Genomic DNA, 72,089 nt, shown 5'->3' with positions numbered 1-72,089 from the left:
AGGGAGGCTGACTTAAACATGGCTTAAGAAGTGGAAAATAGAGGTATATCATACTCTTGTCAAAATCTGAAGGAAAAATAAGCATTCTCGCACAGAAGTCTTACATACTTTTGGTCCCTAGGTATTTTGTTTGGTCTTTTAGATGTTGTTTTGTAGGGGCACACAATTTTCTTTCCTCATCCAGCCACTATTCTTTATCATGAATGTCATATGACTGCCTATCCTGGTTAGTCTTCCCAATGACTTTGCAACATCACCTGGGGAACTCTCTGCACTATCTTAAAATAATAAATTACTTTCTTAGTGCTATGCTGCAGTGACCATCTTAAAAAAATGAGAGAACTTGGTGGAACACAAAGTGATAATCCAGTCTATTAGAACAAAATCCTATTAAGAAATAATGACATTTGGGGTATGAATTTGAATTCTTCTCATGAAATGACTCATGACAACAGCTAAAACTGCTAGTTTGGTATCCCATTACATTATGTTAATTTCAAATTTTTCAGATTTTTAGATTTTAGGACTAGTATTGTATGCTACAACTAAATTTCACTGCTATCCAGGATTCTGGGTCAGTGCGGACTGTCTTGGCTAGAGGAAAATTATTTTCTTCCGGACTCCTCTGATTCTAAATAGCTTAGAACTCACAGCTCTGTTTTCCTAATTAATTTATCTTAGTTCATAAGAGTAGATAAAGGTTATGCATTCTGAGCAAGGCTTTATTCCCAGCTATGAAAATAACTTGTTTGATAAGAACCTGAATTATGAAAGAAACAAGGATGTAAAAATTACATTCTTGGTCTGGCTTCAAGGTCTTTGTTTATAACTTCACATGCTATTGTGATTTTTTTATTATTAGCAATATGGATGCTATTTCATGTAAATAAGTGTTTATTTTGATTCATTGTGCACCCTGATTTGAATAAGACATGCTGAAATTAAAAAATAAATTATATAGCAGTAAAGTAACTTGATCTTCACATAGCAGTATACATGTTAGAGCCGTTAATATCAGACTATGATTAACAAATCAAATGAAGTTCATGCTGGCAAAGAGAAGAGAGTAAGCTCATCTTGGTAGGTAGGACTGCAGCTTTTAATTGTGTGATGCCAAACTTCAGGATTTATCCTATATCTACTTCCAAAGTATATACATGCACCAGCATTATCTAAATTTTACTAGCTGTGAAGCTGCTCTGTTTGTCTATGGAAGCAATGGAAAATTCTGGTTGTTTTTGTGGCAAAAATGCTTTTTTAAGAATAAAATGAAGAATGTCTGTAATTTTTGCAGATTAGACCTTCTGTTGTACTCTTCAAGGAATATTTTTCCGTTATTGCTACAGGAAAAAGTAGATTATTATACTACAGATGTCTGAATTGCTTCAAAAGCACAAATACATTTTTTGCCTTATATGTCTGTTACAACTGTTTGGCTTTTGTTTTTCCTTGGAAAAAAATTCACATGAAGATGGGTAAATAATAGGAAGAATGGGATATTCAGGAACTGCTCTGCCTGGAGAGCCTTGAATTTACTTTGTTACCTCATAACAAAGTGAAAATCTTTCAAATACTGAATAGGCTAAGGAAGTAAATCTGCAGTGATTTTAAACTTGGTATTTTTTTTAAAAATAATTTTCTAATATTGGTGCTTGAAAGTTCCAATGGGTTATACAGGTAGTAAGGATATATTTTCATGTGTGAATAAATAGTATTTCTTACCAAAAAAAAAAAAAAAAAAAAAAAAAAAAAAAAGGAAAAAAGAAGAAAAAAAATCTTCTGGAGAGAAACACTTGTTCCATAAAAGATGAACAAGTGAGTGGGTTTTGTAAACCTTTTGAAAAGAGAATTTTTTTGTTCTTCTCTAACCCAAATACAATGACAAGAAGAAAATGTAGTCCAAATAGGTTCTATAGCCAAGCCTAACACTCAGGAGAATAAAGGCAGAGGACAAATATGTGGCCAGCAAACATATACTAGCACTGCACTCAGATGAACCTGCAGGTAGTGAGAAAGAAAGAACATATAGACTGCTAGGCAGGAGGGTTTTTTTAGTCTAACAACATGAGTTGCGCTTAAATGTTTCAGTACCTGCTTGATACCTTAGTCCCTGGGACCGTCTCTTACACCAACCCTTGACTCTAGGGAGATAACACATTTTCAGGACTAGGTGTGAGAGGGGAAGTGAGGAGACCTGCTTTCTGTTCCTCACTCTGTCACTGAGCTATTTGGTGAACTTGGAGCAGTTATTTAATTTCCTTGTGCTTGCGAGAAGCTTAGTGGAAAATCTTGTATCTTAGAGATGTGTAATTCCTACTTAATATTTATGGATGGAAATTTACCCAGAGCTGCCATCTGTTTGCATGTGCAGTACTTAAAGAATTTTAACTGTAAACTGGGTTTGGAATTTGTGTAAATCTTAGCAAGGAATTTTAGCTGGAACTGCTCTTATAAAATAAATGAATCCTATCACATCTACTTAATAGTATGTACAGAAGACTTTAGGGAAAACAGTTTAAAATATAGTAATCTGAAATGAGAATGGGATTTAGACTCATTTGCTCAGAAGCTTGTGTTCTAGATTTAGCTTTGATGCCAACAGTCAGGCAGCTCTCTTGAAAGTGCAAGTGGGTCCCAAGGATCCCAGTGAGTCAGGAATTTGATTTGGATTCTCTTGTAAAGGACATTTTCTAAACATCTTCTGCCATTCTTTTGATGTGACTGATCAGAAGAAAACACCATATACAGAAAAAATGACTCTCTTTCCCCAACAACCCTATGCCTGTTTTCTCTGATGATATTTGACCAGAACTGAAACTGTGTAGGTTGCGAGCTTTGAAGAGATAAAAGGACAAATAATGCTATAGGGAGAGGAAGCAAGTCAGATTTTTTTAACTCTTACATTGCTGTTGCTTCACTGGTTTTAAAATCTTAACCTAATGTAAGAAAAATAAATCATTGTAGAACTGATGTAAAAGAAGGGATTTACAGCCCAATGTGAATCAAATGCAAACCACAAGGAACTTCAGCACAAAATCTGTGAAAGAGCTGTTTCCAAGGCATGGGGGATTTATTTTTTTAATGCATTTCCTATGCCTGTGTGACTTGACAGGAAATCAAACAAAAATCACATATAGTAGTAACAGCTCAAGAGGTAGATCATTGATGAAGAAAATATTGGAGAAAATTATTACTTTCACAAGATGTATGCATTTTTTAGACTCCCATTCTGCATCCTAGCTATGCACACTTTTTTATCTGCTTAGATGAATAAAACCAAGAGAAGACAGACAATTGCAATGCTGTTAAATCCAGGGGAAATATAAAAGAGGTGGAATTAAAAAAAAATCCTAAGTCATCAAGTCATCAAGAATGGTAAAATGCCAACAATTTTGCTTGTGGAAGTGAGGCAGGTTTTGTGAGCTTTTCCCCTTCCTTAAAATAAATAAGTGCTTTAATGTTCTTAAGTACTTCTTAACAAGGAAGCTGGTGGTTGTAATAATATCCCCCCTTCACCCAGAGCAGAGGATCTATTCTGTTTCCTTTCACATATGTGGCAAAGGTCAGCTATTGAGAGCAACTTGTCTTTGCTACTGTGGGAGTCTGTGTATCTCTATTATTGGCTACTACTGTTTCAGTCCCAAGTGGTTTTTTTTATTTTTTTTTTTTAAGGCTTCAAGATCTCCAACTTATTGGGAGAGGAAATATATCAAAAAAAGGAACCCACAAACAAGGTTAAAAGCACAAATAAAGATGAAGAGAGAAATGGAAAGAGGAGGAGAAAAAAATAGGTGGGGGGGTTGAACAGTCCAATTTTCTTTGGAGAGATATCGCATTGTTGGGGCTGTCTGGCAATGTTCCAGGGCTTCAACTGAAAGTGAATTTCTTTTATTGAATTCCATCCAGAGATATCATAACCTCAAAAGGCTACTATTACCCAGAGGGTTTCAGATGAAACCATTTGAGTGTGACTTTTGAAATGCGAGAAGTTACAATTCTTTGACACCATGGGACCTGTCAAGGACCCACTTTCCAGACTATTGTTTCCATAATCCTTCCACCTACCCTATTGAGAAGAAAACATTTCCATTGCAGGCCTTTCTACCTCAGCAGGTGCAGAGGAAAAAAAAAAAAAAGGTCAAAAAGGCATGGCGAACTCCAAAAACCATCCCATGCCCTGACAAGCAGTATTTAAACATTGGCTTTTTGAATGTGCTTTGGAAGGTAGTGAAAGAACTCTAGGTTTCAATTAAACAGGTTACTCCTCTTGTAGTGATGATTATAGTAAAACAGAATGGCAAGTAAAATTGCTTGAAAAAGACATTAAAAATAATGCAGCCAGAAACCTCAGCAAAACCAGCATGCAGAAGATGAATGGGAAGCTGATGAGACACAACACCCTCAGCTTTCCCTGACAATCTAAGAGTGAAACACAACCACTGGTGGTGGGAATTGCTGTCATGTACCCCACCTTTCACTGGGTGAGGTGATGGGACTGAGAAAACTTGGAAGATGAGTGGCATCCTTCCTTTAGCTTCTGGAGGACAACATGTCAGCAATCTTACTAGAGACATCTGAAGTTAATCACTAGTTTGGAAATTTTGGCTGGTCTCCATAGATGCTATGATAGTTGTGTATGTATGAATGCACATTTTCAGCAGATTTTGAGGTTTTGGCTGCTGATAGACTGACTATGTGTAGAGCCCAAAGTGGAGTTGTAAGGATACTCCCACACTTACTAGGAGGTTTGTATGCAAGAGAAATAAATGTATAGGATGTGTAGTGCATGTCTTTTCCTGAGGACAAAAGAAAGTAGCAAAAGATGATTGTGTGTGTTTTGATATAAGCTCCACTCACAGGCTGTCTGTCAAGAGGCCAGAAAAGTACAGTGAAAAGGGGAGGAAGTCATAAAGCAGTAGGCAGGCTGCATAAAACACTGGGGGGAGGCAAATGGAAATAAATTTGACAAAGATCTGGTAAGAAGAAAAATACATAAAAGTGGCATGTGAGAGAAAGTGAGGAAAATGAAGTACATTTTCCTTGTGTGCAGTGACAACACAGTGTGGTTTTAGGCGTGGTGGGGGAGCTCTGGTTGACAGTGGTGCAGAAGTGGACAAGCTAGTTCAGAAATCTTTTGGGACCAGTTTGAAATTGGTGACCAAAAGACAAGCTGCACTTCAACTGTACTATGTGGGTGAGAAGGTAAATGTCTTATGATTCACTGCTCAGTAAAATCCCTGGTGGAGCTGAAAATACCTTTAAAAATTTCCTTCAGTGTCAAGCCTTTCTAGGAGAAAAAAGAGTAAATGATACATTTTTCTTACATTTGTCTTCAAGCAGGAGAGACAAGATGTAGGTGTGACAGTGATCCATTTGAATTCCTCAATACACCCACAAGTACTTGTAAGTTTTGTGGAACAGAGTATGAGATCAAGATAAGAAGTTTGATGAACAGTTCATGAAGCAAAGTGTTTCAGACCACATTTAGGTAGACAAGTGAGTTTTAAATGAATGTAGATATGTGGTGGAATAATGGATGTTGTGTGGAAAACAGCCTTAAGTCTTAGAACATGATAACATCCCTAAGTCCCCAAAAGCCAAAATCATTTCTTGATGAAAAAAAAAATTTCTTTTACATGCAAAGCAGATAACAAAACTGAGGAGTAATTTTACTATACAGGAAATATGTGAAGGAAAAGATTGTACAATGGAGAGTATGGGTACATTTGCTTGTCTGCAGAGAATCTTAGTTTGTAGAACTAATGCATGTTGAAAGGCATTCTTGATATAAAACTTTCAACTTGAAACCTTGAAACTTTTTGAGAGAAATAAATTATGCTGGCAAACCAGAAAGACTGAAGAAAATGAAAGATAAAAAGCAAGGAATACTCTGGTGATTTGCCAGATTAAAAAGAGATGCTTGTAAAAGAACATATGAAGTTTGGGAAATGTAATGAGACTTTCCTATCAGATCAGAAAAAAAAAACTTAAGGGAAGTTATAAAAATTATTTACTTTGAGGTTCTGTTGGCAATTTCTCCTCAATATTGTATTCTCTTTCTAGACACTGCTAATTTTTCAGTCTGCTTAGAACTGGCCATTTACTCCAGGTCATTCAGATGCATCAAAAAGAAAACAGGGAAGAATGTTAGGCAGGGAAAATATGCCCTTAAGGAGTTACAGATTATTGATGGTAAAATGCCCCCATATTTTAGGACTCCATTTGGAAACTTTGGAACATAGCCTTCTTTGAGATCATTGCAGACAAAAACTCATGTCTGCTGTTTGTAACCTCAGGGATGCAAAGACTGTGACACTGTACAGAACTGCATAGCGAGAGCTTTCTTGGGAGAAAAAAGCTATAAGCTTGTATTTCATAATGCTGAGTAGGATTTTGAATTCTAAGTGGAGAAACATATTGTTGAGCACTCTAACAGCACTGTAGCAAACTGCAAAATCCAGTTCTACTGGAAGTTAGTCAATATACAAGATACAATAACATATGGAACAGATGCTGGAGTTCTGCTGCAAGAAGAATACTAATTCTGGATATGTGCCTGATCCAGATGTCCTTTCATAAAAACAGGAGTTGCAGTTATCATCATGGAAGCCACAGTGAATCCATAAATATAATAACACTCAGCAAGAGCAGAAAATGTACTAGTGGCAAATTTGCAAGGCATTTGTTGCTCTTTAACTCCATATTTGAGTGGGCATAATTTTGTGGATTATGCCTTTATTTCTGTCAGGAGATGACTTTAACATTGCTAATCCCTTCTAATAATGAAAACAATCATATCTCAATTGCAGTGGACTGTATGAGCAGGGTAATGAAAGTGTTAGAAATCCTAGATGGTGAGTTTTTGCAAAAGAGAGCTACTGACAAGCTCTACCTGTCTCTCAGTGAGGAAAACCATTATTTTTATGTGATAATCTGGAATATGAAGATCAGTGATTTTATTTTTTGTGAAGTGTCTCCTCATCAACAATAGGAAAAGGTATTAAGGCAGAGAATGAGTCAACTGATTTCACTGACTGGTGCAGGTTTGTTGCTGTGGGCTGGAAGCCTACAGGTGTTAGTCCCTCTGAGGTTCTGTCTTGTCTTCATACAGTAAGAGTTGTTGGAAGTTATAAATACACTATTTATTTGTGATATACTTCCTCCCCCAATACATTATGTCAGGCTGTAATAATTAAACATGATCTGCAAATGTATTTTTGAAACAAATGAATACATGCAGAAGAAAAGTGGTATTTTTGTGTTGTGTTAATTATTGTCAGTATACTAATTAATATGTTTTCCAGGCCAGTACATGTTACACATGTGATCTGTCAGTGGTGTCATAGTTGAAAACTGGAATGTCATGAGGCACTGCAGTAGTTCAGATGAACTCAAATAAGTATATCTCCCTTGAAACTGGATAGTTTTGTTTTTATTCTCTTAAAAGGAAGAAATGAAAATTTTTTGAATGAAATGTTTTTCCTGAAATTACTTGTTTAATTTGAAGACCTTTCTCACTTAGAAAATTCCAACCCATGAGTGCAATTGTGATTATATCTTGCAATCACTGTTATTGAAGCTAGTAGTGTTTGTTTTGATTTTACCACGTCATACAAAATAACATCTGTAGCATTCCAGCAAGTGCTTGCTGTAGTTCTAGCTTGGCTATATTGTAGTTTGGGTGTTCTCTGCAGGAAGTGTTTGAAAACAGGAAAGAAAAAAAATCACAGGTCATTAATTGGAACTAAACTGTATGCTCATTTCTTGTCTGGCAGTGCTGACACGACAGTTGTCTGTGAAACTTCTGGATGGCTGAGTCATGGCTAAATGAGTGTAGCTGTTCCTGCTCGCAGCAGTGCATTTGTGTAATTTCTCTCCTTCAGATTTTATAAACCAATTTATTTCCAGAGGTGAGAACAAAACTCCTAATTTCAGAATTTGTAAATCTGAAAAGGAAGAACACATTGATTTGTGGCTATCCTTACAAAACTTTCATCATTTTGCCTGTGTATTTCTTGATACCTTTCCATGCAATAATTCTGGTGAAGACTGTGCACCGAAACACTCTTCTGTTTCTCAGGATGAAATATTTCGGTGTCACTGAATTGAGAACAGTAGGAACTTTTTCCACTGTATTGATTCTGTACGGAATAACTTCTATTTAGTAAATAGGAGGACAAAAGGAACTATATATGCGAGATTCCCACATTTCTGCATGAATCTATCTGAGACTTTAGTTTCTGGGCAAAAAGTTTGGAGACTCAGTCTCTCATATGCTGGACTACAGGGATTTACTCACTCTTGGGAATTATCACAGCACATGTCAGCCTTCAAAAGTGAGGGAGGACTGGAGGACTGAAATACTTTGAAATTAATTTAATATTTTTTCTGTTGGAATTAGGTTGAGCTGATATATTTTGATCTATATCAGAGCCTCTTTGCTATAAATGGTTTGGTTGCAGCAAAATGTAAAGGGGGGAGGTAAATCTCATGACTAGTGTGCTGGTACTTTCTTTGTGGTAGAGATAGCCTGGTCCTGTCTAGGCAAAATGACAATCTGATTTCATAAATTCTTTTTCATCATCACTGAGCTTCAAATCATCAGGGAAATGTGATTTGGTTTCTGGTTTTAATTTTGTTTTCTAAAAATAGACAGCAACACATCTCTATACCTGCCATCAAGAAGAGTGTGTGACAGTGCAGTGACAAAAGATGTCTGAACATGTTGCACTAGTTCTTGTTGTCTAGCAGAAATACATACTGGAGCAATCTTCAGGTAAAATAATTCAGTAGGAAGAGTTGTCCTTAAGATGAAAAGGGCACCTTTAAAGCCTGGCCTGCATGAGCTATCAAATAGAGCCAGGAGACATGGCTTCACAGTGAGTAACACATGTTGAGACCTGAGAAAACAGGACACATGGAGTTTCATGGCAGCAGGTTACTCAGCTCATTTGATCATAATTCAAACCATTTGTGTGACTAATGATGCTCTCAGATGTTTGGCAGAATAAGCTAATCAGCTGTCTAACAGCAGCACAGCTTCTCTGTGGCTGACATGGATCCAAGGGATTCTGCTTCAGTCAAAGATGCAGGTACTCTCTCTGCATTTTCCTTAACTGTGTAGTTCAGTAGCCTTTCAGCAGACCAATCTCTAAAGTGAGTAGTTCAACAGAAAGAAAGAACATGATTGGGAAAAGGCACTCTTGATCAGTTGCTGCACATCTGGTTTAAGGTCTTAAGGGTGAGGCTGTGAACCAGGTCAGCATGTGTCCTGCTAAATCTGAAGTGGTGTAAATCAAATAGTCTCATAGATGAAGGCCCTGTTGTGTGTTTTGTAGGTGTCTCTCTTGCTAGCCTACTTCAGGTTAAAAATCCCACATAAATTGCCTGAAAGATTAATGTCCTGGTTTGAAGACAGGCATGTGCTAGGGAAGAGCAGGGCCTTCCTTTGAAATGGAGCTAATAAATCCCTCCCTCTGAATTAGTATTATTTTGAAATTAAGGGGCTCTCAGGCAAAGATGTGGGGATAGGAATAACATTTCTTTACTAGCATATCTAACAAGACAAACAAAACAACAACAACTATGAAATTAACAACAAAGAGAGCAGTAAAGCAGTTCCAGTCCTTTTTGGCTGCAGGCACCCTTCCCTGTGCTGCAGGCACCGGCGGTGCACAGGGGCAAGTCCCAGCAGCTGCAGGAGTGCTGGGGGTGATAGCAGCAGTGTCCCAGATGGGAAAGGGATTGAGGAGAGACTCTGCTCACAGCGTCAGTCCCAGTGCTCCAACAGGATGCTTGGAGATGGCAGGCTGAAGCAAGAAGGTGTCCACGTAGGGCAGCAGTGCGGGGTCCAACAACAAAAGAGGCAGCACCCGGGGGCGTTGGGATGGCAGGAAGGGGAGGTGTTGGGGGTTGAGTGTTTTTCTATTACTGTGTCGATTTAAAGAATTTTTCCCATTATCATGCTAATGGAGCTGGCCGGGTTCCACCCAGGACCTTTGACGACTCTAGACAAAAGGGGTAGGTGGGAGCTGGGCTTCAGGAGGGACTCTTGTTTCCGGACGGGACTCGTGTTTCCGGGAGCTCGGAGGAGGATGCCCCGTCTCCAGCCACGCGGCCGAACGCGGGAGAGCCAGACCCTCTGCGATCACCTGCCCTGCATCTGCCCCGTTCCAGCCTCCTGCCTCTGCGGACACAGCTGAGCACCAGAACCCAAAGGGTGAGCGAGGAGCTGCCCGCTCCAGCCGCTCCCCCCCTGAGACCGGCGCGGCCGCAGCCGCCCCTTCCCACCTCCCGCTGAGAGAGAGCGTGCCCACAGCTAAAGAAAGGACTGGAACCGAGTAATCTGTTCTGTTTTGTTGGTAATTTTAACAACTACTGTTGTGTCTGCTGGTACAGTTAGATATATTAGTAAAAGAGCTGTTATTCCTACCCCCTTATCTCTGCCTCAGAGTCATTGATTCAAACAATCATAATACTTGGGGGGAGTGGAATTAAAGTCTCTATTTCAAAGGAAAACTTCTGCCTTTATCGGCAGACACCTGTCCTTCAAACCAGGACAGGAGGTAGCAACGACCTTTCTCCTCCAAAGCCAAAAGCGAGAGAGTGAGCAACTCTCTCCCACCCTCCTTTACCTGCTTCCAATCTTCTAACCTCCCTCTTCCCTCCACCTTCAGAGAGAAACTCCCAAAAAGGCAGGGAAAGGTCTCCCTTCCCCTACCTCAAGGTCTCAAGGACCGAGCCATCAATGTCCCTTGGCATGTCAATGGGAAGAAATTCCACAGGCAGAGAGGAAAGGAAAATATATGAACCAGATCATATAATCATAGCAGTTGGGTTTTAGTTTTTTTACATTTCAATCTCTCTCTCTTTTCTCTTACCTAAAAAAAAAAAAAAAAAAAAAAAAAAAAAAAGATTCTAGCCCAGACCCTCTGCTGTTATTAAAAGATGCAGCTGCATGGTTATTAGAGCAGCTGCACTAGTTCATATTAGTACGGAGTACAGTTGTCTGATGCATTTATAAACCAGATTTCCTCCTGTATTTAGAGAAGAGCTAAGCATGAGAAACATTTATTCTATCTCTGTACTAGTTTGAAAGCAAACCAGTGGGAGATTCCAAGTCAGAACTACAATTTAATTTGAAAATTAAAATAAAGTCAATAGTACAGAAACACTGGCCTAAACTGAAAGAGTCAGAATACAACATGACACATTGTTCGTCAGGTAGCAGTCTGATTAAATGGTGCCTACAGTCTCATCGGAGTGATGGATATGGTTCTGTCAAAGCAGAGAACCTGTAGAAAGGTTTTTCTCTGGAGGTCCAGTGATTGTTACCAAAAGCACCTGTGCTCTGGGAGTCCAGTGGTAGGTGCTGCATGTGGTCTTCTGAGCCTGAGATTATATACAGGTAGGAGTGTTTGGTTCTTCCCCCTGGGCAGAGCCTCTCAAAATGGGTTGATGTAGTTCTGTGAGTCACTCTGTGAGACCTTGATGGCCCCTTAGCTAAGATAATACTCAGGAATGAGTTATCAGGGCTAACTAATTGAGAAGATAAAGAACACTGTCTCACTTATCTTAACAGCTTGCCTAGATGGTAATACATACTTTTGGTTACATCTTACATTGTAACCTAAGACAAATCTCCAAATGTGAAAACCCACCAATTGCTACAAGGGCACGATCCTGTTGATGAACTACTGAGCTTGCTGAGAGGGGTTCAGGAAACCTGAACCATTATAGAAAAGTTGGCATTTTGTTTTTTAACATCCATATTTTAGGGCCCTAAAACAATATTTACAGTAAAGTTGCTGATACCACTTAGTTCCACAGCTGCAAAACCACAGTATTAGTGCTGTGCAGGTATTCACACTATCACAACGTATTACTTTGTCCGTGGAACAGAAACCACAGGTACAGTTAATGATGACTTTGGATGAGAGCAGGAGTGCTTTAAAGACAAAGAAATAGGTTACCTGGATGACTAATTTGCCAAGGAAGCAAATTTGTCCATTCATAGGATGGGTTTTCTTATTTTCAAGTTTTAAAGCTACATTTAAATTTCAGTGCAATATATTTGATAGCAAAAGAGGAGTGTGTTTCCAATAGAATTAGCATCCATAAGTATTTCTTTTTATCTGCTGTTTCTGCTGAGAACGGAGGCTAGGTTTATTTACTTATCCTTTTGTTTGGTCTCTGACACCCTTTTCAAGGAACAGCTGGCTGAAGAACCTGGGTATAGTTTGTGTACTAATCATTTTTGTAATTGATCTGTTTAGCTTTCTTCAGTCACTGTGGAAGGTTGTCAGCTGCTTCTTTGAAGTTAACTAATGATCATAGAAGAAGGGAATCTGCAGTAGAAGCCAAGAACTCCCTGCTGCTGTAGCAGCACAGCTTCCATGTGAATGTGCAATTAGCAAGTTTTGATTGCTGTATGTATCTTCGGTGTCAGGGCAGTGCAAAGATATTTCCCCAAATGGAGGAAAAAACAAAAAGGTAAACACAATGCTCTTTTCTCCTTTGTGTCAAAAGTTGGCATATTTGCCAGGCAACTAGCTAGCATTCCTCTACATAATTTGCACTGGAAGGTTTATAAAGTCTAAAACAGACTTTAAAATCCTGTTTCTCAATTGAACATTCACAGATGTGTTCATGTAACCGAAAAACTGCATACAGGAAAGGCTGGACTGTGGGAATTCTTCTGATAACCTGGCTGGAGTTTTGGATTAGCTCTTTGCGTCAGCCTGTACAGTTAGATACTCATTGTGTAGGATGAGTTTTTTTCCCCTTGTTTTCTTTCCTCTCACTCTCCCTCATATGCCAGCTTTTTAATAGATCAAGATGTCTTTATTTCTTTTTTATTTACCCTTTTTATCTCTTGTTTCTCCGCTCTTCTCTGTGAGTACTGCAGCAGAGCTCTTTTCTTTGCTCTAGTCACCCTTAACCCATAAAATAAACTACTTTTAAAAGGGCAGGGAAGAAATGATAATAGACAGTCTAATAAAAGATACTGTCTCTCTCCACAAGCCTTCTCTCGCTTCAAAACAATACAGCAATGTGATAAAATAAACTGCTGTTGCCATATGTTTTGCTGAAGAACCCCTCCCCCTTTCCCAAGTGGTGACACAGTCACAGTTGTGTTGAATTTGGAGTAGCTGAAGGCTGACCTTTAGAGCTCTTAGTCTGGAAAATGGTCGTTGTGGGGTGTTATTGTAAGTATTCTTTACTGACAGCCAAGATAATTTCAGCGAGAAAGGAGTAAAAAAACCCCAAATATATATATATATATATATATATATATACACATATATACACACATATACAGGTACATATATATATATATACACCCCCTGTTATTTTACTCACGTTATCAACAGAACACTGCTGTGGTCTTGCTTGTTTTTTCCCTTATTCATCTGAAATAGGTCTTGCTGAAGCAACAGGCTGTAGGAGGACATTTGAGAGTAAAAAAGGTTGTGTGATTTCCTTGTCACTCTTGCTGTTAAGCTGGAGCTCTGTTTGAATCTGGTTTGTACTTAATGTGCCTTCATGTGAGAGTAGCACCTTTATGGCACATGATTTGATTCTGGAGCCAGCATTGTATAGCACATTGGGGTTTTTCTTCCTTTTTTCTCCCCTTTCTAAGAATATACTTAAGGCTGGGAAAACAGTGGGTTTGGGTTTAAAAAAAAAATTTCTTAGTTATGTATTTGTAGCAAATGAGGAATCTGTTTATCAATCACACAGGAACAAGGCTTGCAATTTTAGTATCTGTTAGCAGCCATGGTAAACTCTCTGCATTTGTCAGTCAGTGTTTATCTAGACTTGCTAACATGTACTGAATTTCTGTTTTCTATTGTATCTCAGTCCTGATGTATTAAATAACAGTTGAATAAAAATATATTTTCTGAGGGAGTACTTTCTAAATCAATAAGCTACCTGGGAACATTGTTTACTTTGAATCATACTTCATCCTGATGTGTATTGGGCTACTACTGAAGGGCAGTGAAAACATCTGTAAGCTCTCTAGGCTATGACATTCTGCCCTAGAGTTTGAGAAGGTGCTCTTGTACTGATGTGACTAGCAGGGGTGTCTTTGTGTTGACAATAGCATAAAAGCTTCATAATTGTAATCCCAGAGGAAGGATTTAAATTGTAAAAGAAAATTTCACTCTTATTTTTATCAGTCATTTGCATGTTTCTATTTGCTTTTCACAGATTCCTGGTTTTGTTAGTGACATTTGGGGCTGGGGAGCATCATCTGTGACAGTAGAGATGTCCAGTAGTGCCTTGTGAAACGTTATATGTCTTAACTTGAACACTTTATCCCTTTCTTCCTTCGGCAGGTCTGAAAGAAAGGATTTCTTTTCCTTAGGAAACAGGCTTTTATATCAGGACAAAATAATATCTATTCTTCAGCTACTGCAGGAAGCCAACTAACTGGCTCTCTTGCCTATTTGTATTGCCTTAAGCCTGATGATAGATTTGGAGCTGTACAAGCCTCTGGCATTAACGCAATCAGTTCCTAAAAAGTCATATTGTATGAGAGTCATTATTTTAAAAAGAGAAAAATCTGTTCCCATATAAGAAACAAACAAACTTACATGTCTCTTTGAATTGACTTAACCCACCTTTGAAGTCGTTAGATATTTACTAAACAGTGTACCATGGCCAATCTGGAGTATTTTCATAATGCATCCATCAAACCTTACTGCTGAATGTAGAAGTTATGAGGTGTCTGAGAGAAAACCCATGAACTACTAGATTTGGAACACACATGGGTCACCAAGAATATGATCATTTGGGGCTTTCTTCCTTCTTACTGTCATTAGCCAATTTGTTGCTTCTGCTTCCTATTTTACTTCTTACATAGTGCTTTTAATTTTCTTTGTTTTCTATATCTGCATTGGGATTTTCCTCCTCTTCCTTCCATCCAGCATGATGCTGCTGAGACTGGCTTGTGATGATTCTGGGCTTTTCTGCCACTGCTCACTGAGATAAAAAGTGACAGCCTGGGAACCCTCTCGTGTGCCCCAATGCTTTCAGCCTGTAGCACAGAGCAGTATATCAAACAGCAGCAGCCAACTCTTTTTTTGTTGCATTAGCCAGTCAAGCATTTTGTGCTGCTGAATGTCATCTTATTTAACATTTTGTTAAACAGCTTCGAAAGGTCTTAACAATATGACAGATGGGCTATTGAATGGATGCTTTAATGGCTAAGCATTAGTTTGTTTTTGTTTCATAGTGTTTATTGTTAGTTTAGTACTGTTTAAATAAATCAAGCTTTTCCCTCTCTCCTTTACAATGCAGACACATTCAAAAGAGGGTTTTATTATTCTTGTGATGTCTGTGTGCTTCATTCTGTCAGGCAGACATGATATATGGTGGTGTCATTTCCAGTCAGTCACTGCCTCATAGGATATGAACCTGAAGTCTAGGTCCTGTCTCTTAATGTTGAAGTGTGCCTTGAGGATTCTGCCTAGTAGATACTAGAACTATTAAGAAGATAACCTATGGCAAAGTAAAATTTGGAATGACTTTTTTTTTGGTAACCTTATTTCCAGTTACAACCTTCAGTGCCATCTGTTTTGTCTCTGAACTTAACTTCCTTAACTATTAGCCCTTAAGCCTGAGTTGAGTCCATATGAAGGCAGCAGACTGAGGGAACCATATTCCTACCAAAACTGAGAAATAAGAATAGTGCATATGCATGCAGGCTGCCCCTTTGACACGCGTGGAAAAACTTCCTTTTGGAAAGAAGCAGTCAGCTGCCCCAAATATCCATGTGCCATGCCGGGTACACCTGTTGAGTCAGGACTGAGCTTACCTCCAAAGCAGGCTTGTGGACAGGCAGTAGTGGCTGCCAGGCAGAACATGTTGTATCTGTAGCTAATCTAGAAACTTTTTCCAGATATGGTCACTGATTTAAACTACTGAGGTATTCAAGTTGCCTTTGCTTTTGGTAACACTTAACTGCTGGATTTAAAAGTAAATTATGTGTTAGACTTCAGGAAGTTTCTGAAAGTGTTCTCTTACATTCTATGGGCAAGTCAGAGATAAAATTTCTTGGCAGTGTGAGAATTTTGTTTTATCAAGACTGAAGGACTACTGTTGGGATGAAATGGGAAATAAAATTTTTGGAAAATCAAAGAGAAGCCATCTCCTCCTTGCTGCAGGTGGGAAGATGGAAAGCAGAGGAGTAGCATTTCCTATCGCTGAGAGTGTTTAAAATAGCAAACTGCTCTAGTGAAAGGTGTCCCTGCCCATGGTGGGACGGTTGAAACAAGAAGACCTTTAAGATCCCATCCAGTCGAAAACATTTTATGATTCTTTGATAAGTAACTGCTATCCCTGCAGCATCTTCTGTAGCAGAGTCCAACTGGGCGTGAGTTCATGGGCTGCAGAGCTATGGCTATTTTGCAACTTGCAGAAGTCTGATGTAGTAGAAGTTGCTGATTTTGCTTCTGCAAAGAGCCTGCACTAGCAGTAGATATGTTCAAGATTTTGAGATGAGTCACAAAGGTACAAAATGCAAGCAGCGTGCCTCCTCCTTTTTTCTGACAGCACATGTTCATGTCAAGTACCTGTCAGGATTAGTCCTTGGCTTGAATACAGATATTGGCAGTCTGTTTCCAGAGCCTTGAAAACATGACACAAGATCTGAATCTAAGAGTCAGGAATTTAGTGTGGCTATTGATTCTTAGACTGTTTTGGACTTCTGGGGAATACTGGGCTTATTGTAGCATTCCAAAGTATGAAAACACTTCATGTTTCCTTAAGACAATTGTGAATTCTTGTCTGTGATCAAAATTTGGGTTTGTGATGGTCATTAGAGGTCCAACTTTACAGGAGCAGGTAACACCTCTGGTGTTTCAACCAAATTCCAGTTTTAGTAAACAAAGCTCATCTGTCTTTTATTCCCTTCACTGTCTCTAATGGCATATCTATTCTTCATTTCATTGATCATTCATAATTTCATTCATCATTTACATACAGAACTGGGGAAGGAAATACAGGTCTGTTTCTGAGGCAGTGGCCTTCAGTGATGCCATTTGCCCACAATTTTTGAGCATCAATTCCTCATTGGGCATATGGGAGCCACTTTACTTATTTATTTTGTAAGACGGTATCTGGTTTATTAAGCATCTACACCATTTGTAATTTATAGTGTCTAGGTCTCACTGTTCATGCATCTTTGAGAGATAAATAGCAGTAATACATTAGCTCTCATTAGTTTACAGGCTGGCTTTTTTTTCACTATCTTTTTTTTTTTTTTTTTTTTTAAATAACTCCATCCCTCAAACTTTCAAAACACTCATCTGAAATAACAAAGTGTTACAGATGAGGTCTTCTGATTATTGCCCTTTAAAGCTTTTTTCACATGACCAGGCTTCACAAAAACCTATTTTACTCAAAGAAATTAGGTTTCTGGTTAGCAGGATCCCTAAATAGACATGAATTACAGGAACGTCCTTTGAAATCCCACTCAGTACTTGTTTCATTAAATCCCATGAAGCGACCTTAATTTAGTGGAACACTGGATAGGTTGTTCTTTTAACCTACTAGCACTTTGGCCAGTCCCATAAACCATATTAATGGATGATTCCATCAAGAAGGACAACAGTGGGATTAATATTATTTCAGGATACAGTAAATGCCACAATGATGAAGCTGTTTAAGATCTGGTGCTCACTGTGTCACACTGAATGCATTGACATTTACTCTGCCATCACTTCATTTCCAATATTCCTTCCAAATCAGCCGATGCTAATGTTTCAGTGTGTGTGCAGAATACAATTCCATCAGGGCTAGGGACGAGGAGAAATGAGCTTAAATCAAGTCTTTCTCCCCCATTCCCCTGGTGTCCTCCTACTCCCACCCCAGCATGGCAAATGGCTTATCTGCTGTGACTTTGTACATAGCTAGGAAAGTGCAAACACACAGGTGGAAGTGTGACAAAATCAGGGCTTTGTGTTGTGTGGAGTCAGCATGAGTCAGATCACCCACAGTGAGGTACAGGTGTAGTTCAATGGTGTGTTCATAGGCCCAAGAGTACAAGGAAAAAGCCTGTTTGGTCACCATGCAGCAAAGAGGCAGCATGAAAAAGAACTGTTTTTTTCACAGGACAAAGGTGCTACCCACTGCCTCACTTTGCCTTCTACACATCTGCCTTTGGAAGGGCAACAAAGGCTATCTAGTTACACACCCCTGCACCACCATAATTGAACTTTAGAAGACTTTAATATCTTTCTTCCTCTGCAGCTCTGGGGAGTCAGCACAGAGCCTTATGCTGTTTTGCAGGCTAAGGACTCAAAGGGGATTTCAGCTGTACTTCAGTGGAGAGAAATGTGCTCTTCTGGAGGGATTCCAGAGGGAACCAAACTGCTCTCTTTGAATTTGTGTAGGAGCCTCTATCTTTATGTTGCCAAAAAAAGGATTCCAAATTGCCTCACTGATGTTTGCACAGGAAACCATCTACAGAAGAGAAGTCTGAATGAGAGTTTCTCTAGCCTCAACCTATCCAAGAGACATCCCTTGATGTGGCTGAGAGGTAGCAGGAGAGATGAGAAGGGAGTAGTCATGGGGCATGACCGATGTGGCTATGCTGCTGTCAGCTATGCTGGGTGGCATTGAGAGTCTGCTCAAGTTCATCTGTCCTGTTCAGTTGCAATGCAGGGGAGAAGATTACACAGCTGGCTTCATTAATCATTACCACTCTGATAAACTGTGGGAAGTAGGTAAGATCTGGGTCCTCCGTAAGCCAAAATTCTTGAAGCTGGCAGAATGTGGAACTAGTTATGTGCTGGTCTCATATTCATATCCTCCAGTCAGTGTTGGTCACTGCTGGAGGTGGTGGGAGTTTTTTTTTTGCTCTGACTTGGTGTGAACATTCTTGTGCTAAGGAATGACCAAATAAACTACTCCTACAGTAAAGAAAATGAGCATTATGAGCAGAAAACAAGGAGTTGAGAAGAACTGGGGCAGCCACTGAGACTTTGGATTTACTGGATATGCAGGAGGAGGATTGGTTAAGCAGGTCTATCCAGATTTGGATTTAGATTATTGTAATACAGGGAAAGAGCTACACAGTCTATTTGGTCTTGGTTAGGCAAACAATTATGGTAGTCAAGGCAATGCAATACATGTACTTGCATAAATAGAAAATGTTCTGGATTGTGCTCTGTGTGGTGGAAATTAATGTGCCTGTCTAGGTAATCTTTCTTTTGACTCGTTATTTTTCATAATTCAGTAAAGATAACTGGATACTTGACTGCCTTACTTGTACAAGTTGTGTGCTGAAAACTTCAACCTTCATTTTGTAGGGTGTCCACTGGAATCCTCCATAAGAACTTGTCTCATTTTATCGTATCACCACAAAACCTTATTATTCATATCCCATGACTGATGCTATTAATACCTTTGTGCTCCATTTGGAAGAGGATGGCATATTGCACTTGGAAGGCCTCATTGCATCTGGAGTATTCAAGAAAATCAGATCCTATTAGCTGGAAGTGTTAAAATGATAAATTATAAACCCAGACAGACCCATTCTTTGTGGAACAGAAATCTACCATTGAAATATATTGAACTGCATTGGTCCTCAGTATTTTGATAAAGAGTTTTATTCCCTCTTCATAAAAAAGCTATTCAGCTAACTGGAGTAAGTGAATAGATTTCAGAGTCTATGTAACAGAAATCTGTGAATTTGACCTACATTTTACCTAAGTATTTGGAAACCATAAGTTAGTTCTCTTTCTACTGTTAAAGCTGAGACATAACAAGTCTTCAAGGGCTGCATTACAGCTATTTTGAAAAGGAAGCTGGTATTTTATTTGCTTCTTGTGCCAGGAGTCTGGAGAAGAATTTTGATGGAGGAGTGATGAAGAAAAGGGCTAGGTCCTGGAGAGAAGCCAGAAGATAGGTAAGGTTGTATCTCTTGACCCTGTTGTCTGTGGTGTTACGACAGTACAAGATTTTGAGGTCCCTGCAGGGTTCCAGCAGTTCTAAACTATTCTTAAGCTGCAAGGTGAAACATGATTCTTCTGCCAAAACTCTGATTCTGTCCCATTTTGTAGGGGTTTGGATGCATATTTTAGGATATCTGATTTCAAAGTGGAGAAATTATACTGTGTGAAAAACATTACCCCGTGATGGTTTCATAGCCTTTCTTACTGCAAGAATGTGAATGCTTCAAAACAAACAAATACTTTGAAAAAACACAGATCTAATTATCTTTGCTTTATAACAGCAGTTAAATAATTTTAAATCTAACAGACTACAGAGGCCTCATGGTCTGACTGGAAGTCAGTTGTCTGTGGGGGACTTCTGATAAACTTGGACCTGGCAGTGAAGTTTGCCTGTGGCTTTGGGCCCTTTACTTAGTCCCTTTGACTCACTTTACCCATTTGCAAAACAAACCTCAAAAAACCCTCTGTGAATGCCATTAGCAAAGTCAACAGTTACCTGCAGGTATTTTCCTTGTTTAAGTACAGGAAAATGGTTAGACTTTTAATTGCCACCATGTGGTTCCTTCTTACAAGTTTTTCAGCTTTCATTTCTATCAATTCCTGCCTTTCCCAATACCCTGAGAATACACTGAAAGCTCTGCTGTGTCCTTTGCTGTGTAAGGTCTTTGCTTTTACCAACACTGTTTTGCAGTGTATATGACTTATAGTTGCATCAAAAGATCTGGCTTACTTCAATCATCTGCCATATTTTCTGTATTATCAGGTCAACATTGAGTTATTTAATATGAACAGTTTGCTGGAATCTCAATGATAACATTTTGTGGAAACCTTGTGGAATTTGTCAAGAATAGGATCTACCTATGAAGGTGTCTGACATTTGCTGGTAAAACAAAAGAAGTAAATTTTTGGAGTGATGGACTGTTCATGGTTACATTTTGGTCAGCTGTATGAGACATCAATTTCATATCTTTAGCACATAACCACAGATTTTCAATACCTGATTTCAACAGAACTTCTAAAACAGAAAGGAAATGGGAGAAAGGGATTTGTTTAATCTTGAAAGGATGGGCCCTGAAGAACAGTTTGCTTTTTTTGTTTTAAAAGAAAGTGATATTGTACTGGTTTAAAGGAGTCTTGCAAGCTTGACCATTTTATGAACACATACTACCAAGAATTTATTGACTTCTTTTAGTTCTATATTGTGTAGTGATATTTGCATTGCTTTACCATGGTATTAGATTACTTGGTGACCTACTAATTCAAATTTGAGGCTAAGACAGCATTTTTGTAAAATAAAAAATAGGAAGTTGGAAGCATCAGGAAAATTCAGTGGGCTAAAAAGAAGTAACTTTTTTAAAGACTAGAAGTCCCTACTTGAGTGTCAGCATTTAATATTAGTTCCTTCCTTTAAGTGCCTGTGTCACATAGCCCTGTCTCTGTGAGCACTTTTATAAGGACACTCCAACTTCACCAATGGAGCTGGTGAAAAATAGTTTTAAATCAAAACAAAATCTTTGCTGTCTTTTCAAGAGCTTGAAAAGCAGCCAGGGACACTTCAGCAAAGTAGCATGTCACTGTATTAACACCAGACAAATAATTGTATTGATTGCAACAGGGAAGTCTGTGTAGGGTGTGTTCCAGAGACCAACTCTTATCCAGCAGGGTTGTTAGACACCTTGCAAAGTCAATACACTTTTTTTTCTGGGAACAAACTAATTTCTACTATTTTTGCTGGTTTCTACTGGATAAAATTACTTTTCTTCCTTCTCTGCTGCTAACACAAACTTTACTTTGTGCAAGATCATTAGGTTGTGACAGCTGCTCACAAAAATTGTAACCATTGTTGATAGCTGTGCCTCCTCACCAATAGGCTTGCTTCATGGATTGTAGACAATACTGGAAAGTGGATCAGCTAAAGGGGGTTGCAGAAAACATATGATCAAATTGCAGCTTGGCATTATTGTAAAGTGCAACAACTTGCCTGTGTCCCAAACAAAGGTGAAGGTACATCTGCACTACCTATTTATTGAGGCAAAAGAGAGAAGAAATGTTGCAGCTGGCAGAAATTTGATTTTGGGCAGAGAATATCCAAGTGCTAGCTCTTATCCTGGAATCAGTCCTCTTGCTTGCTGAGAGGAATTGAGATCTTCCTGCTAATTTCAGGTGGCTTATGTTCAAAGCAGCTATAATGCAGTTGTTTACAATGAAAAACAGTTGAGCCTTCTGCAGGTACCTCACTTATGTTTTCCAATTATTTTATCACCAGTGCAAATACTGCATTTTTGCTTTAGGTCTTGCCAATTTTAGGCTTCTTAAATTTCGTCCCAGTTGTCATGTTGTGGTTTTGGTTTAATTGGGTAGAAATATTAATTTTGTGTAGGGGTTTTGGTTTGTTAATTTGACATTTTTTGATTAACGTACTAGTTAGTGTTGTGAGTTTAGCATTGGTTAAATTGTTAGTGAACTTACTAGAATTATTTATTTATTTTTTGTTGTGAGATACGATTAGAAGGAAGGTAAAATAGGTTTAAATTTTGAAGGGTACAAAGAAAGAACTTTATTATTAGAAACTATAAGAAAAAATAAGACTTAGAATAAAACTTTTAGAACACCTTTTTTTCTTTACAACTTTTTTTCTTTTACACTGACAATGTATATAAACAAATTATTCAATTTACTATGTTTAAAAATATTCTTTTATTAATTTGTTTGGGAGAGGAGATCTTTTTTCAGTTTATGGAGTTTTTTTATGAGAAGTTTTTTTTTTTGTGGTTTTGATGTTATAGTGAATTAGTTGTTTGGGAGAATGGAAATTTGATTAATGTGTAATTTTTTTTATTAATAGTCTTTTTATAATCGTTATTGAGGATTATGTTAATTTATGGGGTACATTTTTAGGATTATAAGAGTTTAAATAAAAATTATTTTTATTTTTGAAAATATAGGTTTCTCTTCTTTTTGGGGGTGTAGTAGGGGTCTTTTTTCTTTAAATTTTTTATAGGATTATAATTACTTTTATATTTGTTTACTTTAGTACAAATGCTTTTGTTTATATTTATAGTTAGAAGATTTTATTTACTCTACAATGTATTTTTATGAGGTATAAGGAAATAGGGTTTTTTTATAGTTTAAAAATGAGAAATTTTAGTTTAAGAGTGAGATATTTTTATAATTTTTTTCTTATTTGGGATTTGATATTTTTGTGTTTGATTTTGGTTTTTATATGCTGGTTTTGTGTGTATTTTTAGGTATTTATTTATTTAGGAGAGAGATTAAAGTGTTTGTAAGTTTTATTTTGAGTAGTGAAAGAGTTAATATTTTGTTATGGTTTGTACATGGTTACATGGTCTTTTTTTTTTTGGGGGGGGGTGTTGGTTGGAGTTGTTTATTATGGATTATTTTATGCTATGGTGTCGAAAAGTTAGGATTTTAGGAGAGGTTTAGTTAAAAATAGTGGTGTGTTGTTTTGACTACATTTTATTTTAAGGGCCTTGGTTTAGCGTGTCCCGCCCCCCTTCCTGCAGGGCCATGGTGGGCAGACGAGGCCCACCCCCTGTTGGGCTGTAGGGGTGTGGCGGGGTGGCTCTGCTCTAGAAGTTTTTGGTGAGAAGTTTTGGGAGTTGTTTTTGGTGCTTGGTTATTGTTATATTAGAGTAAAGGTGTTGGGAAGCCTTGCCAGACAGGACTTGACTGTCTCTCTTGTAGGCCGTGTGGGCCCGGCCGCCCGGAGCTGCTTTTGGGGTGGTAGTATTAGTAGTGGTAGTATTAGTAGTGGTAGTGGTAGTATTTCCACCATGCTGTGGGGGCAGGGGCAAGTAGTTAGGATTTTAGAGGCTAAAGGAACTTCCCTCTCTGGCCTGGCCCAGCCCAGGCTCGGCCAGGCCCGCTGGCTGCGTCGGGCCTGGCTCTAGTTAGACTAGGATTAGTTCCCTTCTGAGAGGCCGGAAACCAAAGAGAGATTTTTGGGGTTATTTTGTTTTTACATGTGTGTTTCACAAAGGCAGGCAAGCTTTCTCATTGGTATAACAATGTGTCTAAAGGAGGCTGCCTGGGTCCTGATAGGGAACTATTTTAGGAAGCTTATACAAACCACCACACATGGTGTCAGTGTGGTTCTCAGCCCAAGTAGAACTGCTTCAAAGACCTCTCAGGTTTGGGCTTTTCACATTTTCCAGCCAAATTTCTCCTTTTCATCCCACTCCGGCTAACCAGTAGCCCAGCTGGCCCTCCTGGATTCCTTTCTTGTTTCCAACTACGTGCTGTCAGTCCATACAGCTCTTCTGCTGATTACACCATATTTAGCTGCAGAGGTCCACAACAGTGCTCTTTCCCTTAAAACGGGAACTCTTTATTTTATAGAGAAGAAACAGGATGGTTTCCAGCATGAGACTCTCTGAGGATTAATGGGTTTGTCAAGATCCTTAATCAGCGGCTTAGCAGGGCTGATGCATGAAAGGACTGCATTCAGGCTTAAAACTATTTCTGTAGTTCAGTCCCAGAGAGCTGAATGAACAGGAACTCAGAATTCAATTACTTCCTTGCCAGCCCCAGTAGAGGTCCATTTACGGGCCAGGAGAAACCACATTGCTGAGCAAGAACATGACGCTGCTCTTGCGGGGACACCCATAAGCAGAATAGCTGTCCTCCAAATCCTGCATGTTTGGCGGGAAATCTTCAAAGATGTGCTGTTTAGCACATGACAAACCTGTGCATTTCACCAGTCTGTCACACAATATGTTTGAAAGCTCTTCTCATACTTTCTAAAGATTTGAGGGCAGATCCTGGTCCCCCATTGATTGACAGAAGACACTACTCTTCAGTAGTCCAGAAGCAGACCCTGGGGAATTTTCAGGGTGAAAAGACAAAGGGTAAAAGCAGGATGGATATTTCAGAGTTTTTTATTTTCAGGAAGCAGTGTCTTGGGGGTCAAATCTTTACTTGGGCACAATTTCCTTTTTACCTATCCTTGGATAGAGGAGGAAAAAACCCAAAGAAAATTGTCTACAGATACATAGTAGCCTTTTCTGTAATGAAAGTGTATCTTTCAGTTCATCCATTGAATGAAAACCTGTAGGCTGCCTTTGTAGCATTGGAGATTATTATTATCTATGTCATGCTTTTGGCTGTAGCCTGTAGTGAGCAGAGATAGTGGAAGTTTATTTTGCAGCTGTAACTCTTCAGTAGGCTGCAGGAGAGGGAGAGGTATCCTGCTTCTGAATTTTGCTCTATAAATGCTATATCTCTGACTTTTCCAGTATGGCAAACTGAGGTAAAAGTCTTTCAGTGAAGAAGAATCTATGTATTGTGAATGTTTAATGGTGTTTCATTTAAGCAGTCTCTTTCCTCTGATTCTTTTGCTTGATTCATTCCCTTTTGCGCATCCTGCCTTAGCTTCCCTGTCTGTATGAAACCTTAGGTGGCTTGTCTTTTTTGGGAGACTTGCCAGGGAAAATCTATAAGCCAGTAGTTTGTACAGTGCAACTCCAGTCCGAGTATGTCTTTCCCAGTGACGCTGAAAAACTGAAGGACACTGGCACAGTGAAACCTTCCCAGCCTGGTCCTTCCAGTCTGGGATGTGATTTTTTTTTTTTTTTATCAGCCCCAAAAGTTACAACTCATCTTTTGGCTGCAGGTACCTCCTATGGCTTTCAGTAGGAATAAGTGTACAACAGGGCCTCAAAAATTTTTGGTAATCATTTGCCCATGAACATTTTAAATGAAACCACAGTCCAGCTGTAAAGATTTCTTTTTTTCCTGAGATGTGCTACTGAACCTGAAAGGTACTGCATTAGATCTGTTTTTGACTGTCCTTTCATCCTGAATTTTACTTACATTTCTCTGTGCAGTGCTGACAGGATAATAATATTGTAACATTGTCACATCTGGTTAGAGAGAGGGGCCAAAGGAGGAGGAAATGAGGAACTCTCTCCTGAACTAACCTAAGCTCTATTCTATAAACAAATGAACACAGGAAACTGGTGAGTGGGCCACAGCCTCCCACAGCTGCAGAGGGATGTGTCTTGCCTTTTTCTGTGCACCCAGTGCTCTTATTAACTCCAGTGAACCCCAGGGACCCTGATACATAAAGATTCATAAAGTTGGTGCTAATGCAACCTTTCATCTACTGTCTTTTTTCCCCTCCAAAGTCAGTGGGGGACATGGATATTTAAAAACATCTGTTAATTTCTAAACATTGGGGTATTTACATTTTCTAATATCTCAGGTCGCTCATTTGTACTCCAGCTAGATGACCTCTGGGACTTGGATTCTCAGCCTAAAATAAGCATGATGGGACAACAGCAATTTTTGATTTTTGTTTAAATAAAGAAAAAATATATCTGTGAGCAATGATTAAATTATTGGGACTTATCACTAATTATTATTTGCCATGTGCTAAATCAACTTTGAAAATAAGACAGAAATTTACTACCAAAACAAAGCCTCAGTTTTTGTGTATTTGTCCAGGCATTATGAATGAGACACCTTTTACTTTCAATGCTGCAAAACAAGCATCAGAGTGAAAAAATTTTCTCTTCCTGACAACAAAAGAATAAGTTAAAAGTATTAGAATCCTTTTCCCACTCTTTCCCATCTTAGAACTCAAAATCTGTTGCGGGCTTAGATGACCTTTTTGCTCTGCAGTTGGGTAAGACTCTTGCATGAAGTGTAGTGTGATTCCAAGCCTATTTTTGGTCCCACTAATCTTCAAAATGCAGATTCATGACACGGAGCCCAAGCTTCCTTGCCAGATCTGTGCTTTCCCTGACAGTCCCAATTCAGTCCCTCTGAGCTCTGTTGCCAGGCTCTCTTTTAGTCAGGTACCAGTTCAGGCAGCAAGACTTCCTATCTGAGAAGCACTTTAACTTCTTGATGGATTTTTTTTCTGTGTGTGTGCATGTGTATTCATATCAAGTATGAGTACAGCAGATCTGCTTTTATTGTTTTGCCCCTCTTCTCCACCCCCCGGCTCCCCTTCTACTATGGTTGGGAACCCCTTTATGGCAGCTCCTTTGTATTTGCAGATATAGGAGGGTTATGTAGTAAGATGAAATGCTTCTGTTGTCAGGAAGCCAGCCCAGCTGGGTGGGATCAGGCATGAAAATATCCTGCTTATATCATCCTCAGGCTGAAGAATTACATTCAGGTGTTGCACACCAGCTTTGAATAAATAGGAGTGCATAGTGGGAAAGATCTGTAAAGTATCTGGTATCCACTGTTCTCCTCTGTTTTCTGCTTCTTGCTTGCCCCCCCTCCCCATTTCATTTTGTTGAGAGCCTAAATTGTATGCCTGAAGTCTGAGCAGATGAAGAGGAGTTCTCAAGGAATTGTGGGGGGATTCTCTTCTTTTGATACTTTTATTCCCTTTTTTCCTAAGGACTCTTTCTGTAGCCCCAGAAAAATGGGACTGTGGTGATAAGGCACACAATCCTAATAAGTCTCTGTTGAATCTCTTCTGGGCAAACCAGATACCTGGCATGGGTGTCAGCTGAGTCCTGAGGAGTAGAGTTATACTAGGCTGTCAGTGGGAACTTAAAGGAGAGCATGAGAATGAGTAGCGTAGGGGAGCAAGGTTTCTGCATATGCTTACTGAAGATAAATGAAGATCCAAGGAATTCAAAGAGTTATGAACCCAAGGTTTTTTCAGAAACACAGAAACATTCCTTCTCTGAACAGAAAGTTGAAGATTCGCAGGGGGAGTGATAAAGTCTGCTCCCACATTTCATTGTTTCAAATTGAGCTTTTTTCCTCCATGCTCAGAAATGTTCTTTTTACCTACTCAGATTCCTTCTAACAGGACATGAACTATAAAGTATTAGTTTAAAACAGCAACCAAAACAATATATCTATTCAAGAGATAAGGTTCTGTATGCCAAGAGCTTTTTAGAACATAGGGAGCCAGTTCAACCTCCAACATCAAAGAGGCTGAGACTCATCTATACTCTTAGATGTGTTTCATACGTACTCCAAGGTGAAGGTACCATGAGAGTGAGTAACACAGGATGCCAAGTGGGCCTCCAGCTCTGGGCAAAGGAACCACTGTGACTTCCTTTGACCTGGAGAGGGGAGTTGTCTGCTGGGTTCTTTAATTTAGGGATGGTATATTCCCTGTGAGGACCAGAGTTCTTAAAGCTTTAGATTGGAAAAAAAAAAAAAAAAAAAAAACCAACAAACAAATCAAAAAACCCCAACAAAGTTAGGATAGTAAATCACAATCAGAGATTGTGATCTTGGCACAGAATCATTCCTGCAGAACTATGGCTTTTTCAACTCCATTACTTGTCAATAGGCTTGGGAGATCATTGGTACTTTTCAAGTCTGGGCCATTAAGGAGGCTTTTCTTATATGTATTACTGTATAGCCACTAAAACTGGGAAGTAAATCATGCGTGCTACTGGAAGTAAGGGGTGTTGAGGCTGTTTTACTGCCCTCACTTTGCTGTGGGGTGTAGGCTATTACGCTGACAAATTAAGTTAAAAACAGTCAGATCCCGCCATATCTTCTGGTAACTGCAGTGGAAATTATGTGAACCACTAATTCAGTGGTGAAGTACAATTTCTGACAGCATAACAGAGAATCAGAATGTTTAAAGTAGTTTTGGCTATGACTTTTGTATTTTGCATGTTCATGGGGAAATCTTTTCTTTTAGGCTTGCTTTTTACCTGGGAGATTTTTTAGATTATTAATTTCTGTTAAAAGAAGTCTGAATGTGTATAGTCTACTTTGCCTCCTTGCTGCTGGCGCAGTACTGATCCTGAATGCTAAGAGCAAAGACATTAAATATTATATTTGCTAAACAAAACTGACACATTTGTACTTGCACACAAGGAAGCAGTGGCACTTCCCATGCTCCTGAGATTTTAAAATAATCCATTTTATTGAGTGGTATAATGACAGCACTAGCTGAGCAGAGCAGTAATTATTATCTCTAAGAGACCCTGGAGAACAGTGTTTTTAAAGGAAAGATATAGTTTTTCATGTATTTCTTTAAATTCTGAAATCAGCAGTTCAGGATTTGTCAGGCATAACTAAAAATAGAAATTGTAGCCAGATGTGTTTCAGGGGACAGATTGTGTGGAGGCTTCTTGGAGTCAATGGGGTGGGATACAGCCCAGGATTTGTCTGTCCATTTGGCTCCAGTGCACTGGAAAACCTGGCACAGCTCAGCATATGTATGATGAAAATCAAGTAGAAGGGACTGGGTTTAACTTGTATTCAGACTGTTTGAAGTGGGGGTAGGCAGCTGAGTTGACTTAATTTGTACCTCTTGGATTTTTGTGAACACGGGTGGTCTGACTGTTGCTTGCTCTCGGTCTGTCTGTATGACAGTGTAAGGTGTGAAAGTTAAAGAAAAAGTTAAAGAAAAGTTGAGATGCTGAAAACTTCTTGGAGTGTGTACCGGTTTACATCAGGAGGTATGAAGGTGTGTAAGCTTTGCTCACAAGGACTCATTTTCCATATTTTGGGATGCTGACAAAGTAACAAGTATTGACAAAATAGTAGCAACCATGAGAGTAGACAAGGCCAGTAATCTCTTTTCTTGTAATTGTAAGCAAACAAAATAAAAAATGTGAGCCATGAAAAGATCAGAAGACTTGAGTTCATCCAGTATCTCAGATGCATTGCTGCATGTCTGAGGTTTTCTTCTTTCATACTACATTGTGAGCATCCCCACAGAGGGTACTGACTGCAGAACAGGACAGCACTTTGCAGAATTTAAGTGGTCACCCTACAGAGCTGGCTGTGCAATCTTTCTTAATGCTGTTGGATCATAAACATATTTATTATTTAAATAAATACTAAATTTGGTATTTTTCTGGGAATACAAGGTCCCTTTAAGACCTTGTTGCGAGTAGCATGTGACATAATGAGTAAACTTCTACATTATTTTCTCAACAAAAACAACAAAAAAAGCCTAGAAAATTATATTGGTCAGATCCTCAGCTTATGTAATTTGCCTTCTGAATGAGTTTTGCTAGAGCTAAAGCAGTTGACTGTAAGTCAGTACTTGGCTTGGTATTAGCATGTCCTGTGTTACTTAGATATTCCTTCCTAAATTCAGCCAGTTGGCATTCTGCCCATTGAGGTTATTTTTGCTCTTTGTCCCTAAAGAGTTTTCTGAGAACCAAGGTCCAGTTGTATTCTTGGGCATCAGTTGCATGTCAGATCTTAAGGCATAATTAAATTCCAACAGGACAAATGGAGTGCTGGCTGCTCCTTTCCCCACTATAAAAAATTCTCCTACTTGATGACACAATTCCTTCATCCCCTAGATTTACACTTCACTAGAAACCCAAACTTGCTCCCAGGTTTTCAAGAGCTTGTTAGCTCTCAAAGCATCAAGAGTACTGCCTAATTTGCAAGTGGGAGGGCTTGAGAAAGGCAGTATGACATGAAGTTTCTTTTACCCAGCTTTTCAAGTTGTCATAGTTTGATACTGCCCAAACACCAGGTATCCACAAAAGTCACTCATTTACTCTCTCCTGCTACAGTTGGGCAAAGGAGAGGGTAAGAAAATTAATGAAGGGTTTGTGAGTTGAGATAAGGACTGGGAGAAAAACATTCTAAGGGCAAAACTGGTCTAAATTTAAAGGTAATGAGAGCAGGATAATGAGAAGTAAAACAAGCCTTTAAAACACCTTTATTTTCCCAGCCCCTCTCTCTTTCCCACTGACAGTGCAGGGAGACAGGACATGGGGGTCTTGGTCAGTTCGGCACTCGAGATCTTTTTCTGTTTGCTCAGGGAGAGCAGTCTTTGCTATGCCATGGGGCCCCTCTCATGGGCAAACAGCCTTCCCAAAACTGTTGTGATATGGGTCACTCATCTATGGGGTGCAGTCCTCTAAGGATAGGCAGCTCTACTTTGGAAGCAAGGGTCCTCTCTCTCAATCTCTGTAATCAGGGGCCCTCTCTCTGTTTGGGTCTCCCACTGGATCACAGCTTTCTCTAGCATCCATCTGCTCTGGCATGAGCATTTTTCCCATGGGCTGTGAATGGATTTTTGCATCCGCCACGGACTTCATGCATTACAAGGGGACAGTTTTTTTCACCGTTGTTCTCACCTAGGCCTGCAGAGGAATCTCGGCTCTGATCCTTGAAGCACCTCCTTCCTCTCTTTCTTTTCCACTGACCTTGGTGCTGCCGTGTTGTTTTCCCTCACTTCTCCTCAATTTTTGCTCTTCTCTGACTAGAAGAAAAAACTTCTGCTTATATGTACCATTGTTAACAAGTTCCACTAATTCGACGATTCTTGCAAGACTCCGCAGCGCCGAGAAGTTGATCTCATCTAGGTTCCTTGTAGAGGAATTGCTTGTCATGCATCCCCTGGCAATCAGGTGAACCAGCCACCATCATGCAGTGGTGGCCGCTGAGTGCTGGGGCTGTTTAATGCCTCTCCTCCTACGAGGTGCCGTGAAGGAGAAGCCACCATCACTGCCTCTGCCCTTTTCATCTGCAGTCTGGCTGGCCAGGGGCAGCCAGGCAGACAAGACTACTCTGGCAGTGGCCATGGTGGTGCATTGTGGCGTGCCACCTTGGGGATAGCCCTGGCATCAGTGCTTTGCCACTCCTGGAAAAAACCTGCATGCATGCTGTTTTGATTTTCTTCTTAAATATGTCATCACAGAGGCATTACCAACCTCTCTAATTGGGTCAGAAGCACATCCATCTTCAGAGCCATCAGAGATTGGCTCTGTCGGACATGGTGGAAGCTTCTAGAATCTTCTCACGGAAGCTACCCCTGTGGCCGCCCCCTAAAAAAAAAACAGTCTGTGTCAAATCAACACACAAGGGAAGGTAAATACTGTGATCAGGACTTCAGGAGGAAGAAGAAAATGAAAGAAAAAGAAAGCTTTGGCGTAGAAATACAATTTCAGTAAATAACAGCGGTGCTAATTTCTGGCAAAACACAGTTAAGTCAGTATGGAAACAATTAATGCTGCTGTACTCATGAAAAAGAAGTAAAGATAGCTGATGCTTCAAGATAAAGTTCTTCATCAATCACTGGTTTATTTTATTAGCATTCATAGTGCTGTGTGGTGTGATTACTTCTGGTACCTTGTGACAAGCATAATCGGAAAATGCAGTGTCAAACCCAGACCTGGCACTGGACCCACATACACAGCTCTGAATTTGGATTCTAATGTAACACATATGAAGGCATAAACCTTTCCTGAAGGAATAAAGATTCTAGCTTAACCCCTAGCCCTCATTGAGGTTATTGCCTACATTCAGATTTATTCATAAAGCATTGCTGAAATGTTGTCTCCTCTTTTAAAAATTGCGCTACAAATGATACATTGAAAAATCTGAGGTTCCCATACTGTCTGGACTGTTCTTTATTGTGTGAATACCCTGATTTTGCTAACTAAATGACCAAATACTTTGCAGCCAGATGGTATTGATTCCTTACAGTTGTGTTCATATATCAGATGTAGATATTGTATTCCACTTCCCATTACATCTCTAAATGACTGAGTCTGACTGACAATATGGCATTCACATTGAGATGTTTGCTTTGTGAGAACTGGCTGCTGCTCAGAATTATTTTGTATTATTAACTCCTGTATATTTCCCCTGCTGTTTGATCAGTCTGTTTCTCTTTGTTCTAAGCCATATGTGTTTTCAAAACTAATACTTATACACCTTTCAAGGCCTTTGATTCTTGTACAAAAGACGATAAATCTCTAGGGATCTAACTATATCCTGGAGCATACAACCCAATGAGAAAAATAAGTTCAAAACACCAAAACATGGTGTTCTGATATTCTATATCCTAGCTTTCAAATTCAAACAAAAAAAGAAAAGGATCTGCTGTGATGAAGCATTAGCTACATGAACAGCAAGTCTAACTCCTATATTCCCATGAAACACCGTATTTAACAAGGGCACTTCCATTGCTTCTGGATTTCTCATCAGTTCCTTGTACACTTTCTGTAGGTGTTTCACTCTGTGAGAGGAAAAAGAATGTTGTTTTGGGGTCTTTTTTTGGAGTTGTTTTTTTTTAAGGTTCTCAAAAGCTTTTTGACTGCTATCTCTGTGGAAGAATTAGGGGGAAGGAACAATTATTTTTGAGTTGTAAATAAGTGCTGGATTTGCTCAACAGTGAATATACCCCAGATTCTTCTGAACTTTGCCATAGCTATGATGTAGGGAATGACTTAAGGGTAGAAAACAGAGACAATCTGTGTGTCACTTGAAAAACTACCATTTCCTCCTTTTCCCAAGTCTCCAGCCTGTCTGGAAATAAACATGGCAGTTTATCTCTATGCCTTTTACATTTGCACTTGTGCCATCTGAGTCCCCAGATGGTAGCTGACTACTATCTGATGGCTGCAATTGAACAACAGCCTTCTTACATGAGTCTGGGGAAGACCCTCAAGTGTAAAGGTACTACCACCACAGCGTCAAGGATAAACTTGTTCTGTCAGTTGTTTAGGAAGACAGAGTGTAGTCTATGAGGATCCAGTAAGCTGGGTCCTTCTGTAGCATCAGCAGGAAGCTGCTTTGGCCAAGGAAAAAAGGGTGAAAGCCTTGCTCCTGTTCAGATAGAGGTACCTCATCTCACTGTTCCTCATTGGTTTTTAATCCTGATCGCCAAGATGAAGCACTAAATGATGTTTCTCTTGGGAAGGGGACAGTTGAACAATGATGAGGAAAAATTACTCCAATAATGTTCAAACTGATTGTAAGAGCTTTCCTTCCCTGAAAAGAAACCAATGTTTCTTTTTGCTATTTTGGGTGATTATTTGTTGTTATTTTGTTAGGTTCTTAGCCAGCTAAACTAGTTTTGGTCTGTCACAGATTCTGTTGGGTTCAGTTGATATCAAGGCCCAGCTAGACATGATAAATATTCACAGTTCATGAACAGTACAAAGAAGAAGCTCGGACTTGACTTTTTTCCTGTAAACCCATAGAAAATCAGACTCTCTGTGCAGGTACTACAGCTTTCTTAGAAAAATGTGGTATAAAAATCGACTGATAAGATACAATTTTCTTGTCCATTGTGAACCAAGAAAAAGTACTTAATACAGATCTGGAAAATATGTTAAACGTGATACAAAAGGCTTTTCTGGCACAGGTGCAAAATTATTTTGGTGGTGCATTTGTATGCAAGCTGCTTGCGTAAGATGTTTTTTATTTAGAAACTGTTTCTGCACAAAGGATTTTGTAACAGTGCGATAAAACAATCATGCCCATCCATCTTGAGCCATAAAATCATATTTCATTTTTGTTGGTGGAAATGCTTTAAACTTCCATCTTAAAACAGGTTGATGATCTGAGTGAAGCTCTGAAAGAGAAGCAGTGAACCTTGGTTACTCCAACATCGGTAGATGCCAGCTGGGAAATAAATAATTTCTAGGTACTCTTAGTGCCTAACACACTATGTGAGTACCTTCTATCCTTCAATATATTTACCCTCACCTCACCCCTCTGAAAGGATATATCCTCACTTGTACAATTGGGGGTTACATTTCAGAAAAGCCAAGTAATACACAGTTGAGTAACAGGTCTTTATGGGAAATGCCAGTTAAACCTGTTTCTTCAGAGCCCTGAGCTATCTCTGCATTCAGACCTGTCCAAATCACTAGAAAGCAAAACTCAAAACTGATTAAAAGATAATAGGACAGTACTTAGTATCTTTGGCATTAAGAAGCTCTTACTATGCCCAGTGATTGCAAAAATATGTTAACTGGATAGTTACATTACAAAAGAGATTACTCCCTGATTTAAGAAATGCAGGGAATGCCAGATCCCTTTTTCCAGGGCTAGCCATAATCAAATTCCATTCTTTACTGTTTTTTGTAACCCCACTAATTGAGATCATCCAAAATGTTACCATGAGCTGAAGTCAGTGTCAATTAAAAATTCCATTTATATTCTCTGTGAAAACACATGGCCTTCAGAAGTGTTTGATTTTCATTGGACCTTCTCATCTGTTTGCCATTTAAAGTTCAGGCCATTTTCCACATTTCTATCAAATGCTGCCTCATATGGAAGTTTAGCAAATGAGCTTGCAAAGTAGCTTATTTGAAGTTATAAACAATCTAATACTTGCCTAAAGTTGGCCTCTCTATACAAAAATATGCAAATTAATGTCTGAAGTTGAGGGATATGCACTTGTACACTTACAGCATTTGTGGTTATTCCCATTGGTGCAGATCAGGCCTTGAGGTAGGAAGGATTTGGAGGAAGAAGCAGGGCAGAATCCATAACTCTTATAGGCACAAGAATTGATTCTGCCATCACTCCCAAGTACCCTCTTGCTTATTTATTTAAAAAAACCCTGGTATGTAGACAAATTTTTTTTGCTGTCACATTTGTTCCTTCAATGTCCATTCACATTAAGGTCTGGTTTCTCTTATGTTTCCTGTTATGATGGGGAAGTGTTTGGGAACCTGCGGGTTCATGGGTAGTTGGAGGATGGATAGGGGCCTCCATAGGGTGCCAGGGCTATCCCTGAGAATTCAAAATAATTTTGGAGGGATTCAGTTGTCAAGGTGCTATTCATCCAGTGAGTTATCAGGCACAGACAAATCCTTGTACGCTTTTTCATTTTTTTTTGATGGACAGAATGGATCAGCCTCAGTCACCCTGCATCTCTCTAACAAGGCAATGCATGTCTGATTTATGCTTCTCTGCCACTCATCTATGATTGAGACTTTTGCGATATGAGGTTCAGCAGGTTGTAGCAACAATTTTTGACTCCTTTTACCCTGCCTGAAAAATGAGGATAGTCATACACAGCCTCTGCTGTTTTCCTTAGTATCTTATTCCATACTGTATACTTAATTTTGGTGTTAGAAGTTAGCTTTATACTGCTGTGCAGAAGTGCCTTTCAGCCTGGCCTTGGGGTCAGACTCAAACCATCCCAGCCACATTTTTGATTCCTTAAGTAGGGCTAGTTTAGTGTTATTCCACTGGTAAACAAAATAGATGAGAGCCTGGGCTGACTCCTGTGCTTCTGGAGCAGTTCTGCTGACCCAATTAGCCCAGGTGGCCTGGGCTTAGATCTACACATTTGTTGTAGGGCCCCCATTATTCCATTCCTCTAGTCTGCCAAGGGACCACATTTCATCAGCAGCATGAGCAGGTGAGCTTGAAATTGGGGTGGAATTTCAAAGTGCTTATCAGTAAGTGTTGGACATTAGCTATAAGATAATCAGAGCTCTTTGGATGTCAGGTCACTTCCAGAACTGACCAGCTGAGATACACACAAACAGGAGTGTTTGAGCGGGAAGATGCTGCTCATTTTTCAACAAAGTTGCAAAATCTTGTTCCTGAAATCTTTCCAAGTGAATTCTTATCATTGTGGAATTACAGTTTGTTGAGCTCCTTTTGCTCTTTGGCACATGTCTCATGCTGATTACATTTTTAACATATTAGTTAAAGGACCTAAACATTTTTGGAGATTATTGGCACCTGAAATTAAAGTGTATTGTTATCTCCTCTCTTAGAAAGAGGGGACTCTGCTAAAGTGAAGCTCTTGAGCAGAGTTTTCTTTTTCCTTTTCTTCTAACCAATTTCACATATAAAGTACTGTCAGTGAATGACCATATCTGCTAATTAAATTGAGACTTGAATGACCAGGGCTGTTATCATTATGCTTCCACTTGATGGATTATATTTCAGGTTATTCTAGAGACTTCCCTAATGGCAATCAGGTTAATAATGCATATCCTTTTGCTTAACTCAAGTAGGTGCCCACATGGAGTTCAGCAAATCTTTTACTTATTGTGTTTTTGGGTTTTTTTTTGCACACAGCTAGTTCTTAGAGTAGTGGGAGAAACTCCAAAACACATAAGGTAAAATGCCAGTGTCCTGGTTCCCAAGAGCAGACACCAATATTTTATATGCTAAGAGAACCAAAATCTATTCACATCAAGAAAAATGTTCTTTCCGGTTTTGAGGATTTTTTTTTAATACACCTTAAAACAGAGCAGGTTTTCTTAGATAATATTTTTAGTGAGGAGATCCGTGCATGTAATGCAGTATTTCATGTTGTGCGTGACAACAAATATACTAAAAGATTAGTATTTTTCTAAATTTGTATATGCAAAACTGCAGTAATGCTATATAACTCCTTCCTAGCTATTTACTGCGTTAGTCTCTAAGAAGGAGCTAGGGACTGCATAGGATAGGACAAAGGATCAAAAGAGGCCTCTTTGCCTTTCTCAGAGTTCGTAGTTTATTTCATGGTAGTCCCAGGGCAAAAGAGGAAGGGGATCTCAGATAATGGTCTTTTCTAGGAAAGGGTCAGGGAGGGGAATTTGGCTTTCTGCCAATAGGATAGGGACTGGGGGGAAGGGTTAAAACATTCCTTATACCTTCTGATATTGGGTTGCAACACAAAGCTACAGGTGGTCTGCAAACACAGTGTTGTACATTTGGTAAGATTTATATGAAGATTTTGCACACTTATTAATTTCCCCATGTTTGGTTTAGTAGTTCTTTTGTTTCTTTCTCTTAGAGGATTTTCTCCCATTTTTGTTGCTAAGAGACAATAATGGGCGGGTACTTAGGAGAGACAAACGAAGTTTCCCCAGTAAGGGTGCATCTGTCTGCCCTCTTAGCTGGAGGGTTTTTCTTGGAGTGACCGAGAGAGTGTGCGATCTGGGCTTGGGCGTTGGGGTGGCTCCTTGCTCTCTCGGCATTTGGAGGAGAAAGAGGCTGCAGTCGCTGTGGGGAGAACTCACCACCACTGTGGGGGTCTATCTTCTGCTGCCTCCTACCGTGAGTGGACCTCTGCCTTAAGAGTGCCTACTGCACTGGGACCTTTTTAACATCTGACCTCACCAAACAAAGGACCCTTCACCATCTGCTGGGGTGCCTCAGGGGAAATCCTGGGATCCTGGAGCCCCTTTCCCCTTCCAGGGAACCTCTCCCTGCCCTGCAACCACTGCCCAGCCTGGGGACTGCTAGCTACAGTGTAGCCTGCACCCCCTGCCTGCCGGGACAGCCCTGGGTTACAGCTACACCTGCCGATTTTCTGCTGCTTCTCATTTGCTCCCTCAGGTGAGCTCGCCCTGTGGCCCTGCCAGGACATCCCACAGTTCCAAGTACTGCCATGGAGCTTCTGATATATCTCATCCACTAATCCAGGATCTTTTCCTCATTCCTGCCATTGCAGCTCAGTTCTCAGAGTCCTGAGGATGATAAGGGAACTGTAAGGGGCAGTGGGATCAACTGCCGCAGGGGGTCAGCTGAGAAGGCTGTCACGGTTCTGTTTGTTATTAATTCCATAGTTGTTGTTTTGTTTTCCTTGTTATACATAGTAGTAAAGAATTGTTATTCCTATCCTCGTATCTTTGCCTGAGAGCCCCTTAATTTCAAAATTATAATAATTTGGAGAGAGGAGGGCTTACATCCTCCATTCCGAGGGAGGCTCCTGCCTTCACTAGCAGACACCTCTCTTTCAAACCAGGACATATACATACACATACTGGTAAAGAACTGTTATTCCTTTTCTCATATCTTTGCCTGAAAGACACTTAATTTCAAAGTTACAATAATTTGGAAGGAAGGGGGTCATATTTTTAATTCCAAGGGAGGCTTGTGCTTTCCTTAGCAGATGCCTGTCTTTCAAACCAAAACACCCCAAAATACAAAAAAGCTGTAATTTGATACTTACAAATATTACATCTATGGTTTGGTTAATTGTTTTCGTGTTATTCTCTGGAATAGTTAAACTTAGAAGTTATTTGACCTTCCTTAAATTTAAGTGTAATCACAAAACCACAAGACTGGAGTTTTACAAAATAGCAACAGATATCATAAATTTTGTAATAATTAACACAAGAATTGAAAATTTCTTTAACTCAGCGAGAATAATTTAAAGTCAGGTTTGTAACATAGATAAGTCACAAATAGGTGGATGAGCAGGCAGAGAAGTTGCTCAGCTCTTTGTTAACCACCTGGTATTCAGGGAATCCTGGCTGATAAACACAGCCATCCCCATCTGTATTTTTGGGAGTTCTAATGTCCCGTGACATTATAGATTTCTTTTATGATCTTCTCTTAATCCAGTGGTGCATCTGCATCAAATCCTCCGTTCACTCTTCCAACATGAAATCTATTTGTGGACTTAGATTCATGTTTCATTTGAAAAAAGAATGGTTCCCAGGAAAATGTTAGCTCTAGTTCTATGCTTGAACTGGGCTTTTTCAGACATTACATAAGATGAGCATTACATTTGCTTGTGTTGGCCTCCTGCTCCTGGCTTTTTAGATCATTCTTTGTATTATGTTTCCAGTGCATGTAGATAATTTCATTTAACATTTTTCTAAATGCCAACATGCAGGACAGCTGACCTTGTAAGATCATAATTAGAATAATTTATATACTGAAAAAAATGTAACTGATTCAGAATTACTGGAAAATGAGAGATTTTAATTTTTTTAAATAATTCATTTTGCTGAAATGGAATTAAGTTAAATCCTTAATTATTTTTCAACTTTTACCTTATGGTAACCTTCTCCTACTTGATCATGTCATTGCTTTAACTATATGTAAAGTTCCCTTTGGCAGCAATGGCTATCCTTTTTATTGCTTTGTTTCAATGGGCTGTTATGCCAAAGCCTCAAAGTTCTAATCAATTATCTTAACAGGCTTAAACACTTGTGTGAATAATGTCTTCAGGTTACTGAAGCTGATGTAGACATCTGTCTTGATAGCTATGAAATAAACAAAGCCTCCATCCTTGTTGTACTACATACCATTTATACTATTAACCACTGCAGCCTGGCTTGCCTGGGAGATAAATGTGATCATTGATAAGCAATTAGAAAGTAGTTTTATGGAGATCTGTGCTTTATGTAGCAGGCTATTGGGGCAGAGAAGCAGCCTATTTTCTGAAGGTCAGAATGTCTCAGGAGGGGATGAGCTCACACTGGAGAAAGAAACAAAATTTTAATGAATGTGTTTTGGTGGTGTGGGGAAGAGATGAGGCAAAAGGCTCTTTTTGTTGATGCAAGTTTGATGACGCCCACAGACATTTTGATGCCTGAAAGCTGTTCACAGGGAGTTTTATTTTTATTTGCATGTATATATATATATATATGTATTAAAAAAAAAAAAAGACTGCTTAGTCTCAAGGAAAGACAATGTTTTGATGTAACACAATATGGCACATATTCTTCTGTGCTTTTATGTATGTTCCAATATATGTAACAAGTACATGAGAAAAACAAAGAAAAACCTCCAGGCTGCTTGTTTCACAGTTTACTTAATTTTAAAGTTGATTAAGTATAGAAATACTAAGAGGAAAAACATTGCAAGTGGTCATTTCTGCTCCAGAAATTAAAGCCCATAAAAAAGGTATTGAAGCTTGCATTTGCTACTCGGCAGAGGAATGGAAAGGACAGGTTTAGTACCATGCTCAGGACTGTAGTAGAAGATGAGTAGTGAAATAAGATCAACGTGTCTTAATTTCTGTTTTGGGCCAAGCCTAGCCTCAGCTACGGACCTCCAGATACAAGGAAAATACGGTTATTGAGACATTTAAATATCATGCAACATGCATGGTGTGAGCACTTAGAATGGACATGAAAATAAGCTGTTAAATGTTTAAAGTTGGGTGAAACGCTGAAGCACTCTGTATAGTCTCTCCCTTTCAAAAGGTAAGTTAACAGTAGAACTTAAAACAAGGGCAGAGGTTCTCTTTAACCATGCAAATTCCTAACCCTGCTTTCACTCTTGCCATGGTCTTAGACTTTTTAGAGTCCCATAACAATAAGATTTTAGTTCAATTCTAGATAGCTCATAAAAAGTTGCTCTTTTTCAGGTTTGAATTTTTCAGTTTCTGAATTTTCTCACTTGTAATGTTATAATCTGTCTCCTTAACTGTGCGTTAAACATCAGACTTTTTTCACTATATGCTTTTGTGGTATCTTTCCCTCTATTTTATGTCTTCTAGTATCACCTTCTGAGGCTTTTTTTTATTTATCATTGTTAGTGGAGATGGGAGGATGTCTGCATGAATCATAGTCCAAGCTTTTTTGAGGAGTTTTTTTCTCTGGTGGAAACCATTGGGTTGAACATTTTTTTCAGTAAGCTGCTGTACAAGCCTCATGCTTGAAGCTTGAACTCAGCCTTCTGAGTGACCCAGTGGCTTGTCAAACTGGCCAGTTTGGTGTTTAAATCCAAACACCTAGCTTACATCTCAGGACATTTTTAGCATTTGACAATCCATCTATCAGTGGGCTGGACAAAACCAAAATGTTGTGTCAGCCTAATTCAGAATAAATTATTTCAATCCACTATGTTCTGTGACAGGCAGCAATCATTTGATTTACATGAACAGAAGAAATGGGACAACTGGTCTGGACACAAAGCTTAGAGAGTAGTGCCAGTAGGGAGCCTGACTTCTCTGAAACCAGATCCTGCCCTGACCCAGAATAATTACTCAGGAGTTGTTCCTGAAACCAAATTCCTGTTGTCAATATGACCAGTGCTGCCTGCCAGGCCTGCCAATGAAAAGAGAGCAGTTGTAAACCCTGAGAATTATCCCTGTGGCTGGATGTAGTGTCCTTTCAAATAATTATCATATGATAGGTCCCCTAGTGCTTTCCAGCTTCTCTAGCTCCCCTGATGAAATATTTATATGCTTTCAAAAGATAAGATTATTATTGTATGCTATACTTTGGGCATATCTTTCTCTGCAGCCATCATATGCTTTATGGAACCAAAATACCCTGTACAGGAGAACAGTTCTTTATGTCTTCCAAGACTGCCTTATGATGAATGCCCTTAGTTGAATCATTATGCTAAACAATCAGCAGTGCCTTAAATACCCTAATATGGGCTGAAGTAAGCATAATGCAGTATGAAGTACACAGCTTTTCCAAGAAGAATTGTTTCTTTCATCTCCATCTTAGTAAGCAGAGCTGGGGACCTGCTGGAAGCCTGGCTTGCATGTTAACTTGCCATGAAGAGCACACAGCTGCCCATGCTGCGGTGGGGGCTGGCTCCAGGCTGCTGTGTGGGAGAACAGAGACATCCTTTCGATAAGCGTAGAAACAAGGGGTTAGATTTACTTGAATGATGAAGTTTTGGTAGCCAGCAAAAAAGCCCAGTTCCAGGCTTTTCAAAAATCTCACATTCTTTTATTTTCCAAAATTGTCTGAAGCTCCTCAAGAGGAATGAAGCAGATTTATTTGATTCTATTCTCATACTTGGGCTTAAGAAGTCAACTTCTGAGTTTTCTTCCTTAACAGAGCAAGAAATGCACATTAAAAATGAAGTTACTTTCTGATAATCATCCATTTTCAAGAGCTTGAAATGAGAGTGCACAACAAAACAAGCGTTAGGAGAGCTGCAGTGGAACCTGCAGGCTGGCAATATTTTTATGAATGAATGAGTGAATGGATCCAGGCTTTTCTCAGCATGGAACTTGCTCGTGATAGTGATTCCTTGCACATAGGTATTTGGCTGTGCAGGTTTTAGCTCTTGCCAGCTTTTCTGGAAAGCATATTAGCTGCCTTGATGTCTGAAGTTCCCCGAGGATTACCCCAAAGAGAGCTCTTAAAGTGGCACTGTTTTGCTAATTAGTAAGGCCAACTGTTGTCTGGCTGAATTGCCTGCACTATCAACGGGCTTCCTCTGCCTTCTCTCTCCAGTTTTAATTCTATTGCTAACAGAGCACACTGTGATTATGCTAATATTTCTGGCATTCCTAGACAAGTACATATATGAGGTATGGTGCATTTTCTAATTGTTTCATTCAAGTTCTGCTCCTCCCTGTACATAGCTTTTCTTCTGCAGAAAAGGACAGGTCAGCCTAGTTGGCATTGCCTCAGCAGGCATTTTGGGGATGGATAGCAAAGGACAAACAACAGCTTTAGCCATCATTTAATGGTTGCTGTTTAGCTTGGTTACTGATAAGACCACTAATGAAATGGTAGTTGAGCTCCTCAAGGTCAGCCTTGCAACCTCACAAGCTTTTTATTGCATGGAGGAGACAACCTTACTGGTGGAGAACTGAAGTACACAAAGTGTCAATTAGTTTGCTTGGGGTTAGTATAAAAAACCCTAAGGCACAGAAAATATCGAGCAGCTCTCAGGTGCCAGTTAAGAGCCCGTCACTCAGGCTTTTTCCTCCTGCTGAAAATATGCCAAGAGGCTTGTCAGTAAAACCATATTTTCTGAGGGTAGAGGACAAATTTCTCTCTGAGAAACTGCAGCTGTAATTGAACTTCACAAAAGAAAAAAGTAGCTCCTCCTTCCAAAACAGAGAAACCAAAAAATAGGCTCTCTATGTCAGAAATCTGGCTCAGACGTGGACTTTGTATTGCTATTAGTTTTTTCTTCTTCAGTAAATGGCAAAGTATTTGTTTATTTGTTTGTTTTAGCAGTATTAGTTACAGGTATTAGGTAGAATGTTGCTTATGAATATATTGCAGAGTAAAGATGACTGACATAAGAATATTTTTATTGTGGTGTTACTTTAAAATCTAGATCTCAAAAATAATCTCTCCCTCATGAAGACATCCATGATTGAAGACATCTGCCTGCAATGAGCTGTTTTCTTGAAAGCTAGGTGAAGCCCAGATTCTGGTGCATGGTACTGGTACTGTACTGAATCTTTGTGGCATCATAATTGTACCGCAAAGGATAGTGTTCTGTCAGAAGGAAAAAAGAGGCACAATGTACTTAAATAGATGCTGCTGGGTCTCATTCTGCATATGCACCTGTGTGCATAGGCACAGGGAAAGGGGCATGTTTTACATGAAACAGGACTGGGGCTGAGATAGACAACCAAGATTTTGCACTGCAGTACTTCACACAAGTACAGACTCCATGCACACAGTAGCTGTACCCACAGGAGACCTGGCTATGTTTCTGACTCTTGTGCCTCTTTGAAGTCCCTTTGCTTTGTTCACATGACTCACCCCCCGCTTCAGCAAGGGGGTGATCAGTGTTCAGGTAGTTTTGGCTATGAAGGGCATTGCAGACAGGTGTGGAGTCTGCAGGGAGAGCATTTCTTTCTGCCACAATATTATGCACAGCCCTTAATGAGTTGCTAATGAAAAATTGCTGAGAACCCTTTGGTGTCTGTACCCAAGTGTTGCAGACCCTGCTAGTAGTCCATCATGCAGTTTTGTAAATCACCTTGAGATCTGGTGATGAAAATGCACAAAAATTTACAGGATAAGCATTATTGAGGTAAAAATCTGTGGGATTCCTTTCTTGATGATAAAATTCTGTATATCATCCCTTTTGGGCTGTTGTCCATAAACAGTGGTTGTCCTGACACAAAATTTATCCTGATCTTTATTGAGAACCAACATTAAGAACCAAAATTACAGCGTTGGCATTGCAACTAAGTTCTGTTGTTTCCTGGCAGTTTAAACCAGATTGTTAGCAAAATAAATCTGTTTGTTACAGGTTTTGTGTATAAGTTGCTTTTTTTATTTCTTGATGTTAGTTAAGGACATAAAAATGAGAAGCAAAATATAGGTATTTATTTGACTAACAGTAATGGCTCTGAGAGAGGCCATTTATGTGTTATTTACATATTATTTGAAGCCATAATAAGTGATCATGTCAGTCCATAGCACCCGATTGTTATTAAAGGAGTCTGCAACAGTGTAACTCATAATAGTGTTATGCAAATCGAGCATATTTTAAAAACTTTTGGACAAACATTACTGTACAAGCAAAGTTTTCCACATCAGACATACTCTAAAAATGCACAATCTGCATGTGTGACTAATATCTTTGCAAAGCTCTCTAATAAGGACCAGACTCAGCAAATGCTGCATGCGTAAGCCCCTCCTGATTTAAACAAATGTTTCAGCATATAGCACATTACTAATGTTACCTTGCTGAACTCAAACCAACTGCTACCCTAGGATGGATAGAAAATGAAAATATATTTTCTCCTCTCTCTGAAAACCTTTGTGCCTTAGAACAGCCTTTGCATGTTGAGATTGGTAAGGCTTGGATGAAAAGGGGGATAGGGTGTGATTTTTTAAGGAAATGCTGGAAGATTTGAGCCTTTGTAACAGTGGCAAATGACATTTTTCTGTAAATGGTCTCTGAGTATGTAGTTCTACGGCAGTAAATACACAGCTGAATGATTAGCTTGGCTGGCTATATGGTTTTGAAGCAAATGACTGTGCTCCAAGGCAGGTGCACAGCTTCCTCACCAAGATACAGAGTATTAGAGTGGTGTTGTCTTAGCTGTTCTGTAAATAGACCTGAGTACAGATACTACAGGTTTATGAACTCTCTTCCTTTGTGCAGAACACTCAAAAGCTACCTGGCTGGCCAGAGTACAGCTTGAGGAAAATCTGGCTCAGAGTTGTATAATCGAAGTTTAAAAGTGTGGATAGGTCCTGTCCCTGAGCATGTGATGAGAATGAAGCCTCCCAAAAATGAAGTGCAACTACTACTACTCTTCTGGGTAAAAACAGTGGTTAAGAAAAAAATAAGCTAAGTTGCTGTGCAGGTGTCTCCATGTAGTCATTGTTACTCATGGCTTGTCCTACATGCACCATCTGGAGATGACCCTCTTTCTGGAAAATCTCAGTGTAAAACAGGAGATATCTTGAAGGAAAAGTGAATCTGCTTTTCAGAAGTATCCTCCTATGAGGCAGAGCAAACATTTTCTTGCAGGAATTCTCGTCAGTGTCTGAGCAGCAAAGGGCTGAGTCCCACCAGAGGCTGATGAGCTACTCCAGCCATTCTTCTCTCTGTGTAGCAGGAGCATTAAATGTTTAATGGGAGCCCACAATACTCTCTTGTAGTATGTCACTTGAAAAATTACCAAAGTCATAAAACTGTGGTTTAGGGTTTCCTTTGAGTCTGAGAAAATATACTCTCTCTGTCTGTCAGGCCTATTCCAAATTTGTTTTTTATTAATTTTGTGATTTGGAGTTGCTTGGCAGAGATGTACCACTCTATTTCTGCCACTGTTTCCCCTTTTTTCCCCTTCAGGATGTACTGACTAACTTCCCATTTGTTGATGACAGAGATTAGGCATACTTTGGATTTTGTGAATATTTGACTTTAAAATGTACCTGGTTCTGTCTTGCACTCCAATGAACCTTGGCTGCTTAGAAACAAACTGTAACCAAAATGCATTGTGCATAAAAAGACACCTCCAAAAAACATCACCCAAGCTCCAACAAAACAAATCTCAAACACAATCCCCTTATTGGACACTACTTTTGAATTTCTTCCTGCCCTTATTACCACCCTTTGATTTCCAGTCCTGGTCTACCCAAAGATTTGGATTCCCAACAAGGCAGTTTGGAAGAGGATTAATACTCATATAAATAAATGCAACAGGCAACTAAGCTGCTATGAACTAATGGCAGGACACTCAGAAGTGCTGTATTTCAGATAATGGTGTCAGTTTCAGAAAGGCATGCAAACTGGTTTAATCGAATGTTATATTTGATGATATTCCCAACCATTGGGAAGGAGATTGCATAGGAGAATTTAAAAGATTTGGAGTTTCTGACTTTATTTCTGCACTGCTGATAAGCAGCAATTTTTGCAGAAGGAGGAGGAGTAACCTTTTGCAATAAAACCATTTTAATAATACCATGGGAATGAGTTATTGCTTGAGGTGAGGCACAATTTCTAATGGCTGCCTAAGCTTTCATCTCCATCTTTCATGGGCTAGTCAGACATTCTTGTAGTGCTGACACAAAACGAGAGCATTTATGTTGCTTCCATTCTCCATCTGTCAACAGTTAGGTTAAAGTACCACTACAGGAATACTGATTTCCATTCCAACGTGATTCATCAGTATACAGTATTTGAGCCAGGCCAGTTCTCAAGGTCCTTATCACATATTTTTATGCACCATTATTGGTTAGCCAATAGGAGACAAAAGCCTGTCTTTTTAATGTGAAAAGGGTGGTATACAGTTTTATTGTGAATTTCCTGATGTACCTCCTGTACAGTTTTATGAGCTATGAAAAACTGGTTTTCAGTAAATAGTGTGAAAAGTCAAAATACATTAGGCCAGAGAGGAAGTGGATTTTCATTTGTCTTGTATGACATCCTTGAACACCAATAATTGATTAAAGATTTGGATATCAGGTAGGAGCAAAAGGGGAAATATTGTCATAATACCAGTTTTATTTAAAATTCCTTTCAGCTGATGAACCTAGTTTTATTAGTGGCAGAGACCACAAAAAGGTTATTTAGTCCAGAAATTTGGAGACCTTCAGGAAAAAATTTACTGTCTTACTCTGTGCTTAGTGCAGTCGTAAGGTTGGACAGGTGTTGTAATTCAGTATTTGAGGTATAAGAAATTATATCAAGATATCCTGTAACCTCCTTCCTAGAAACCCCAGTTCATGTCTCCCTTTCCGGTCCTGTGACCTTCCCCTGTGTCCTTGTACCCACCGGGGGTCGGATATTCCGGTCCTAGTCCCTCTGTGTCCTCATCCCATTGGCAGCTAGCCAAAAGCCACTCCCATTCCCTTCTCCTGAATACCTGGTTCGGGGGGAAGCTCGGCCTCTTTCCCAGCCATACCACCGCCCTGGAATAAACTGAGACTGAAGGAGCCTCTCTTTGTATCCTTCTCCATCCATGATGCGATACTTTGTCTAATCTTAAATAATTAGGAAATAGACACAGTGTAACCGCATCAGACAGGGTAGATGTGTTGGTAACAAACTAAAGTAAACTATAAGGTGGGCAGATTTCTCTTTCTGTCCTTTAGAAACTCTCATTTTGTTAGTATCCAGAGAAAGGTAGCTATAACAAAAAATAGAACTACAAGGGCAAAAATTGAACAGTTGTTACCAATATTTTTGACACATGCTTTCTGGGCTTAAATCCAGGATTATTCTGAATTCTGTGGTGTAGCACGTTTATTTGTTTGGTTTTGTTGGGTTTTTTTTTGTTTGTTTGTTTGTTTTGTTTTGTTTTGTTTTGTTTTGTTTTGGTTTGGTTTGGTTTGGTTTGGTTTGGTTTGGTTTGGTTTGGTTTGGTTTGGTTTGGTTTTTTTTGGGTGTGTGTTGTTTTTTTTTTCTCCCCTCTGTTTGGTCTTTACCTTTAATAGCACCCAGACTTGAGTACCCTCAATTACAGTTTCTTTCACTGATAGTGAGAACAGAAAAGCTATTCCAGACCACTTCAGTGTATCTGTTATACAAGACAATATATTCCAAAAATATCTTCTCTGTGTTGAGAAAGAGGTGGTTGGGGGATGACAAATTTATTTTAAATTAGAGAAAAAAAAAGGAAAAAAACTAAAGAAAGGGTAAAAAAGTTAAGACTCTGAAGAGGGGGAAAATGATCTGTTTTTAACAGGATTTTCTTCCAAGTACCTCTGTCCCTTGGGTATGCAATATTCACTTACACTAAATTTCTTCCAGCTTTCTCTCAGATTTTGAGAGCATCATTTTTCTCCAGCTAATATAGTGCAGCTCATACACTGTATTTTATGGATGATTGGCTTCCAGAGGAATGTAGGTGTGAAAGACTACACAACCATGAATCTGAGTTATATGGAGTAATCACTACAGGGGAGGAGTATTTAGTCCGTTTCTTGTCACAGTCAGATGAGGCTTCCGCACTATGGGAGGGGTTGTAAAGATACAAAGGAGATATTACTTCATTTTGTGTCAAGTTGTTTTCAGTTCATTGGCCGAGATTCCTGGCTCCTGGAAAGTTTACATCACGTTTCAATGCTGTTGGCCCCTGGAGTTGGTATTATCACACTCTCACTCTATGCCTGGCTTGATCTCCATGATTAACTTTTGAGCTGTGGTCTTGTGGTCCATGTGTGCGCAGATGTAAAGTACTGTGCCTTGGCTTCACATAAACAACATGCTTTTTTTTTTTTTTTTTTTTTTTTTTAATCTCAAAAAAGTGCATTATGTTGCTTTTCTTGCTGTCAGTCTGTGTATTTTTATAATTAGGACTGTCCAGCTGGTGCATGTGATTCTGAGTTCTTACACAGCTGAGATATATGCCTGAATTTTCACAAAATTGAGAGATCAAATCCAAAATTTCTTCGGCTATTTTTTATGTCCAACTGCCTTTGTTCCTGTGATAGAGTGATGAGAAGGATGTAAATATCTTAAAAATGCATTTATTTGGGGGTTTAAGATGCCTAAGTTGTGCATATCTTTGTAGGTCTGATCTTACAACTTTTTCATGCAGCTGGGAGCCTTCTATTCCCTCAGCCAATCTTTCATCGTTCCCACTAGGCAGCGACCAGAGTGCTATCAGAAACAGGAACAAAAAAAAAAAAAAAGAATTTTACATCTGTTTTATTTGTATCTATAGCTTTCTGTCTCTTAGTTGTGCTTCTTCCATCCTCTTCTCATATTGTTGTCCACCCTCTGTTACCTCCCACAATGATGATTAATGGAATGCTCTACATAATTTTTGAACTCTTGGTTTTTCCTCTAAGTTCCTGATTATTTTAATTCTGCCAGACCCTTTTTCATATCCTTTCCTCATCTGCCTCTAATCTACAGTATATAATTTCTCCTACTCCAAGCCCTCATTTCCATTCCTGTAATGTTCCGTGTCCTTTCTTGGAGCCTGGGCTGAGCACACACATCAGTTAAAATGAAAATATACTTTCCAGATTTTAGTAGCCTAATTATTTTATTTTAAATGAAGTAGACACATCAATCAGATTGTTCTCTAAATCCCAGTCACATCAGCGGCTAAATGAAAATATCAGTTATTCTCTGCCATTCCCTACTCACTTGCCTTTAAATAGTATTATCACAGCAAATATTAGGAGTTTAGACATGTCCATAGTATTTTGTTGAAAAGCTCTTGCAAACAAGGCAAGGGAGATGCATCTGAAATCCTAATATCTTGTGAAATAATATTAACAATGGGTCTGGCACATGCGAGTGTTTAGACAGGAGGCTGTCAGATCCTGTGAGGGTGAAAGTGAGAAATATTTGAAAGACAAAGAGCAATCATAGAAATGGGAAGTTAAGAAAAAAATATTTTTCCAGGCTAAGCAGTGCAGGCTCCTGGGGCTGCTTCTCAGTTCTGACACCAGTTCACTGCTTGGCTCCAGCCAGAGATTTCTGAAGAGCTGCACAGGGCTTGAGCATGACCAGTAATCAGACCCTGTCCACCCTGACAGTCTCAGCTTCTGTCAGATGTAAGTGCCCAGAGTTAATAGAGACTTTAATTAGAGCTGTGCATGCTCAGCTCTGCCGAAAACCAGATCCAACTCTATAAATGTGTGGCCACATTGGAAATATCTGCCTTTCAGACCTTCTTATGAGATTCCTCCCCTTCTATCTTCTTTCCTATTAACAAGGAGAGATATTGCAGAAACTGAAAGTTATATAGCTGAAAAAGCTGTGTTAAGGAGGTGGGCACTTATCCTATAATCTGCTTAGAAACTTCTCTGAGCTTTTGAGGGTCTTGTGTTTTTACTCACTGAGGAAGAATATAATGGATGTTAAAACTTCTTTTGATTTCAAGCTTCTCATTGAGGGGAAATCTGTGAGTTCCTCTGACTAATGGGGAGGGATGTTCTTCCAGAGGCTCATTTGTTGACTTTTAGGGGCACTATGTTAAACAGATTTTTCTGATAATTTTTGCTGCTTCCAAACTCTCTTTTGTATCCTTTTCTGGTGTTTCTGCAGTTAGCAGTAGCTTACTTTTCCTAATCTGTCCTGTTTTCTCTGTAACTGGGAGAGCAGAAGCTGTGTGAAGAATCTGGGCATATCAGTACTACCGTCTATGTAGGGAAAGACAAATTAAATAGGCAAAATGACAGGGGAGGATGCTGCAGAGGATGAAGTAATTTGTGATCAGTCAGTTACAGAGGTAGGAGTATAATTGTCCCTCCAGGTCTACTACAGTGCTTTTAATTTTTTTTCCCAATGGGCTGTGCTTTTTCTTCTTATAACTACATACCTTTTTGACAGTGTGTACTAGAAGCCAGTCTTATATTAGGGATCAATTCCATTATTTTTCCCCAAGCAACTTGCTGTATTTTAGCCTATCATGGTAATGAACCTAAAAATCTGAATTTTATTACCTTTATTTCCCTTTTTATATATTGCTATTTTTGTTTTTATTTTTCTTTTCTTTCTTCCACTAAACTCCAAGGGGATGAAGGTGCATGAGAGATGACATTAAGACCTTTATCAAAATTCTATCTAATAATAATGAGATTTGCAATGGGCTTCTAAAGGACACAGATCAGAACCACTTACCATAATGATGCTACAATGTAATGAAGATTCAAGTGGTTCTTATTAGATATGAAGTTTTTTCAGAGAATCCAAACTCGCCTAATATCCTGTTGCTAGAGGAGAGGTGGGCATTGATGCTGTGAAATATGTGTTTCTCTTTTTTGTGTCAAATCCAGGCAAACCTGTTTGGATTTGTGTGACTCCACACGTGCATGCCGGTACTCTCCCTTCAATCAAAGCTTTAAATAAAAGTTCTAGTAAATTTCCATTAAAATAAATAGTAACCACATTTAATGACCAGTTTGTTTGAGTGTTAACAGCCTGTAAGGTAACAAACTCATCATTAACTGGTGATAACTTCTCTCGACTTGTTTAAATAATCCCTTAACTACAGTCCTGTTTGTATTAAGATGCCCATGTAAAATTTCTGTCTGATTCTTCAATTTCTTTTTTTTTGAGAATATTATATATTTTTGGTCTATTCTTTTTTTGGTTGTTTCATGTTTCACTACTAGTATTTTCTTCCCATTCTTTAAGATAGCAGTTTTATTTTCTTCAGTTTTTTTTTTTTTCCAGATATATCTTAAAACCTCTGCTTATTCAATGAATAAGGTGACAAACCCCTAGGGACAAATTCAGCTATGGAACATAAAACTCACAAATCACTGGAAGTGTGTGCTACATCCTGATTATGTATAGAATTCAAATGAGCTTGGGGAACCCATTTGTGTGCTGTTAGAGGAAGCAGAAATCATGTCCCAAGTCTTGTAAACATACCAATGCCTTTCTGCAAGTCCAACAGAATGATTTATGTATTGACTTGCATCACATTTGCCAATCTAGAATCTGTGTGCTGGAGGCCTAATTTGGCTGTAGCATTTGTTTTATACCACAGACTCTCTTGGCTTCATCCTGTGGAAGGAGGATGAGAGTCAGTTCAGTGCAAATAAATTCTTAAATTTTGGCCAACACTCAGATTAAAGGTGAAAGCCGCTTCGTCTGATATACTGTGGGGAAGGAAGAAAGAATATTTCAAAACTATTTTCCATGTTCATTTTCTCTGAATGATTACTGACTAAACTGGTAAGTAGTGGCAGGCAGCAGTTCAGGAAGTTGCCTATGTGTCTCCTTACCTCAGAGCAGGATCACTGAAAACTGTGTGACATCTGGCATGTCTGACTGCTTCTTAAAAGATCTCCAGGAGCAGCTTTCTTGGGTTTTCTGCTCTTGCACTTTGCTATTATTATTACTGTCAATTCTAGACTGGAATTTTCTTCCTGCAGTATAAGGTTGTTTGCTGGCTCCAAAGATACAATGAAAAATGATTCCGTCTTCTTTACAGTAATCTACCATGGACTTTAAAATGTTTTCCCATCTCCATTGAGATTTATGCACTTTAGACTAATCCCAAATGTGTGCCCATCTCTCCAACTGAATGGCAACTTTCTTCAGATTCAGGGTTCAAATCTGGACCCAGTGTGCAGATAAGATCTAGGTATAGATATAAGATCACTGTGGATATAGAAAGATTGTTTCAGGTATCTTAGAATATATATTTCTGTGTACTTAATCCCAATAAATGATCCCATTTCCCCCAGGAAATGTTCTAGCATGTTCTCTAGTGCCTCGCTGAATATGTACTGTCCAACAGTTGGCTGCCACTCTTTATTATTGCATATAGTTATTTCAGCTTAATTTACGCCCGCTCTATTGAATTTCTTTCTTTTTTTTTTGCATGTCAGTGTGTCATGTCAAGTTACTAGAAGGGGACCCATAAAAATGAAATTCCCATTGCAGTCTGGCAGATGCAAAAAATCTGCGTTATTCAGACATGCGTGCATAATGTGTGTGCTTCCTATAACGGTCTTTTAAGCAGTTCAGTGTCATTCATTGCAGTTTTTACATCCTAGTTACTGTCTGTCTCAATAGCTAAGAAACAGACTGTAAAGCTTCACTTTCTGTAGGCCAAAATAGAGGATACTTCTGTTGTTCTGTTTTATTAAGAAAATAGGATTTGCAATTGAGCAGTCCTTCCAACTGTCTGCACCCAAGTCTTTCACAAATAACTTTTAAACATATTACTGCACTAATTTGACACACGGGCAGAGCCCTTATGGGGATTGAGGCTTCCAGGATTTTGGTGAAAGCTTGAGTGGATGGAGGGAAGGGAAACTGTCTTGGCCAAGGTAAAAGCATCAGCCACATGGCATGCACTGTGTTCTCCCTGCCTGGCAGACAGGATGCCTTCAAGGAGCCATGGATGTTGCTGGGGAGTTGGCTATTTTGGCGGTGAGGGCCCTGGAGGTGGGTGCAGGGCTCTCATCCATGGGAGGCAAAGCAACAGTGATGCTGAAGGGGCCATTCGTTTTGTCAGAGGTTGATCTTGCAAAACAAAAATCAAAGCCAGGGTTGTTTCTCATACTGGTTTTTGTTCAAGCATTGAATAGATGCTTTAAGGATTTGGTGAGAGAGTTGAGTTTTGTGCCGTCTTTACAAAGCAGATATAGGCACTCATGTATCCACTCTAGCAGACAGCTAGAAACATCTGATCAAAAATGACCACCTCTAAACTCAGTGTGATTTTGTTCCAGTGGCAGATGAAGAGCTTCCCCATGGCACGGCACAGCTTTTCTAAGCCAAGGAAAACAAACAAACCAAAAACCACACACAAAAACCCCAAAAAGTAAAGAAAAATTCCATGCCTCAGCAAAGGCCAAGCAGCCAGCAACACAAATACTATGCTGTAAAAAGCCGTGGAAAAACCTGGGTCCAGTGCTTTTTAAAATACCTGTGTGAAGCAACTCCATCCCCAAAGGTCCCTGGCTGCAGGGCTTAAAGATACAATAACAATTTTTAGGGCACAGTTGAATACGGGATACAATATTATGAATCAGCCCAAGATAGGAGACTTTCCATAAAGTAGCAATTTCCAGACTGCTGCCTCTTCCAGGACAGTTAGAATTGAGAATTCCTGGGATAGATCAAAGATCTGAGTCCCATTACTCCAAAAGACCTTGCATATAAAGATGTCATGTGCTGTTCTTGTGCACTCAGCCAGGTCAATTTCAATTCAATAAGGCTTTTAATCACTTTGTATTCCACAACAATTTGTAATGAGGTGGCTTTAAAAAATAATCTGTGTTCAAAATGCTGAGAAAAAACTCGAGATTTTTTTTTCACATTGCTCCTGTGAAAATGGAAGATGTGTCAGAACTGTGTCATTTTATAGATTTGTTTCTTCTCTTTTGGTTTGAGCAGTCACCTGGCTTTAAAAGATGTTGCAAGGAGCTATTTATGTTATACAGTTTGAAGCAGAGAGACCTTGCAGTCCCACTTCAGCAAGTTATTAGATGATATTGCATTAGGAACATAAGCAGTCATACTGGAATATGCTTGTGTCTAGGTGCCTGCTTCCATGCCTTGCTGAATTGTGACCCAGGGACCACTTTTTGAAAGATAAACAGGCACCAAAGCAAATCAGGTACAGAGTAGGCAAACATGGATGTCTAGGTCATGGTATTCTATTGCTTTCTCTGCTGTCTTGCTCCAAGCAGAGAGTTACAGATATTGCTCAAATATATAGGGAAAATGTGGCTCTATCTCTGCACTGGAAGAGGAGGTGCATGGTAGTTAAAAGCACTAGAGTCTCATCCTCTGTTTTTATTAGTGTTGTTTTGTTTTCCTTTGTTGACAACTCATTAGTGAATTATTTGCTCATAACAAACTATGGTGAAAATGACTTCTCTCATTTTCCTCAGGCAGCAGGGATGGGAAAGGCCAATTCATAGCCCTTGTTCAGCTTAGGGGATGAAGAAAATGGCAAGAATTTGCTTGTGGTGTAGCTGTCTGGCATTAGTGGGATAACCGTAAGTGACAACTTTCTGCAGAAGTTCCGCATTAGTGTTGTCTTGCATTGAGCAGATGTTCCGGCTATTCTGGTCACTCTTCACTTTTATCTGCAAGGTGCATCAATCACCATAATTTATAATGGAACATGGAGCCAACAACCGCGGGAGAAAAATCAACCCAATCCAAGGAACAATATTTCTTGATGAATTCTCCCCCCTAAATTGAAACAATTTGCTGGGTAACCCAGCTGGGGTTCATATGCTTTTGATTACTGTGGGCTATTTAGCTTTACAAAATGACATGCTGCTTAATGGTCTTTTAATGGTTATAGGTTTCTCTCTCCCTTCTTTTTTCCTTTTTTTTTTTTTTTTTTTTTTTCGCTTTCTTTCTAAATGAGCTTCACCAGTTTGTTACTCATGCCCTGTAGAAATCTGGCACAATGCCAGATTTTGTGTTACAAATTTTCTGGTTTTGGTGCAACATAAGTGGAACCTATGCAGCTAGTGGGGATGCCTGTTGTTACTAATCATACTGTAATGCCGTTAAAGAAAAGGGGAAAAATAAAAGGGCTAATTGAGTATTCTGCAGTCCCAATAATGGTGTATGCAAAGATAGTATCATTAACATTTTCCAGCTGAAGTCTTACAAGAAGTCCAGTCTGTTGTTCAAGCTCTTAAAGATGGAGTTTCTTAAAGCTCATGTGCTCCACTTGGCTACTGCCAGAATAAAATAGCAAGTGAAGGTTACACCACTGTCAAGGCACAGATAAGATTATGTCCTTTTTGATGAGGAAGCCAGAACTTTCCTAATGTTTTGCGAAATATAATAGGCTATGTTTTCATCAATGACTATAGCTCAGATTTCAAATGGTCCTTCTTAAGGTGCCTCGTTTATCTTCAGAGAATGAAAACACTTTGTGTGTTTTTAAGTTGAAGGAGATTCCTGTTCTGCAATCAATACTTAAAACATGTTAGTACGAGTGGGTCTTGATGGGAAGTCTGGGTGTTGTAAGTTTATATAAACTTCCAGTGAAAGAAGATTTAGTTGTTAAATCTCTTTTACTGATTTAATTTGGTGGTAACACAAATCTTTTTGTGTTATGTATTCCCTAACAGAGCTGATAATACTTAATGAGCACATAGTTCTATATAAACTCTCTGTTGAGTCTGAACTGTCAAAATGTCTTGGGCATAAGCCCCTTTTGAGGCAACAGTTTTAGGTGCACCTTAGGCAGAGGATTTGTACTGTGTTTGTCTGTGGCATATGGATATGCCACAGTGTGAATAGGTTGTCACGGTGTGACTTGGGTTTTGCCAATTTTAATATATTTAATTTCTTTCAGAGATAGGATTTAGGAGTAAAGACAACACAGGCTTAAAACTTAAAATGGTACATGAAGAAATTTATTAATAACACAAAAAGAATTCAGAATAAGATTCCTAGATTATTCCCTCCTCCCCTTTTCTTCATTCCACATTCCTTAACAACATCATACAGAAAACACTTCAGTCAGTTATCCACCCAAATAATCACTTCAGTTCACTCAAGAGAGGACAGTTCCTTTTTTAGTTATGGCTTAGTGGGTGTCTTCACCTTCACAGTCTGTATCTGCCCGGGACCTACAGAACCATGAATTTTCCTCTCATTTACACAGTCCTTCCAGAGCCGTGTTATGGGTTACGATTCACACATGGGGTACTACTTTTAAAGGCAGGCTGGTGCAAAAAGCAAAATTCTCTTCATCTCCTTCTCTATCAAATGTCTCTGTTCATATTCCAGTCCCAAAACAGAGAGCTCAATTTCCCCGAGGCAAAAAGTCTTCTTCTCAAGCACCCCAAAGCTCCCCAAGTATATTTCACAGTTTAAAGGAATTTTAGTGAAGTCACAATCCCCTCATAGCCCCACAAAAAGGTTTGCAGCTACTTATCAGTTGCATCTTTTAAATCTCTTCCCATCAGGAAGTTTATCTTCATTCTGCTGACTTCTGTGGACTCCATGCTTCATTTCTTCTCATTCAAGGGAGCTCAGGAGATCAAAAATCTTATCCAGGCATTAAGAAGTTAAAATGGTATCCAGATCGTGAAGAAAACCACATGGGCAGCTGGAGGCCTCTTTTCTCAGAACGGGGAGGGGAGGGGGGAAGGGAGAGCCTTTGGTGGCTCCCCGATCCCCTCCTGCTCGGCCATGCCACGTGCAGAGTCGAGCCCGGGCTGCGCGGGGCCACCCAGATCCATGCAGTCGGGGAAGGGGGGTCGGGACCATGAGGTCAAGCCGGGCCCCCCGCAGAGCCCGGAGCCGGGCCGGAGCCCCAGCCAGGGACCACTGCACCTCAGGAGGCAGGAAGCTGAAAGAGAGAACAGTTAACTTGATCCACTGTGATTTGTGATAGCAAAATAACTTTTAATTGGTTTCCCGAGCTGTCCATCATCAAATCAGCTCTCTGATTGGTGCCAGCAGCTCACAGGGGAAGCCCCCAGAGCGGGGAGAGTCCCTCCCACTCCCCAGCCTCATGGAGCTTCCCTCAGGTGAAATCCACCCCTTCCCTCTGGCACATAAAAGCAACACATAGGTCAAGCATGTGCCAAGGTCTGCTAAATTCTCTGTTGAGTCCCAGAAGTTGACGCAGTGCCTGATGTCTAAGAGGAGCCTTGTTCGTGCAGCTCACTGTGCCAGAGGGATGTGCCATGAACACCATGGTAGTTTCTGAAAGCTAGCCTGCCACGCTGTAATGTCAGCTCAATGAAGGGGTCAAGGATTGTCCAAAGCTATGACACCTCCTCCCAGCTCTAAGGGGCTGTGTTGCTCTTCTACTTCCAGATAAGTAGCTGGGAATTACTGAGCCAGCCCTTGTCACCCTAAATTTACAGCACTCATGCAGTATTGCTGCAATTATACAAATTTACACTGAGTGAGTATCTGGGCTCTGGTTTCTTTCCATGAATATCAACCTCAGCTACCAGCTGAAGTAGAAACAATGGGAAGAGCAGTGCTGTTTCAGGTCAGAATAAATCTACAGGATTTACAGGAAGGAAAATGTCTGCTTCCAAACTGATTTCAGCTCCTGAGGAGCAACCTACAGCACCTCTACTGTTATGGCCCCTGCCTGGAGACTTCATGACCAAGAGCAGATTGTACTTTTGTTTATTCTTTATGAAGTTACAGTTTATTTTCAGTTGACATTGCAAAAAACAAAGACAAAAATGTCAACAGAAAGTTGATAAAATACCAGTTGAATCTGCTAGTTTATTGAATGTAGTTGATGCAAATATTTTGTTCCCTATTTCCTTTTGCTCTGAGGTTGCAGAACTTCATAATCAAACAAGGACAAATAATAGCATTCTTAGGAATATCATAAACTCAGGTTAAAAAAAAAATCTACAAATACTTATCTGAATTCTCAAATTACATTAGTTTATGCCCCTTTTATAATCATTCAGATGATTGCTCCTACCAGGAGATGAATTTGAACAAATAACAGCAAATCTAAACGAATATCAAAAGTTGTTCAAAGGGAGAAAACTTCAGATCTTTAATCTGAGTATTTTCTTCTAGTCAAAATTGGTCAGACTTCCAATGTCAAACACTTACAAAGATGTACTACTTACCAGTTGCAGTCAGGCATCTTGATGGAAACTCTTTGATTTACCAGGATATAAATAAGTGTAATGTTGAGTGATGCATGTGTAATCTATCTGTGGACAGATAAAAAGAGGTGTAATTCATGGAGTGAAATTGTTAACTACAATTCTTAATTGTTAATTAAGGACAGATAGCAGCTCTAAGATGGGTCTAGAAGCTTGATCTTGGTGAATTTAGCAGCAATGCTTCAAAACTTTACTACCAATAATATCTGCTGCACTGGATGGCCCCATCCCTTTCAGAGGGATGAAACTTAATGTTACTTCAGTGGCCCAGGACTGAAGCATATGCAAATGGGTGTTCTTTTTCCTCCTTTTTTTTTTTTTTGTTTTCCTCTAGACTGCTCTTTAGGGTTTTACATCATTTACATATAACTAATTTATTCCACATTTTAATGATTTCCTGTGTAAGGAGAAAAATCATGCGGCTTTCCTGTTGTGAATGTATCTGCAAATGTATCTCCATTATATACACTGCCTGTGCTGGATCTGACCTGTTCAGGCTGGGATTTCTCAAAGTAACTAATTTCTTAGTTCAAGGAGTCTATCAACTTGACATTATTTGTTCAATTTCTTTAAATAGCTTTGAAAACCACCATCATATGCAGAGACAATCCTAGCATAGGAGTCAGTCATGTGCCCTAGATCCTTGTACAAGTATGTATTTCTCATGCGGATGGGGAAATCTTGTAATTAAACTTGCCTCCATTCTATTTACTGTCAAAGGCTTTCCTTTAGCTGATCTGGTGTTCACTAGAACTGGTAGAAATCTCTGTTAATAGCAGCAAATTTTGGATCCAGTCCCTATTGAAAGTATCTCAGCTCTCCTGCACAATCTACCCAGTCTTAGTGTCATGGTATTTCTGAATAATAATTCCCATATTATTCATAGTTCTGTATCTTCTGTTAATTAGCACCACCACCTTCATGGTAGGGTCTGAATCTCTCCTGCTCACCTTTTTACTACCTCTGTGCCAGCTGGAAGACATACAGACACATGGCTTCCCTGACAGGGAAGTTTTGGATAGGAGACCCCTTTCATGAGCCACTTTGGCCTCTTGCATGACAGGATGTAGCAGTGGCCAGAGACACAGCATTATTTCTCATCTTGCACAGAATATGACTGGTTTTTTTTATTTTTCCATTATTTGTTCTCTTCCTCTCTCTTTGAAAGGGTTGTAATATTCTTAGAAGTTGACATTTTATCATATTTAACAAAAGAATCTCCCATTAGTCATAGGTGAGCATAATTTTATGGGCTGTGAACAGAAATGCTTTGTGAGAGCCTGCTAGTGTTTTGCCATGTCTCAACTCTTATTTGAACAAGAGCTGGTTAGTTTTCACACTGTAGGCATCTTGGCTGCTCCTCAGATGTGACTCCGAGCTCCTGAATGGTGGTTTGGATGGTACTGGCTGGTAGTGTGGCCTCAGGCAGGTGCCTACCCAGGGTTCCAGTGCTTTATCTGTGTTTCATGGGCTGGCTTCAGCTGGTGGTCTTGCTGATGCCTGTGGCAGGTGGCAAACCTGGCAGAAGTCTGGCCAAGAGAACTGATGTTTTGTATTAGGCAGACTTTTTGAAGATATGTTAAAAAAAAAATGGAACATAAAGCTTTTAGTGAAAACAGTGACATTTTGAAGATAATTTTTACTTGCTGGGTTTTTTTACTCTCCCTTCTGTGCTTTGCATGCAACTTTATCTGTCAGGAAAAGAAGTAATTGTCACTAAATTGGTGCTGTGACTAATACTCTATGACTAAACATTGTGAGACCTTCAGCTCCGGAAAACCTTTAGCTCCAAAAGCCCTAAACTGGAGACCCCTTTAACAGACAAAAAAGAGGGGCAGTGAAGGTCCTTCCTATTTGTCTGACCATGAGCAGTGTGGGTACCTCTCTGAAGATTTCCAATGCTTGTTTGAATACTCTCTGTCTGGGAAAGATGCAGAGAAGTAAAGCTGTACTTTATCACCAGTGCTCTAGTTGACAGAAGGCTTCCTATTCCTATTAAGTGCTTTATCAAATATATAAGGAGATTAATTTCAAGTGGCTTTGAGTTTTGCAGTGTGCACTGCGGTGTGACTGGTGTCACTCTCCCATGGAACTAAACAGCTTGTAGAGTATGATTAATAATTTTTCAATAATCAAAATGTAAACTGAAGCCCTTAATTCTAGAAATTATTGCTGCAGGGTTTATTTTTGACCAAATAGAAACATAACTGTTATATCTTCCTGAAAATTTATAGAAATTTATAGATTTATAGAAAGCCTGAGGCCAGAGCTAAGAGGGCATCCACCAAGTCACCGTTTTTTCTTGTACGCATTTGGGATTTTAGCCCGTGACATCCTCAGGCTGGGATATATGTGGGGCAAGTACAGACATCCTGTTTCCACGAGAAGCTCATGTTAGTTGTCCCTGCAGTGGCTTTATCCTCATTCAGTTAAAACTGAGCTCTCTGAGTTCTCAAACGAGAATAACTTGATACTAAATTCTACCACAGGAGTATGAGGGAGAGAAAAGGTGTATTCGGCAGTAAATCAATACAGCTGGGCTCTGAACTGGGAAATTCAATGTTTCCTCTTGGTTGAAATTAAAATTTACTCTCTTGGGTGCTGATGAGCTGAACCTTCAAAGTGTCAAACCTTTAAGCTTTGTATCATGAACAGCATTATTCCTTTGACTTTAAAAGAGAGCTTTATTTCAATGGTTCACTCCAGCAGTATTTTCTAAATCTTGCCTTGTTACGCAGCTCTAATGACAGGACACCAGCCATGTTGCTGCTTGCTTGTTGCAACTCCCATGCATGCCAGCAAATGATAAACAAAAGTCTTTTGTATAATATTAATAAGCTTTCAGCACTTCTCAGCATGGCCTGTTGTCATCAGAATAAGTCATGTGTATCAAAAGCCCTTATATGTGAAAGTCTATTTTCATATCTGGCCAGCTTTTCTATTCAAACTCTTTTATCATGTTGTAATAAAAACATTTGTTTATTTTTTCAATAGCACTTCAGTCATGATGCAGGAACTGCTTCCATGAATAGAACAGCACTTTTCTAAGGAGCTTTCTTTCAAATAATTTCAACTGGCCCCTTCTAGCTGCCAGTGGACTTTGAATTCTGTTTACATTAAAACAATAGTAGCAGCTTCATAAATAAACAAGAGCACACATGCCTGAAAGCCATTTTGTAATTGAAAAGTTAAAGTTTTCTCCTACTCAAGCTCTTTTATTTTATCTAATTCACTTTGGATTTGAGCTAAATTTAAAGTTCTCTATGCTTAATGCACAGATCATATTCTATTGATATATCCTACAGTGAAAGCTTTTAATTTAAACTACTATGTCAATATTTCAGTACCAACAGATATGTGCTAAAACAAACAAACACTTTTCCTTGTCTCAAGATACAGGGATAACATCCTGCTGGTACCTGAGAGTAAATAAAACCCTGAGACCTAGCAAACTTTTATGTGCTCTTGAGCTACTACTACTTTTCTGCTTGCTCTAGCTTTTCCTGTGGCTGGCTGCAAATGCCAGAGGATGGAATTAAGGATTTAATGTGTTGGGTTGCTGAAGAAGTACTTGTTAGGGGTTTTTAAAATCTCTTTTATTTCAGGTTCAATGTTTGCTTCTGGGCATTGTAGGAAAAATTGTTTTACTTAATTTTGAATCCATTTACATTTATCATTTCTAGCAGATTCCTTCTAATTTCATGCTCAAAAAGGATGCAAAAGCACCTAAGTGACTCTAGAGTTGAAAAAGGCTTGTGTAAAACAGAAATCAGAGCTTCAATCAAAGCTGAATCAAAAACTCAGCTAGCCCAAAGTCCACTCAGACTCTGAATGGATACTGAGATAACTGGACAGGTAAGAAGCTGCATCTCTGCACCTAGGATGGGTCCACAGATGTGATGAATGACTTGTCCCAACTTAGGCACCCAGGTCTTAGGACCAGTTCCACACTGTCATGTCTCTGTGTCATGGTATCAGCAGAGATTTGTGCAGACAGAGAAATCTCCTCATTGGATAAGTTGTCAATTTTTTGGCCAGGGGCTTACTGGAATCTTTGGGTAAAATGCTGTGTTTTCTATTTCTGGAAAATATATGTCCTTAATTTGTAGGAATTTTCTATAATCAAAGGAAATGTAATCTTCTAAGTTGTGTTTCTTATATCAAGCTCTCACCTCAGAAACTCGATAAAATACTTTTTGCCTGAACTATTTATATTTTTTCCCCTGCAAGTGAAACAATGACATATCTAGCTGATCTGACATCCTTCCTGGCATGTCCAAATGAGCAGAGGGCTAGGAAAATGGTTCAAACACCCCATGCTTCTCTTGTTAAGAGAGGGCTTTGGAAGCATTTCCACAGCTCTAATTTGATCTCTGGGAAACTGAAAGGTTAATTGCACAAAGTACAGGGGCAAAATAGATTTCCAAGAACATCTGGCACTGTATTATTGAGTCTGAAATGAGATTAAAACCATTCTTCTGGGACACGAGCTCTTGCCAGCCACCATGGGGAAGGTGTACAAACTTTATCTGAGTTTAATGAAGACATGGTGTGTATGTTTATACCCACATAAATGCACACGTACGTGTTGGCGGTTTTTTTTTTTGTTTTTGTTTTTGTTTTTTTTTTTTTTTTTCCCTTCTTTTGCTTATGGTCTGTGGTATCCGGGCTTGGTTTTACAGGATTTTCTCCTCACTGAATTTCCATGAGTGCCAATTTGGGCACATTTTGTTGCCTGCAATAAATCTGTGTTGCAGGATATGTGGTCTTTTCCCCTTCTTCTTAAAAATGAAAAATCATCAGGCATTTTTCCTCTCTTATCTGCCGCCATCCCTCTGTGCTACTTAGCAATAACCTGATACTGCAGAAAGCCGGCATGGGAGAGAATATCTGGGGACATGGTAATATCTTTTAAAAGCCATATATGTTAAAGGTCAAGGCAAACGTTTGCCATCTCTTAAACACCAAGTTTATCCTGAAGGTATTTGGGTGTGTAATTAGAGACAGAAGAAACACTTGCTTGAAAAATATGAGCGGTGCTTGTGTCCAAGGCAGGTAGGGAAAAGACATGTCAGAGGGGCGCAGATGTGGGAGTGAATGGTGAGGACGTGACTTATTTCTTCTCAAGGAATTTTCTTTACCAGGGTCAGCTGTGATCTATGCTCTTTTCCCCAGCTTTTCTAAGGATGAAGGAGGAACCTGTCAATGGAAGAAATGGTAATGAATAATGATTGCAAGATCATCTCTTGTACTGGAGAAGTCCTAGTGGAGAGACCCTATCTGAGCCATCAGTTTCCCTGAGTGGATGGCTCAGTATTACTGGCTTATCTGCCTGATATGTGGCACTCTGGTATCTTTAATATGTCACAAGTTCTGACAGATCTGGCAGGTCTTTAGCTTGAAGATCAGCTGTGTGGCTGGATGGTTGAGTAGACTGTAGAGGGCAGTCTGAGACCGCCAGTGATGGGCTGCTGCAGCTGCAGCTGCTGAAGGTGTGTGGAGTCCAATATCTGCCACCTGTGGGGATGGAGGTCTGGTAGGGGGGAGTGCAAGAAAAAAATGAGGAAGCTGGACTCTTGGATTTACTGTAAGTATCTATTTGTCTTCACCTAAAATAAATGCTTTATAGTACTTATTTTTTCTTTAACCCCCTCCTTTCCCCCACCTTGCTGTGTTTGGAAAGAGCTAATGCTGCTACTGGCTGAACAGCTGTTTTTACCCTGCAGTCACTATTTGAGCAAAAGAAACGAGTTGTGTAAATCCTCCTGCTGACAGTTGAAATTACTTTTAGTCTGTTCACAATAAGTTTACTTCACCACACTGTGGATGGATGTGACACTGAGTGGGATGGTGTAGTCCAAACACCTTTTTACTACTCGCCAGTGCTGTGAGTTAGACAAAAGAAATCCCAGCACCTGAGGCAGGGTGCTGCCAAAGCAAGCAGTAATGATGGATGTGGTCCCCCTGCAAGGGGAGACAGTGTGCAAACCAGAGAAGTGCTGGACCTGGGCAAGCATTCTTTCCCTTATTTGAAGGGCCAAAAAGCAAATTTTTAGCTGGGCAAAACTCTTCAGCATTTTTTTTTCATACTTTTAACCATCTGTGAAGTATGAGAGCTGGGGCTTCACTCCATGTGCAAAGTGGTTATGTTTAGCCATAGTGGTGATTTTACGTGTTTCAAGGTAAGGGCACATGTCATTTGTGGCTCTGCTAAAGGTGGCCACAGGACTGCCTAACAGTGGGATCACCAGGAGGGGAATTGCTTGGTACAGTTGCTCCTCTCTTGGTAGGCACATCTGAGGTGTCCCATATTGTTGACCAAAAAGGAGCAGGCCCTGGTATGACAGCAGTGTCAAACCAGTCTCCCTTTTCTGTGTGAAATCCTTATTAAGAGAGCATCATCTGAGTTGATAAGCTGGGGGAAGGGATCTGTGCTGTCAGATTCTGAAATTCCTGGCAGTAGAGTTTTTTGCTGCTCCGCTTTCTGCATTAATCAGAGGGCCAAAAAACTTCTAATAAGTACACTGCTACCCAGTTTTCTTCTCAGGATCTGATTCTAGCACTATGATTTCTGTAATTGTACTCTAGGTAGTCAGGAGCAGAGTCAGTCATGCAGAGCTTGCCCCTGTAAGCACCTTCATGCATAGGCATATTCTTATACATGTTAGTATTCTCCTGTATTTCATTGAAACAGTTTGTACTAGTATAAGTTGAATCTGCAGAATTTAATCTGATTTTAAATATCCTCCCTTTCTAATAAGTCTCTGCAAGACAGAGTTTTTTATGTAGCTGCCCTGAGTTTTAATCTGCCCATTTGTTTGCAGTATGCTTAGTATTTCTTGCCTGTCTTCTGGAAAGCTTAGTTGTTGCCATTATTAATTCAGCTTCACAGAGCTTGCAGGACATGAGTAGCTTAGAGCCTGTGGAAACTGAGGCAGAATAAAGCCAAGAAGTTGTTTTCTCTTAGGTCTTGTGGCAAACTTCTGGCAGAGCTGGGAATGCAATTCAGCTTTCCTCATACCCAGCCCTCTTCTGTAACCATGGGCAAGCTGGAGCAAATTAAACACAGGCAAAAAGGGTACAGCTCCTTTAGCAGGCAGGGAGGATTGTGTCCATCACAAAAGCTCTCTGTTTGGCTCATTGCCTGCATGTCTTAGAATAACAGACATATGGATCATGTTGCCAAGTTAGGTCCTTAAATCAAGCTTTTATAAATGAGTTCAGGAGAAAAGGAGATATATTTTATTTCTGCAGAAGGGAGGGGATTGAAGTAGGTGGTGTCCAGCTAACCCCAAAGGGGGAAAGTTTATTAGGCCAAGTGGCATTTTCCTTTTTTATAATACATCCAGTTCATAACTAAGAATTCACTTTGCAAAAAGATAACAAAATGCAAGCCTTGCTTCCAAGCATGTGTTAACACTTTCATTTCAGGTTATCAAATTCTGATAGGGACCTAAGCTGTAGCCCAGCTAGTAGACCAGCTAAGCAAGAGTTTGTGGTACAATCTGTGATAGAGGAGGGAGGAGAGCTCAGTTTTTAAGCTGGAAAGCACATATTCCACATGGACATCTTTTGCAACAGAGTAGGGGTCCAAGAATCCACTTAAGGCAAAAGAATGCTGCCATGTTAAACCCTTGGCTGTGAGCCTCAGTCAATTGCCAGCATCAACAATCACTTTTCCCATGAAAAAGAATGTTTTCTGCTCTGGTAATGTGAACATTGCCTGCTTTTAAATCAAGGCAGACTGTGCTGATACAGGACTTGCCCTTGCAATGCCTACCTACGCTGTATAAAGTATCTGTAAACCCCTACCTGCTTTCTCGTGACCTCCTCATGAGGTCCTTTCTATTTTATTTTCCTTGTTTTCTTTTTTTCCTTCCTTTGGGTGTAGGCTTCTGAAGTATATGCATTTAACCTTGAGCATTGGTCAGATGTAGCCCATCTCCTCCTGCTTGATGTCATCTTGCTAAATATGAGTGTTGGTGGAAAAGAGAATTTTAAACTAGACTCAATTCAGAAGGCTTTGCAACCCATCACCAGACCTGTGTATTCCATGTGCTTTTGTAAAAGGATGATGAATGAGAAAAACATTGTGGCTTACAATAGAAATGGGGTAGATTTGTTGGTTTTTTTTTTTTTTAATCTAAAAAAGAGGAAAGAATATAATTTGTGTGCCTTGCTATCTTTTAGAGTCCTCAGAAACATAAAATATACAACTCTGTGCTTTATCCCCATGTTTTTTAGTAGAACTACTAAAGTCCTACATGCTTAGTCAATCCCTAGAGGAGCATTAGAGCTAGTCACAGTGTTGTGCCCTTTGTTCCTCACTGTTTTTGGACATTTTCTGTTGTACTTAGTAAGTAGAGGTTCACTGTTCTCAGAAAAAAAAAACCAAAACAAAATAAAACAAAAATCAACTGTTTTCTCACATAAAAAAGAATTTTACTGTTTTACTACCTGACTTTCTTTGCTGTCCTTTCTGTCAGAAAATAAAATAAAATTAAACATGAAACCCCAGATTAAGTCATTCATTCAGGATCTACCTACAGCAGTCTACCTATATGACCATAGCGTGCAAGGAGCTTCAATAGGTCTTCAATGGAGGGTGCTCAAGTGAACATCTCATAAGCATTGTGTTGGCCGAGGTATATCCACATCTCTTCTTTGGGGAGCAAACAATGAGTTAACCCTAAGAGGGTTTGGAATAGACAAAATGTATTTGCAAGGCACCTTATTCATGACCAAGAAAGCAGTAAGCTGTTTTCCTAATAGCTTCTGCACACTCCTTCCTGCCTTTGTTTACAGAAGGAGATTCTGCATAATGAAGACAAGTTGATGATAAGAATCAGGCTGCACTGGATTGTTGGCAGAGACATCTAAAGCATCATTGAACTCTTTATTCAGTAATTTAGCAACTGTAAGGTATTTTTTGAATACAGTGAACTGCAGTGGTTTTCATTCATGCTAATCAAGTCAAATTCTCCCCATAGCAATCTCCATACACTAACAAGATAAATCTCACCCCTGTCCCTGTGCCAGGTGGATAATCATTGCTCCATCAGCTATAGTTTGTTACATGTGCACAGGTCTACCGTCTTTCTGGAAATAAGGAGCAAGTCAGAAACAATGAATTATTATAAGTTTCCAGACTTTGTGCTTCTCCTTCCTAAATGCTGAAACTGAAGCTGTCTTTATTTAGAGTTTAAAAATCAAATCCACCTGGGAAGGGGCAAAGGTCATCTGTCATTATCAGAGCTGATCAATCAATTAATTTTTTTTCTAGTAAATTATTTTATTTAACAATCCCTTCCTATTTCTTAGCTGGTCCTGATAATTGCAAATGTATTCCTTGTTTACAAACACTTATCTAATGATTTAAGGACATAAATCCTAAGCTCTATTCAAAATATCTCTACTCAGATGAGTAGCTTTTTTTGACCTGTGTTTGGATTTGCCTAGTTCATGCAACAAATGCATTTGGTACTCTTCACCCTGACTGGAGAATAAACTCGAGCTGTTGGTAATACAAGGAATGGCCCTAGTGAAGAAAACATAGCAACTGACTGCATTTATCTACTTTGAGACAGTCCTTTGAATGAACATTCCCCAGTCGCTGCTGAACAGAGGTTACATATTTCAATTACCCTCCCTCTGTGGATAAAAATACCCTTAGCAATGCATTTTTGTGCTGTTGTTTGTGGAGGTTATCACACATATCATATACGCTTGATCACTTTCTTCTCTGGCTACAGAAAGGTTTGTTTTGGCAATGTTGTGAAGATCCTTGGTTAGTATTGGCTTTGGTGCTGATTGAGGCTGAGATTCCATCTGCTGTCTCCCTCAATATTTTATTCTTAATTAATGTTTTAAGTAAGTTCTGAAACCAAAAAGTAAGTTAAGGATTAAAGTTGAGCATATCTCTATTACTGCAAAAGCCTGATGTTGTTTGGTAGTTGGATTTTTTGTATTCTGAGGATACATAGGCTAACACCAGGACTTGGAGAAATCATTATCCCCAGAATGTCCCTATGACACCATCCATTATTTAAGAATCTGTCTGGAAGAACTTCATGTGACTGATTCCTCTTCTATCAGTATTTATGTATGTTTTGGTCCTTTATATCAGTGGTGACATAAACAAGGTCTCAAACAATGTGTAAATGACATATAGTCCTACTGCTAAAGCTATTCTCTATTGCTGAATTCTTGCATGCAGTGATCAGTCCTTTCCTTTGTACATATAATCCCAACCTATAGGTACAGATTTTTAAATAACAACCGTTAGAAATATTTCACACTAATTAAAAGGACAAATAGCATCTGGAATTTAGGATAAGAGCATGTGGGGGAAAGGTATCCTACTTAGACTGAAGACTAGGCTTAGAAGGCACAGTCTGACTGATAGTCTGTGCAGCTTCTCAGCTGGTGATTGAATAATGCCACTGAGAACATTTTAAATGAACAAAAGGCGCATGTAATTGCTTGTGGCCTCCTTATGTATTGCTCTTAGAGCAACACAGAGTTAAAAAGCCACTCCCTGCAGCTGCAGTGGAGACACGACGAAAGCAGCTGCAAGGGTTTGTTTTCACGTTTCATACTCATGTGCCTTGGAAACAGGAATGCTGGAAGGGAGCTGGTGTAGGATCACTCACCTACAGGGCACACATCAAGCCTGCAACCCTTGCCTGGGCAGAAGTCCCATTGATGGATTTCAGTTCTCCTGTGAAGCTTCAGTCTTTGTTCCCAAAGGGAAGGCTGGCTTTTGAGCACAAGTAGAGAGCTATAGCTTACCAACTGTGAGCTGGGCTGTGACCATTTGTGTGTGCACTTACTGCAGTCTTTGTGGTGGGAGTGAGGTATTTCATTTGATGGAGGACTGAGCAAACACAGTTTACTCTAGACTGTTTTCACAGGATTCATGCTTTCCCCAGGGCCTGTTTCAATGTTAGTGGAGTGCAATGGGTGAAGCCATGGTCTCTGATCCACAACCAGTTTGTCTTGCTCAGTGTCCCTTCAGGAAGGGCATTTTGAAATGTGCCAGCCTCTGAGTACAGCTTGGTCCTGTCTTGAAGATCCAAGACTCAGAACATGTGCCTCTTTCTGTCCTCCAATTAAATGCCTAGTAGGCAATTCCAGTTAAATGTGGCAGAAAGAAGTCCCAAAGTTACCTTATTTCAACATGTCTTGTGAAAAATAGGCAGCGAAGTAGAGGAGAGAGACCTTATATGTGTCTCCACTGGGGAAAAAGCTGTGGTATGAGCTCACTCTGTGTGAAATCCCAGAGGCTCCACATGAAAGAACCTTTAATAATACCCCAAACTCTTGAAGGAAGGAACTCTTATCAGAGCATACATATTTCAAAATACAAGGAAACCTGACTATGATAAACAAACCCAGAGAAAAACAGATTTCATACCTTCTGTTGCTCACAGATATTTATTTATTTCTCTATTATTATCATTTGGAGAATAAAGTAACTGATGCTAATAGCAGCATTAGTCTAAACGTTAAATCCATGAGAACCTGTGGATTTAAATATTCCAGGCTTCCTGGAATGGACTAATTTGTAAAATTGCAAAATATTCTGAGTTGTAAGGGACCCACAAGATCATCAGAGGCAGAAGGAAGGTGAAGGAGAATCCTGAAAAGCAGTGTTCCATGTTCAACACTCAGAAATCCACATGCCTTCAGCTGGATTGAATAGATAGGAAGGTGGACTTCACCAGGCTCTGTTAATGTTGGGAAGCTTTCCTTCATATCACTCCCATGTGCTAAGAGAGTTTTTTTTTCCTGTGCTCCAGCTCATCTAATTAATTTTTATCTGAATCAGACCCAAACTATCTGAATTTCTGCTTTCACAACTTCTCAAAAAACCTCAGACTTTCCAATGAAATTTCTTTTCCTTCTGCATCTGTCTGGGCCAGTAATACCTTGAGAACAGCCTATTTTAAGTGTGTCTGTATTTCTTCTTCTTGGGAATTAGTGTGTGAGTTTGTTAAGATAATGAGTAAAAAAATTTTTTTAGTTATTTTTAAATCTACATGAAGTTCTTTCCAAGTCCAAATCAAGACTTGAATTTTGAAACTTAAAAAATCATTTAAGGCTTGTTCTGCCTATCATGGGGAAACTTGGAAGGACTTGGAGGCTAAAAGCACAATCTTCAAAATAATCCTGTGCTCAATAAAGACCCAAATTTTGCTTTGAGAAGATAAAAATTCTAGCCAATGTATGGGGATTACAGATAGGGGGATATTCGACTAGTGTTTTAGAAAAGCCACAAATATTTGGCTTGCGATTACACACAAATCTGTGAAGATTTTGTTAAATGGTTGCAACTATCAGGTTTTACAGAAAAGAAAATAGAGCCCATTTTGTCCACATCAAGAGCTGTAGTTCTGAGAATAATAAAAGTTCTCAGATGGGTATGAAACTGTGCAATGACACATAGTGACCCACATTTATCACATGACAGGAAATAAAATAGTACCACAAACTCTTGGAGGAGTTGGGCCTTTACTTTTATTCCTTATAGGTTTGTCTAGATGGTCATTAGATATCATCTTTAATAATGAATTATTGCTGAATTTGGACGAGGCAGTGCCATTTTACCAGATAGTTTTTCTCCTTCATACTCTCAATTATGAACAAGTTCATTAAAATTCAATTTCTTTTGCTGGCTTTTGACTCTAGGGCCATTCTTTTCTAATTGAGCTTTAAAATTTTACTCTTGCTTCTTTGCTTGGGTTTTGCTGAATTTTGAGGGGGGGTTGGGAGGGAGCGTGGCTTTTATTGCCAGGTTTGGATTTGGCCTCTTTCCCTTGTATTGTGGGTCATTCATAACATGTAGCCAATGTGTCTGCTGTGAGTTGGATGCCCTGCCTTGGCACTGTTCATCCCAGAAATCTTTTGGCCAAGGTTGGGAAAAATCTTCAGTTTGTTGCTGAAAGCATGTGAAAGCTGCAGAGAGATGACAGCTGATTCCGTATCAGAGCTCCCTACCACTGCAGCCACCAGAGGGGAGAAAAGTGGGTTGCTATAGAAGAAACAAACAATTGCAATTGGATTCATACTGTTAGGATTAATGATAGAAGGTAGAGAAATACTGGAGTAGCATTCCTAAGCCAGCACATTGGAATGATTAATTGCATTAAGGCACTGAAAAAGAACAACAGCTGTAGTCCATGAAAAGCCAAATTTATCTAAATTTCTCCAGCTGATCAGTAAAACCATCACTGAGATTTCTACTTGACAATTGCTTTTATACAGAAAACCAGAGCAAACAGGGAAGAAAAAAAAGTTCCTGATTATAGAGATGTCTGTGTTTATTTTGCCAAATTTTTTAAGTCAGTAAACCTTCATGTAACAGAATTCCATATTGCTGCTAGCAACAGGGATTTTCAGTGGAGCTTATTTGGGAATATACATCCCAGCAAGGTACAGTAAGGACCCTCTTTAAATAAGCAATAACTGTTGCAGTTTGTAAGTT

Source organism: Oenanthe melanoleuca, chromosome 3, assembly GCF_029582105.1.
Source record: "Oenanthe melanoleuca isolate GR-GAL-2019-014 chromosome 3, OMel1.0, whole genome shotgun sequence".
NCBI lineage: Eukaryota > Metazoa > Chordata > Aves > Passeriformes > Muscicapidae > Oenanthe > Oenanthe melanoleuca.
Note: the sequence above shows the minus strand (reverse complement) of the source record.